Source organism: Melanerpes formicivorus, unplaced genomic scaffold (genome assembly GCF_026170545.1).
Source record: "Melanerpes formicivorus ecotype bairdi unplaced genomic scaffold, bMelFor1.0.p_v2 SCAF_5, whole genome shotgun sequence".
In the NCBI taxonomy this organism is placed as follows: domain Eukaryota; kingdom Metazoa; phylum Chordata; class Aves; order Piciformes; family Picidae; genus Melanerpes; species Melanerpes formicivorus.
In genome coordinates, this window is record NW_027142357.1 from 26,142,722 (window position 1) to 26,203,669 (window position 60,948).

Below are 60,948 nucleotides of genomic sequence, written 5' to 3' on the forward strand. Positions count from 1 at the left end.
TTGCTGCCATCCTTTGGCAGCCTCCAGGTAGAAAAACGGAAGACAGTCACTGACCACCATCTGTGAAACTTCCAAATATCCCCATCAAAAACTAAGCACTCAACAAACAAAGCTGTGGTGTCTTACCGAGGGCCCACAGGGACACCGCAATTTCCTTCGGGCTGAGAGATTAGATGGTTAGAGCACAGGACTGCAAGCCAGAAGGCTCCCATCCAAGCCCAGCCACTGACTCAAAGTCCCTAACCACCTATGGGCCTTCGCCAAATACAGTTGTAAGCAGAAAGTTATATCCATGAGACTGATGAGACACAGTGTCCTCTTTTTTATTGCTATCCATAATATTGGCCTAAGCAGGCCACATTGGTTAGTTGAAATTGGTTGAAATATCCTTGAACGACAAGCCCTGCCATTTCAATACCCTCAGCTAGAGAGACATTCTTGGCTGTTGGCACATTCTCTGCTCATACGCAGAAGTCAGCTCCACAGATGCCAAGACTATTCCATCTTTTTATTGCCCCATCCTTAGCTTTTTCACAGAGTGGTTCCCCACTGCAGAAAAAGGGAGACAAGACTAGGAAGCTGAAGTGCCACCTATTCTGTATCCTACAGTGTCTTGTTTCTGTGGAATCTTTTCATCCATATGCGGTTAGCTGGAGTCATCATCAGTTGCATTCTCTATTCCAGCTGGATGAGGCTCTGCTGAAATTTCCCATGCACTAATCGACCTGCCTGCAATAATAAATACATACATGCTATTTCAAGATCTCAGTCTATCATAATGATTTCCCTCAGATTCTTACTTTCTAGATGATTCTTTCCTTGTTCTTCAGTGTCTTTATTTCTTAAAGTCTTTCCCAACAATTGTTAGGCTCTGTTGTTACCTCATCTACTAGATGACTGTGCTGTTTGCTCTCCAGACAGATTGAGAAATGAAAATGAAGTGACTATTACTTTTTGCATCATATTTTTGATAAGGAGATGGAGTGAGTTCTAAATTACAGCAGCATGAAAGCAGTCTTTTCAGAAATGCATCAAAAATGTGTCCACATCTGTTTACATTCTCTAGTTCTGCATCTCATCTCCACAGGGATGGAGCAACTCTGATTGGTCTCATGTTGAAGTCTGGATATTTGTTCTGACTGCTTGTGAAGGCTGTGCAACCCAAAGCATAGTTCTTTTGAATACATCCCCATTCCAGCAAGATCATATTTCACCTTTTTTTTTCTTCTTTCTTTTTTAAAGTCCTGTCTGTAGTGTGAAGAAGGTTCTGTTGACAGCCCTGGAAATGGAGGTCCTCTGCCTAGCCATAGTAAATGCAACGTAAGTTTCACCACTCCACCCACTGGCAACAAGACCTCAGTTTGGAAGCTCAGCAAAAAGAAGAGCAAACAAAGTTCACTCTCCATGACCAAAAGTTAGCTCTTCTGCTGTTGCAATTAGTAAGAGGCAGTTTTGAAGAAAAGGCAGATCTAGGCAAGTCCTGCTTACCCTCGTCAGATTAGATACCATCTGTCCTTCCTCTTCCATTAACAACCAGTTCCAAACATCCACATTTCACCAACTTTACATGGTTCCATTCAGGAACCCTGCTAGCAATGATTCAGACTTGCTCTCAGATCGATTACCAGCATCATCCTCAGTTCATGCAGTACTTTGAATACCTGGAAAGCTGATAAGAGTCCATATTTCTCATGGTTGCCCTGCACACACCACCCATCTCATGCCATTCACCAGCTCAGCTGGAATGCACGGCCAAGCCGAGACTGCTATGATGCATAGGACACATGGAGGGCCAGCAGTGAGCTCGACAGCAATCATGTCTTCAAATTAATAAAATTTTTTTAAAGTTAAAAAATAAATGATCAAAGAGGATCAACTTCTGTATAAAATTTTATTTGCATTTTCATACAACTCCTGTATTTCGCTCCCACATTCTTTAAAGGAGCCTGCTATGAATATAGGATAGGATAGGATAGGATAGGATAGGATAGGATAGGATAGGATAGGATAGGATAGGATAGGATAGGATAGGATAGGATAGGATAGGATAGGATAGGATAGACCAGGTTGGAAGAGACCTTCAAGATCATCGTGTCCAACCCATCAACTAATCCAACCCACCTAATCAACTAAACCATGGCACCAAGCACCCTATCAAGTCTCCTCCTGAACACCTCCAGTGATGGTGAATCTACAAAGTTATGGTGTTATCTCCTTTTAAATCTGTGTTTAAAACTTCGCTTCTTTATAACATGGAAGGCAGTCTCAGCACTTGTTAGATCTCTGATATCCTGAGGCACCTGATCATTCTGTTTCATTGTTCTCATTGGTCAGTACTCCTTTATCAATTTTTCTGTTCCCTCTGTTACTGGGAGCTTTCCTTTGCCTATGTAGTTAATATGAATAATTCAGTGTGGCTTATGAATTAACTTCATGCATGGTAATGTGTGTAAATAAACCCCATTCACAATATGCATTTTAACTATGATGCAGTTATACTCTTCCTCACTTCCAAAGACAGAAAATCTGCTCTGTAAAAGCTGAGGTCGGGAAAACATTCTTAATCTAAAGAATATGTTGGAAAAGAGAAGGGTGGGAAATAGTTACAAGTGATTCTTTCTTTCCTGGAAATGGCCTTTAAAAGGCACTAGTGTTGGCACTGGTGCTCCAGCTTAATAATAGGAGGCTTTTGATTGCCCATGTCACCTCTCTTTAGGTAGAGCTGTATCACACAAAGTGAATTCTGAGGGTGGACTCTGAACTCTCCTCCTGCTATATAGCTTCAGGCCAGGTCAGTTCTGGCCAGACTAATTAAAACCCAATGGAACCACACAGTGCATATCTCTCCCATCCAGAATCATTGTTTCAGTACTCAGAAAAGAGAGGGGACTGTTGTGTGTTATTTATTGCTGACAGAGAATTCATGAGCTGTTGTAAACATCCCTGCCACTAAAGATCATGAAACATGTTGAGAATATACTGACTGTATACTGTCACGGTCAGCGCCTTTTGGGTAGAAATAAAAATGTATTTAAGATCCCATGGCTGCCTGTGATGTATTGGTTTCCATTATAAAAACTGCAATACTTTAATGAGAACATGCTTTATGAGTTGAGCTGTTAGGCATAGGGGTGTCATCACACTATAACCTTCCAATTCTTTCCCTCTGGGATGAATTGAAGGCAGGCGGACCACTAATTTACTGCAAAGACAGGTGCTGGAGACAGCAGAAAAGAAAGTAAGAAAGAAAGAGTGAAAGACAGAGATCAAGCAAAGAAGAAAGTGCAACAGAAAGCAAGGAAGCAAGGTGGAGAGACTGATAAACTTAACTACATGACAGAATTTTTCTGGGCTGCAATTTGTTTGCACACCAGCTGTCTGTATGGTTCAGACTGGCAGCATTGCAAGCGAAGGTGGGAAGTTCATCACTGCCCAAAGCCAAAAGAAGAGAATTTTTTAAAACTTAAAACAAAAATTATTTTGCTATTCATTTTCTTTGCCAATAAAAATAAGAGTCTCTCAAGTCACATAGTTGACCATACCATGCACTAATACTTCCCCTTGCAAACATATGGTTGAAGTCCTCCTCAGAATTTGGCCAGACCGGCTGAAAAATGGATTTTAATGAAGTTAGCTGAGGGAGTCATAAAATGCATCTCTCTCATTAGTTTATCAGTTTGAGAGTGAAGGATCTGGAGGAAGATATGTGATGATGTCAATTCTGTGATATTTGAACAGGATTATTTACATTCCTCGCCTTATATCTTTTCCTTTTGCACCCATCTCCCTTTCTTCACCTCTCCCCATCCACCCTATCATTCTTGTTTCTTACTTGCTTCTTGCCAAGTCCATCAAATACCTGGGGTCGACCAGATATTTCTGCAGATGGGTTGACAATACTGCAAAACACTCAGTATGAGATGTTTCTGTCTGGCCTACAGATGGAAGACTCATAAACACTTGATACACCCAATCCCCCATTACTGGTTTAGCAGCTTTTCTACTGGATAGCCAAGAGCTTCCCCAGGCAATGCAAGGAGTTGCCATATGTTTGGGATACTAATAGTCCCTCTTAAAACTCATGTTTTCAGGGTAACAGAAGTTGCATTCTTCTTGGTATGTTTCAGTGGCTCACAGAGGATCCAACTATATGGACTGTTCTGTAGGTACTGGCAGGCTTTGCCAATTGGATGTGTCCAAGTGGGGAAGATGCTTTTTGTCTTAAGTCATCCAATTTGATTGCCTTTAAAACATGTGTCGGTGTCTTCTGTCTCTGATTATATTTCATCACAGCTCCTCAGAGACACCACCACTTAATCTGCTTGAGTCAGAGCATAGTGTTTCTGACAGAGTTGCATATATCCCTTAACGTGACTTCCCTGTAAAAATTAAGTGGGAAAAAGAAGCTCCTCCACACCTCCAGAGCTCTGGTTCACCCTGCATAGACCAATGGAACTCTTTGAAGTCAGGCTGTTCTGGAGTAGGAGATAATTAGGAGTATCCAATTTCTAACTGAGATTCCAAGTGTGAGCTTAGGACATCAAGATCCACCAGACAAGAAAATCCCAGGAAGGTTTCCTATGTGTGAAACCTCAAAGTGTTCAATTATCTTACTGGAAGAATCATTCTTCTTGAATTACTTTGGTTAACCTGAAATGGAGATGGGCAAACAAAGATCAGGTTCCATAAGGAGTAGTGAACATGAGAAAATGCTCCTTTATCTTCTCTATTTTTTCATGAAGTGCTAGGAAGAGAACATCCTGCCTCTGTCTGATAGCACCCTGAGGACAGAAAATTTAAATGAAGACCACATCAGTCTGCTTTGGTGAACTACTCCAGCCTGCATTTATTAAGAAAAACCTCACTAGACTTGGGTCTGTCTCTGAGTTACTGCAGAGAAATTGCATTCCTCTTTCTGAATCCCTTTTGCACTTTGAAATGGACAGAGCATCCTTCTTCCTGCATCAGAAATACTCAGGCAGTGTTGTCCTCTGTCCTAACTATATTTTTCCATATATATATATATATATTTATATATATATATAAATATATATAAAATGTATGTAAATCCCTAAGGAAACTGTAAAAAGTTCTGCAGGCCTCAGTGACAGCAAACTGGTTTCTCAGTGAGACCTCAGAAATGAGGTGTGCTAAGAAATGAACACCTCTAAAGGGAAATTCAGAGAGTTGTTCCCTGGGCCTTGGGCCAAATTCCTCTGTAGCCTTAAGGTCTTGGTGGCCAACAGAGACTACATCACTGTCAGGAAGAGGCTAGAAAACATGACTGAAAGTGCTAAAATACTGTTGTGTACACAGCATAGCTTCCATAGTTTGAATCGCCAGCCCTCAGAAAATGTGTAATATAAACAGAAAAGATCTAGAGCAGAAACATGGTAAGATTTTTACAGAGAAAAGGCTTAGAAAGGAGCCCTCTGATGCAGATTGTTAACAAAGCTAATACAAGAGAGGAATATAAAGCTATGAGTGAAATGTGGCAGTCCCTAATGCGTTCATTATACTCAGGAATGAGTTACTTTCACCTCTTTCTGAAGCACATGCCTAATTTGAAATATGCAAGCTGGTATTCTAATATCTTCATGGGAACCTCTTGGATTACCCATAAGGATTAAATTTTGGCACGTTGCTGAGTCAAAGCCCCAGTTTGAAGAAGAGCCAGTGGGTAGGACTGCCCTATTCACCACACTGTGGCTCTATGGACAGCAAAGCAGCAGTTGTGATTTCCAGTCCCAGACCAGCAACTGACTCATTCTACCTTCATTGCTCAAACCTTACTTTCTTTATATCAGAGCCTGTTCTACAATGCCTCTATGGCATTGGCTGTAGACGGTGTACCCTACGGGTGACTCTCTTTGCCCTTCCTTGAAGAGCATTTTAGACCAATGAATAAAATTCTATCTAGCTGTGCTTCATCAAGCAAACTAATAGGTCTCAGTTGCTCCAGACCCCACAGTGATCCCCATCACTACCATGAGGAATATTTCCACAGAGAAAATGGGATTTTGTATTCAGAAGAGCCTGACACATGCTGTAGAAGTTACATAAAAGTTGTTTGTGGTGAGTTCTTTGTATATGCGAGCTGCCTTTAAAAATCTCTGTTTCATAAAAGGCTGTGTCATCTCCAAATGAAATACCGACACATTTACATTGAAACCAGAATTCTTGGAAATCTGTTTCTTCTTCCACTAGCTGCAAAAGAAAGAAGAAAATAGTCCACATTGGTAAATCTTTTGTCTGCAATACAGCAAAAAGGCCTTGAGATCATCTGCAGTCTTAGAATCATAGAATCATAGAATCAGTCAGGGTTGGAGGGGATCACAAGGATCATCTGGTTCCAACCCCTCACACTAGATCAGGCTGGCCAGAGCCTCATCCAGCCTGGTCTTAAACACCTCCAGGGATGGGGCCTCAACCACCTCCCTGGACAACCCATTCCAGGGCTTCACCACTGTCACAGTGAAGAACTCCTTCCTCATGTCCAGTCTGAATCTCCCCACCTCCAGCTTCATTCCATTCCCCCTAGTCCTATCGCTACCTGATGTCCTATCTTGTCAAGTACTTACTTCTTATTGTTAGTCACAAGGTGAAAACAACTCTTGTATCTCCTTCAATGTGATGCAGGAGAATATTTACATAATGAATCAGATAAAGAAGGCTGGAAGGACTCTTATCTGCACTCATGTTCATCCCATTGACTTTAACCATTTGTACATTAGGTGCCTAAATTAACTAACACTGTATTACTCAGTTAATAAAGAAAAGTAGTAATTTCCAATTAGAAATACCCTCCACCTCTGGGACAGGCTGAATAAATATTCCTTAGAGATACACATCTTTCTCCATTGCCTAAACTGAGATCTATACAGCTTGCTGTGTCAAATAACTAAATATGAGACAGCCTAAAATTAGATGAGTTTGACTCTTATGTAACATTAACCATATCACTCAGTGGATTACTTCCTTCATTTTATCCTGTTTCTCTAACCTGCTGGGTCAGTCCCTCTCCAGTAAAGCTGTGCCAGACCCCTATGGGTCAGTAAAGTGATTTTGCGGTTCCCTGTTGTGGCATTTTCCCCATCACAACCTGTCATGAAGATGATAGATCTTGTTTCATGTCTGTTCTAGAGAACAGATCTGAAGAGGAGCAAGTGAGGAAACCAGCATTGTTTAGTCTGGAGAAAGGAGGCTTGAGGGGACACCTCTTCACTCCCTTTAACTACCTGAAAGGAGGTTGTAAAGAGGTGGCCATTGGTCTCTCCTCACAAAAAAAAAACAAGTGATAGGATGAGAGGAAATGGTCTCAAGTTGCACCAGGCGAGGTTTAGGCTGGATATTAGCAGAAACTTCTTCACTGAAAAGATTATCAAAGATTATCAAACACTGGAATAGGATCCCCAGGGAATCACCATCCCTGGAGGTGTTTAAAAGACACATAGATGGGCTAACGGACATGATTTTGCACTAGGCTTGGTAGAGTTAGATAATGGTTGGACTTAGAACCAGACAATCATAAAATAATAGAATGCTAGGGGTTGGAAGGAACCACCAGAGATCATTAAGTCCACCTCCCCTACAAAGCAGGACCACTTAGGGCAGGGCAATTAGGACTTGATGATCTTAAAACGTCTTTTCCAATTGAAATGATTCTATGATTCTATAAAAGCAGTCTTCTCTCCTTTCTACATCTCTCTATTTTGCTCTTGGTGTGAGTTCTGGGGACTTTCCCACTCTGTGTCACTTCATCTGGTCACAAAACCACAAACCCACTACAGCCTCATTTGCCAAACACATTGTGTAAGGTTCAGTCTTGTGGGTTTCCTTCACAGCAAGGGGACAACAAGGATCCTCAGTGGGAGCAGAAACACCAGCCTGCTTTCTCAGGGTGCACTAGAAAGGGGCTTTGGCCTCTTAATTTACAAGTGGTTACAGAGTTCAACCTTAAGTGGGATTACAGAATAGGAGGAAGATGCTCAGAAATGCCCAAAAGTTCTTTTAAGAGGTCATTTTAGTACTAACTCCCCAGCTAACGGCCATGGAGTACTGCCAGCAGTATCTTGTAGCTGCCACTCCATCTATCATGGAGCAGGAGGCACTGGATAAGATATAGGTAACTGGAAACACCTAGTGTCATGAGAGCAAAAGGCCAGGAAGGTAGTGAGGCTCTATCATCACCCAGCAGCACACAGCCTACGGCAGGAAAAGAGACTTCACTACACACACTTTGCACGTGAGGAACCAAGGGAGAGCATTTAGCTTTCACGGTTAGTGTGGAAACTTCCTCCAATACTTAAGAAACATTTTGTGGACCAGCAGCTGTGTGTAAACACCTTGGTTTAACATCAAGAATTTCTCCTCTCATTCTGTTAATGACAACCAAGAGGCAAGAGTTTGGTATTCTATATGAATACCCATGGCAGTTCCAGGAATGACATACTTAGAGACTGTAGCCCATCACAATCAATGTTCAGCTTGAGGCAGCTGCCCAGATTGCTAGAATACAGTAAAAGGATATGAGGGCAGCTGAGCTGGCACTTGCTCTGAAACCTGAGGAAAGCAAGAACAAGACAAGTATACAGGTTGTTTAATCTCTGAATTTTTATTAATCTCCATTTAATTTCTTTTTCAATAAATCCCAGTCTCCCTGAACCTTTTCTCCATCTGTGACATCCCCTTGTCATGCATCTGACAGACTGAATACATGCCACAGGAGGAACTGTTCCTTTGGCTGATTCTGAACTGCCTCCCCCAGCTCTCCATTTGGTGCCCACCTCACAGGTGCCCACTTGTTTCCCATGCATCCTTATGGGTGGCTCTGCATCCCACTGCACCAGTGCTGCTAGTGTATGACAGCTGGCACCAGTGAGCTGGGACCTTTGCACAGTGAATGAGTTAAAGCTCAGCTCTTCAGCCATTCTGCTCCAGTGTTCCAGCCCCTCTTTCTCAGAGTTAATACTCCCCACATGGTCTGTACTAGACAGGTATTTAAGACAAGATAGCAATCAGCTGACTCATTTTGGAGTTATGAACTAGCTGGGAGTGCTGTTCTCTGAGACCTTGCGTGCACCAGGAGAAAAGCCGCTGAGCGTGAAGGAAGGAGATGGCTCAGCATGTCAGAGCACAACACCTGGTCCTGCTGCTGCTCAGCACAGGTGAGGAGGAAGCAGGAAACTTTTCTTCAGGCTTTCCTAAATCGAAGTGTGTAAATAGATGAGGCTGGGGAAGCAGTTGCCCCCTGCCAACACACACATGCAGTGTTGTTTCTTCCATCCATATCTCCTTGAGGCAACCAAGCTCCTGGTTAAGCCCAGTGCTGAGTCACTGGGGTACAAATTCAATCAATATAAAAACCTTCATCCTTTACAACAACCAACCAAACAAAAAAAAAAAAGAACAAATAAGCAGAAGAGATGGAAGGGGGGGTTGGAAACCTGATAGCCCCAGAGAAGGTCCTGCAGGAGGTATCTCAACACCTTGTCTCTGCAATAGCCTGCAAAATCTGACATCCCATAATAACAAACACACAAGGATTCATGACTGCTTCTAAGAGATGCTACACAACCCTCCACTCCTACTTAAATCAGGAGATTGCAGAGAGCTTTGCACCTGGCAGGGTGAGGTCTTTTGGGTGTTGGAGAGAAAGTCCTGCTTTATGGCTGAAGATGAATGACAGCCATCTGAGCCCTTGTCCCATGCTGTGATGGGTGGCAGGGCTGCTGTCTGAGCTGTGCTGGCCAATTCTTACAATGGTGCCATTATCCACCAGCCATCTGGCAGGCGAAGCCTCTATTTTTAATGCATCCAGCCCTGTGTTGGCAGATGTTAGGTAGAAAAGGAGGTTGGCGGGGGAGACAAGATTTGACATCTCGTCCCTTCTCCCCTTTGGTAACATTCCTTTGGCTTGTAAGTCTGACAAACCAGCAACAGGAGAAGCTTGTTATCAGATCTTTGCTAGGACGTGGGGGTCACGTGTTTTTCATCCATTTCTTTTGGGACTTCAGTGGCTGCATATAAGCACACTTCCCAGGAGCCAGCAAGGAAAAGCCTGTTCAGTAAAGCAACGAGGGGAAAAATCTGGGTTTAGTTTAGTTGTTTGTAAGAAGGTAGGAATGACACATCCTCCAAAATATCCTTTAGGGTCTCTGATATTCTAGGTTATTAAAAAACCTCTCATGAGTGTCAGGGGCAATGCAGTGGGTGTAGTGCTGAGGGAAGGCAGAGGGGGAGTGAAGGTCTTCAACACATTATTGTCACACAGGTCTCACATTCAGGCTGTCAGCGGGGGCTGAGCTGCTCCACAGACTTCTTTCCTGGAAGGAAAGAGTGCATCCTCTCCAAATATGGCCCGATTGCCTCAGCTGATGATGCTGTTATTCATTATTTTAAGACCCAAAGCAGGGATTGAGGTCCCATTGTTCTCAGTACTGTATTAACAGAATAAGAATGAGACAAGCTCTGGTAACCAAACCCAGCAGGAGAGGGGCTCCCCTACACCCAGCCCCTCCACTGGGTGGTCTCAGCAGGGCTTGTGCTCTTCTGGGGAAACTGTGATTGAGTGGCCAGCACTTCTCCAAGAGTCTAAGTGCTAAAAGCTAAGACAAAAGGAAAAACAAGCAGGCAGAGGAGCTGCCCAAGGCACTTGCCTGCACCATGGAGCTGTGCTCCCCTCCAAATGGGCTTGGTGGCTTCTGCCAAGGGCAGACTCATCGAGAAGCTTGTCCAAACACAGCGTGTCTCGCTCTCCGAGTTTAACGTGACGCCTTTTGGTCTGCAATTCCCCTAGCACCTCTCAAAGGCGCATGGATTTGATTTTGGCAGCTCTTCAGTGGGCCACATGTTTGGCTGATCTGGATGATGTGATTGTTTTTGGGAGGACTTTCCAGGAACATTAAAATTGCCTGGAGGATGCGTGTAGCTGGCTGGAGCAGGCTGGTCTGAAAGCAGAAACCCATCCAACTGTGACTAGTTACAGTCCCAGGTGCAGCCCGTTGGTTGTATCCTGTCTTCAGCAGGGTGTGCCTCCACCTCCAGCTGGGACAGACACCCTGAACACAAACCCACCCTGGGAATGGCAGCTGAAAGGAGAGACTACAACCCTACACAAAATGTGTTAGTCCCGATTTTGCACTGTATTATCTAGTAAAAGAGAAGGAATGGGAGTAAGACATGAAAAACCAGCCTGGATCTGAATTCTCAGTCTGAGTGTGGGCCTGTAGCAACATTTCTCAGCTCACCTGCATTGCTTGTGTGGCCAGCAGTCCTGAAATGCTGGTCCTGGTATCTATGTTGCTTTCCTCTTCCATTGAGTCTTGACTTTTGGATCTAAGAAACTAAGGCAGGTTGTGTCCCTGCTGCAGCCAATTCAGGGGGGTGACACAGGGCTGCACACCCCAGCACTCACAAGAACCCAGAAGGAAGAATTAGAAGGAATCTAATTTTGAGATAGCTGGTGGTGAGGAAAATAAGTGGTGCTCTTTGGAGTAAGCTGCAGGGTTGTTTTTTTTTTCCAGCAGAAAGATCTTGAGTCTAAACCTCGGCCCAAGGATCTGTCATGAGTAATGGTTGGATGTCATCCTGGCTACTGGTGACAAGAGGCACCAGACCTCTCACTCTGGCACTAACACCCGGATCATGGAGGATCAACATCAATAATGAAATATACAGATTTCCACTGTCATGCTTGGCTGATAAAGTGACAGAGAAAGGTCTCCATGGCAGGATAGATTTTCTGTCCACAGGAAAATAAACAAAAAGAAAAAACAAAAAGAAGGAGGGGAAAAATTCAGGCAGACAGCAGACAATACCATGGCAGCTTCTCTAGATAACATGGAATGACAAGTATTAAAATGAAACTTTACTTTTTATTAGCAAGATGTAAAATGACCAGCAAGTAGAGGACATCTAAGTAGTGACATCAGAGAAAAATGAGCACAGTCCTTGTCCTCATTGCCTGGTCCTCATTGCCTGATCCTTCATTCCGTACTCAGTTCCTTCCTTCAGAAGTCTTCTCAGTCAGCTCCCTCCCTCCATCCCTTACCTTTCAGCATCCACTATGGGCCTGTTCAACCATCCTCACACAGAATCACAGCATCACCATGGTTGGAAGGGACCTCAAAGATCATGAAGTCCAACCTGTCACCACAGACCCCATGACTAAACCATGGCACCAAGTGCCACGTCCAATCCCCTCTTGAACACCTCCAAGCATGGTGACTCCACCAGAGAAATACAGTGCTCACATGGGGATACCTTTCACAGGAGTCTTTTATACTACAAATCTTCTCACACAAACACTCAAAATGTCCTTGGAGCCTCATTACATTTCTTCCTTCTTTGTAATGGGCTTCAGCAAAACTCCTTGTCCATCAAATCCATATGTCTAAGATCATGTAGTAGGAATCCTAGAGGGTGTGTGAAAGCGATTGCATTTTGCTGTTGGATGTCTTAGCTAAAATGCAAATTAGCTGTCACTTTTTGGAAAATTACAAGGTACTAAGCTTTACTGTGCTTCCTTCTTTTCCCCTGCGTTACAAATAAACAGGAGGGAAGGATGGCCTCTCCTACACATGTAGAGATGTTGATAGCTCAGTCAGGCAACAGATTTGGCTAGGTCTCTCTGTTTACAATAGATGACAAACCTGGCAACTTAAAAACTACAAACCCCATGCACGTGCTGCTGAATCACTTACCTCCCCACGGTTGGGGAAACCCACCAAGCCTAAGGACAGCATGGATGCCCAACAGAAAAATGGACAACAGATGGAGTACGAAAAGTAGACTGAGAGAATGGGAGGAGCTGGCCATGGGCAGGCTAGAAATCTGTTTGAAACTCCTTCAGGTAGGAGCCATGGCCCATTTCTTTACACATTTTTGCTAGAGAGATATAAAATCTCATCTATTCTGATTTAGGAATCACCAAAATCCAGATACACTTAGGTCTCGAGCACTAAGTCCTCAAGACTCCAATGGGCTGCCACAACTGCACTCAAGAGCACCTGCCTCTTGCACTGAACCCTTCCGATGGATGGAAATATTCTTTTATTACTATCAACTACATCTAGAGAAAATGAATTACTTGTTGCAAGTTTGAGTTACAATAAGGCAGCTGATGCTGGATCTCCAGAGACAATTAATACAGCTCAGCTTGGAGAACAACATGACTGTGAGAGCTAACAGCCAGCTGGAAGGCTGCAAACAGTGTAGTAAAATGACAAAGTTGACAGTTACTACCTTGCCCTGGCCGGTATCTCATACTGAAAAGATGTGACAATCTTTGGTCCCTTTATGGGCTTTAATCACAAACTGTGCTCTCAGAAAGAGAATCCAAGTCCCCACAGCTTTGTATGCTCTGCTGTAGTGCCACAAAGTACTCCAATGCACTGCAGGCAACTGAACACCGACTGCTTGCCCCCATGCCAGCTACTCCAAGTGGATGTATCAGAAATCAGCACAACAGTGTTTCTGTGTGTAATAGGACGTTTGTTTGCAGGTTCACCAACCTCTACAGTTCAACCCAGTCACTGAAAATTATCTGAGTATGGTATTTTCTCCTCCTCAGGCAGGAGAAGGTCTAACTGCTGGAAGGAAGACTTGAGAGCCAGCACTAAAATCAGTGTGAGTGCAGGTGGCTGCAATGGGTCAAAAATCCAGGTACTACTGGAAACAAAACGTATCAAAACCTGGGGTTGTCTCCTGCAATTATCCAGCACTTGATGGAGGAAAGCATCATTTCCAGAGCTTCTGCTCTCTGTCTGTCCCTCTGTTTATGAGTACTGTTTGCTGAGGAGCTCTGCTTTGCACCATTAGGGTCAAAACCTGAGAGATAATGTAAGACAGAAGCAATACACTGTAGAGCTGTCTACCAGGCACATCTGGATGCAGTGTAAAAACCTCACCTCTTCATCAGTATAATAGTACACATTTATTTCTCCCTCTGGGAAAAGCAAAAGCAGTTCAGAGCTGTGCAACAATGACAAAAACCAAAACGAGCTGTGATTAGTGATGTGGAAATGTTGTTACAGGAGGAGACCCTGCAAAATGTGGACTGGTTTAAATAAAGGAGGTATAATATCCAACTCTGTCCAAAACAGGAGCCAAAACCCCTTTCAACCAGGTTTTCTTTTCCTTAGGGAAAAGAAAAGATAAGCACTGAACTGCAGGACTGCTCCCAATGGAGATTACCCCCACCTGCTTCCTCCTGGATATAACCCTGAGACTTACTGTCTTCCATAGTTTAAATGGTCTTCCCATTCCCCACTCTCTCACTCTGGTCACCTGTGCTGTAACAAATGTGGCAGTTTCTGGAGTTCCCAGATGAGCAAATACCCCAGCCACAAGCATGACCATACCAATACATCTCCCAAATTTTGCCACCACCTCACTCCCCAGCACCCTTCCGGCTTTGCCTGACATGATGTTGGACTGGCCATCCTCATCTTGCCATAAGCATCCCAAAAGGCTTTTTTGTGCTGTCCAGCCATCACAGTAGGTTTCACAAGAAGCTGACACCAGGCTCTCCTTTCCTCACGTGATCCACATCCAGCGGATTATGTATAAGCACAGATGGCTCTGCACCGTCTGCTAATTGGGGATGGTTCTTTTTTATCTAGTCACTGGGGCTTATCCTGGACAGGGGCTGCCTGATTCGCTTCTCTTTGATTTCAGAGGGCTTTGTAAGAAGTTAACAGGCAGGACTGAAGGGCTGGTAGACGAGGCTTTCATGAATGCCTCAATCTGCATGACCTGCTGGGTGATTTGTAGTTGTACAGTCAAACACATTGGTGGCTTTTTAAGGATCTTACCCTACTTGAACCAGGCAGCACAGTTATGCCAGATGTACAGAAACAGGACCCAACAACCCTCCAGTCCCCAGGAAAAGGATGAAAGTGGATTTAGAGTAGAAATGGCTATGTTTCCCCCAACAGCTTAACCCATCTGTCAAGCTCCTGACTACCAGGGGTGAATAAGATCAATTTATACCACAGGCCAGTGAGTGATGAGCTATGCAACACCCATGCACCACTCTCTCTGCTCCACTCCACTGAGGGTGGTGAAAGGGAAAGCTTCAGCTCAGAGCAGCTTATGGCTCCCTATAGGCACTTCTTCAGCACTGTGTGCCCATAGCTGTAAAGGATAGGCCAGGACACTGCACATAGAGAAGTCACTCCTAGGTGACTTTGAATCTTGCCTTTTCAGGCCACTACAGCTTCTGTCTCCCTGCTCTTCTTCCCTCCCTCCCCAGTTCACCGTAGTCTCTCTAGTGGAGACAGCTTGGAGCACAGTGATGGGGTAGGCAGAAGGACAAGCTATTATCCATCAATCCAGATGGACAGTAAGACAAGTGTGGAAACTGGAGCTATTGCAAAAGAAAAGCTTTCTTGAAAGCATGAGGAGAACAAAGAGAGTGCCTGCAAAGCCATAAATGTCACAGTAATGGAGCCTCCCACAGCAAGGGAGCAGAGAGGAGGAGATTTCCAAGCAACAGTGATCTCCAGATTCACAGAAGGATTTGCTACAGCAGTCCCCTCAAGTGTGTCAAACCCATAGCAAGGACCAGTCTTCACAAACCCCTCAGAACATCTGGCCACACTCCATAATCTAGCACGGCTCATCCCACCGCCTCCATTCCCCTTGTGGACAGTCTGCTGGCAGTTTGTGGGAGGGCTGAGATGATGGTGTGATTCTTTCCTACATTAGCCTTCAAGAGGGAAAATAACCATCAACTAGGACATCCAACACCTAATAAAAATTGCCTTAAGGAGACTTCTGACAATATTCCCTAGACATCACATTTCAGTTACACATAGGCACAAAATCTTCAGGTGGCAAAGGCAATTTTTATACATGTGAAGCCACTGGTGAACACTTCCCCATGTGGAAACACCTTTGGCAGAGGAATGAACTGTCTGGTTGCAAAGCATCGTGCAGGTATTCCTTAGATGGCCATGAGCAGACCCTTCACCAGCTTGAAAGCTTGTAAGGAACAAGTAAAGCTAATAGACCTTCGATGCTGCTGTGGAGTAGCATCTCAGCAGGGGACCATTCCTTTGCCCTTCCCTTGAGCATCCAGGCATCATTAGCATGCCCAGCATGCAGAAATCGTCATCAAGGACATGACCTCATTGTTTCAGCGGCTGCACAAATGCAACTAAAAGATGGTCTCTGCCCCCAAAGAGCCCATAATCATGTGCAAAAAGCTGGATGGGAAACACAGTTTGATTGAAAGAGAGTGTAAAGAAATAATAAGATAATGCTGTAATATGTCCTTGGCCTGCCTCCCTTTCCTCAGTGTGTTACTCTCTCTCAGCCCTGATGATGTGATGTCTCATTTACAATTCTGGAAATGCAGGCAATATATATCCCTGCATCTAAGAGATCAGGGATTGTACTCTGGAGTCTGCCTCACAGAGGTCAGCTCAACTTGGCTCTTAACTGAATTCCCTTCCCATTTCCATGCTGTGGTAACCACCTCCACAGTCCTTACTCAGAATGGCCCTGGGGCATGCTGTTCCACAGGCCTAGCCTAGAAAACACAGGTATGAGCTGGCCAGCTAAAAGGAAGTGTTTATTATGCCCAGTGTACACAGCTAAAAAGTTGAGGCTAAGACATGCCTACAGCCATGGGGAAAATGAATGTCACAGACAAGGCTTTCCCTTCCAATGGCCATACCAGAAGACAAAGAGAAGCATTTTTTCCAGGTTAGGATTATTCCTTATTAAGTATCTGTTGCTTTTTTAAATAAATTATTCAGAATTAGTTGTCACCTAAGGCTCAGTCTGCAGGCATGTAAATCCTAATGTCCTGTGCTGCGTGCACTTGTAGGTCTTGCCGAGGTGTGATGTATATTGGCTGTACATGCAAACAGACGCTGCCATGCACAGTGAAGCCTTTTCAGCAAGCATAAAAGCTCTTTCTCCACCAGTACATGGTCGGTGCTGCATACAGTACCTTGACAAAAATGGCCTGCAGTAAGTTCTTGCAGTGTTCAGCAGAGGGCTCTTAGCATGGGGTGCTTGAGCAGGACTGAGTTAACTCCATCTGAGCCCCAGATGTTTAGCCACAGCTGCTGATTCTGCACTTGCTACTGAGCTAGGGAGTAGTTGCTATTGAATCTTCACCAGTGGCACCTTTGACCAGTTTTGAGTAATAGCTTGAAGTTAACCCACTGGAGATATTTACCTGCAGGTATTTACCTTCAGTGCCATAGCTTGTGGTATAAAGGAATTTGAATCTGGGAATCTCTGATAGCTCAGAATTCTCCTACTCCATTGAATTAGGAGGAACCATTTTTCACACCTTGGTTAAGCAATTATAATTAGCAACTTTAAGCTACAAGATCACATTGCCTGGACATGAGGCTTTACTATATGTGGCTGAAATGACAGAAATGGTAGTCTACAACTACCTGAAGGGTTGTTGTAGCCAAGTGGGGATTGGTCTCTTAGGCAACCAGCAAGAGGACACAGTCTCAAGCTGTGTAGGGGAACGTTTAGGTTTGATCTTAGAATGAACTTCTTCACAGAAAGAGTGATTGTCCACTGGAATGGGCTGCCCACAGAGGTGGTGAGGTCAATGTCCCTGGAGGTATTTAAGAAAAGACTGGATGAGGCACTCAGTGCCATGGTCTAGTTGATTAGTTAGGATTAGGTGATCAGTTGGACTTGATGATCTTGGAGGTCTCTTCCAACCTGGTTGATTCTGTGATCCTGTGAAATGTCAGGCTGGCTGTTTGCACTTCTGTCCTGCCTCTCTGCTACTGTAGAGTATCTGCAGTGACAGAGCAGGGAAGGGATATATTTTTGGGGGTGATATAAAGTGAGTGGGGAACAGTGAGAAGAGAACTTCTGATCTGACCTTGAGTGCTGGGAGAAAGCATAACACACAGTCTGTATAAAGTTCCCTCTTGAAGAAAAATAATAACAATAATAAAAAATCTTTTTGTTCCTCTACCAGAGAAGACTATAAAAATCTGCTCCTGTGAAGCTGAAGTGGATTTCACAGCCAAAGCGAGGTCATTCAGAAACTGTTGCCAGGTTAAGTTTTCACTTTGAACATTTTCACAGCTAAAGGAGGATCCAGAACATGTAAGAAAACACAGCCCCAGACTTTCCACTTTAAACTGCTTCTTACTTGAACTATAAGGTGCAAAGATGAGAGGAGGACCAGGGGGATGGAGCGGTAGGGCTTGGGTGATTTGTTTATCTAGAATATCTTTGCATCTGCTCTTTTGATTGAAGTTCCCTTTGCCTTTTTTTTTTTTTTTCCACTCCATTTTCCAGCTGTGTATCACAAAGCACAGGCAGGTCAACAGCCTTGACAAAGATCACAGAGCAAGTCAGTGGCTCTGGAGAGATCAGAGCCAGGACCCCACTGTGCACTAGTTCTTTGTGCTTCCCTCTGCTTTTAAAATCTGTTTCAGCTCCAGGTGCTAAACCAAGGTGAAACAGGACAAAGTCCAGACTGTGACTTTGGCAGAGGCTTATGAAGGACACAGTGACAATGCCACCAGAATGCTGTGACACCAGACACCATGGACTGAACAGCGCTCAGTCATATTTACGCTTAGGTACATGGGCATCTCTGTGTCCCCATGACTTTACAATGGCTTTGCAACTCACTGGTCCATTTCAACCCAATGCAACAGCACTGCAGGGTCCTTCAATAGGTAACATTTCTACAGTTTTCATGAAAGCCAGCAACCAGATAAAGACGACAGCTGCAAACAAAGTATCTGCTATAGGGAAAGGCAATTCAGCCACAGCATTAGCCACCAGCAAATCTACCCAAGATTGGGAGGGGTTTGCACAAACCAGAGACAGTTGTTGCATTTGCACAAGCAAGTTGTAGAGGACAGGAGATCAGTCACTAGCATGTGGCTGTCTGTGTAATTTAACTGCTAGCACACTGCTCATCACAGCTGTCATAGCATCTTCTAAGCCTCGGGATGAGTATCACACAGGCAAGCGACATACCCAAGCATAAGATGGGTGGCATTCCTCTCTCGGTGGCAGGGAGGAGACAACGACAGAAATAAATCCCATAGATGTGATCTGTGCCATGCCTGAGGACTCAGATCATCCAGACTGACATTTGGTGTTCAGTCTTTTTCCTGACTGGACAATTAACCTATTAAAAGCGAACTTTGTCTCTTCCCCCCAAAATACTATTTCCTTGTGCTCATTTTAATCAGAGTTTCAGCCATAAGTTTTAATTTCTGAAATGGCTAGAAATATATATTTGTAGGGAGCTGGTCTGAGATATTTGGGGGGGAAAAAGCTGTTTTGACATATTTGACAGCAGTGGATCTCAATTTGTTATTGTAGGGTCACTTGAAAATAATGGCTAGCAAGGGTGAAAGTAATTTGTAAGCCCTAAGCTACACTCATTAATTGTGGTCAAGTTGTGCAGCGATAGTGGGGTCTTTTATTGGGAGGTCACCAAAGGGTACAAGGCTGAACAGAATGGATCATTACTGGAGGGCTGCTGGTTAACAGAAACTAAGGAGCTGTTTATGAACAGGGAGCTTGGCTGGTCTGAACAGGATATTCATGAAGACTGCTGTACAAAATGGTTCGTTGTTGTGGTCATGCGTTCTGGGCTGCTAATATTTGTGGGTGCACTTGTGTGGGCATGTTCGGTTTGTTTAGAAAATAAGGGCATTGAAGCTCTTGATTTCAAGGGAGGGGGGGAAAAAAAGCACAGGGTAAGAATTACTCCAACTGAGCAAATGTTGAAGAGAAACAAGAAAAATGTCTCATTTTCCTTTTCACTTTAAAAATGACAAAGCAAAAGATGTGAAACACTGGGCAGAGCTGTGTTTGCCATCGCCTGAGGTCTCTGTCACAGCAGAAGGCTGCTAAACCAATAATCTTGCTTTCCTGACCTTGCAGCCTCCTAACAAATCCTTTCTACTTTAGCAGGATTTGTTTCAGAGAACCAGGCTGTGTAATCTGGTACTCTGGTAATGTCCTCATTGAACAGATTCAAGGCCAAATCCTGCTCATACCTCCACTGCCATGGTCCCATCACTTCTGGTGCGACTGCTCTGGCTGAGAGCAGACCGTGACATTTTCCCCATTAATCTCATACCCACTTCCTATAGTGTTTCACTTTACAGTGCCCTGGAAAATCTGAAACCTGTTATGTCTTCAGCTGTTTGTTGTACAGGTAGTTTAGTCACTCAGCTACACTTTTCCCTCTACATAGGCTGGGGGGGTTTGTTTGATTATTTTTCTCAGAGCTGGCCTCACAATGCTTATGGAAACTGGCTGTGATAGAGGAGAAAAATACTAGGAGTGGTACTCAGTAGCCACATACATCATGAATATACCCAGGCCACTCCAGGAACAGAAGTCCAAAGTCCAAACTTTGTCTGAGGCCAATATCCAGCTATCCTTTCAGCTAAAAGAGCAGTTTGTCTGGCTCGTTCACCTGCTGGAAGGGATGCAGCATGACTGAGCCTGAGATATCAAGTGAGGCTGTATCAGGGTTACTGCAGTCGTCCATTCCTGCCTGGTCCTGGAAGCTGAGCAGCCATCAGCCAAAGGGCTCCCAAGCCTCCTAGAAAAGCAGCAGAGTCCAAGGCACAAAAGCTAAGCTCTTTTGGAGGAAGGACTGAAGGCATCTGCAAGCACTGGAGCCATCACCAGTCATTCAAATGGCCCTGGAAAAGACAGGATTTTCTCAACATCCATTAAAACTCTGAGGTCTGGGGACATCTCAAATCTCCGGCACCTAGCTTTAACCACAAAAGAGCTCAACCACTACCTTTAACCAACTAACAAACTTTTGAATGTGTAAAGAAAGGTAGGATAGAGTCCACAAGCTTAGTTAGTTAGGGTGTACAGTTTACTGCCTTGATGTGGAAGAATGTAAGTAAAGCTGGTCATGAGATGGTGGAAGGATAGAGATGAAGGTCTTACAGTACTCTAACTGTGGTCCCTCCAACATCTTGCACCACTGCACTTGAAATATGCTCAGATTTAGGAAGGTTTCAATGGATAGGGAGACATACAGTACAAAGTCTGAAAACTTTGCCTGCTCTTTGAAAAGATAAGATTTTAAGAGGCAGACATGAAGATCTTCAACAAAGTGGTGGGAGATCAGGCAACATGCTATTCTTAGATTTGGAAGCCTCAGAAAAGCATCAAGGATCTGGCAACGAGTAGTGGCTTCAGGCAGAGCTTGAGTGGAGAGAATAGCTACAGGAGCCAGTCACCTGGGAAAGCTGTTATAGTAAAGTTTATATTGGATAAAGCTGTCCTCAGAGATTTCTGCAGGGTCATTGAAGAGGCTCCTGAAAACTCCAGAAAAAAGAGTGCAAGTGGGCCATAAAAATTAAGGCAAGTGGGAGGCATGTGGTTTTCTTTCCTTTGGCCTAAATGCGTGCTGAGACTTTTGCTCACAGATGAAGTTCTTGTCTTGAGGGAGAATCTGTCATATTCTGCTAAATGAATGTTGGTAGAGTTGGCACCACTGCTGGGATACCTGTTTACTGTTGTACTTCTTCATATGACATTTCAATACCAAGAAAAGACTCTCCAGCTTTCTCCTACTGCAGAAGAGGGACATCCCTGCTCTTCTTCCTCACTCCACTGTAAATTGCCTGCTCTTCACGGCACTGTCCTTTCAGTCTAGCCTGTCAAGCTGATCCACATCTCTCTTGAGCCTGTAACCTTCTGTTGCCCATTTTGCACAAACTGGTTCAATCCCGGGCTCCCGCCTGAAATGTACATAAGTAACTGTTCTAGAGGAAGCCCAACACCTTAAGCCATCATTTACACCAGACTTGCTCCAGACAGAGGGATGGTGACCAAGTCCATGGATCCCAGCAGAACGTAAAACCCACAGCTACAGAGAAGCTCTCTGGAATTTCCTTTCATAGGAGGACTCAGCTTCTTCACTCTGTTCCTGTTACCCTCCTCTTGCCAAGCAGCACATAACTGGCTGGCATTTTCCTGTGACCATTGCAAGAAGTGCCTTCAAAGACGCGACATCACCTGTGGCCAGATCATGCCTCCAGTCTGAACAAGTTCCTGCCAGCCTGATGTGAAAGGAGAGTGCTGAATTAATTCCTGATGCTGCGACACGCATCACAACACAAAGATATCACCCACTAGCATGAGTGTGTTGAGTCACTCCACTTCCCCAGGCTGCAAAAGCACAAAAATCATAATGGTTTCCCAGCACAAGCCCATGAGGGTGCTGGCTCATGCCAAAAGACCCCTGTGCCTCACTTGACCTCACCATTAATTTTCTGTGCAGTTAGTACCAATGCAAGGCACAAGTAGATCTGCCCTGTCCATCTCTCATGAGACTACTACCGTATGGCTGTGAAAGGGAAATAGGAAGAGCCCAGAGAAAGCTACATGGCTGTTGCAGGTTGTGAAACTTGGTTCATATGAGGCTGTGGAGAGCCCCCACTCAAAAAAAAAAAAAAAAAAGTATTGGGGAGGAGGAAGGAAGAAAAAAGAGAAATTATGGTTTGGACCAAGTTCAGACCTTTGATGTCTGGAAGCCCAAGAGACAGTTGTATGCTTAATGCCCCACTATTTCTGTACTGGGCACAGAATTCATTTTCCATGACCAGCTCCTGGATTGCATCTGATCTTAGTTCAACCACTTTTCTTATGCATATGCTTTAATATCACTTTTTCAAATGATTATTTCTTTTAATATGGAGTGAAACAATGATAGGTTTTGAGTGCCAGTCTCAGCCCAATGGACTAGTGTGCTTCAGGTCTGCTCATCAGAGGGTGTCAAGGACTCTTGCTGGATCATCTGTGAGCATTTCTCTGCTCTGCTCTGCTCTGCTCTGCTCTGCTCTGCTCTGCTCTGCTCTGCTAGGGTGGCCAGCGGGGCAGAAATGGGAGTCAAGATACTTCCTTGGGAAAATAAAGTGAAAAAGAAAGGATTTCTTGTTCACAGAGTGAAAATGCCTCCCCTCAAGTAACAAGGTAGAGGAGTTTGGATAGCAGATTGGTCATGGGGCCCCACAGCCCTCACTCTATGTACTTTTGCTACTGTTGCACAAACAGGACAACAAAGGGTACCACTGCAGCAAGCCATTTGTCAGCAGTACCAGAGAGATCCTTTACAAACACCACCTGTGGCTCTGCTGTGGTGACTAAGCCTGTCTGTCTTATCGCAGCCAGCAACTGGAGAGCAGCAGGAGGATGATGCAAAAGGAGAAGCAGGAAGGCTGCTGGACCTGGATGGAGAGACAGATAATTATTGCCTTTAGGATCATGGGGGACAGGTAAATTGTAAGGGAAGCTGTAACATGCTATGAAATGAGTATCTCTTGTTAAGTCTATGATTTGTCACAGCCAGGAGAGTTATGAATTTTAGTTCAAGAGGCAGTATTATTTTACGTTACCCTTGAGGATCAGGATTCACATGCTGGAGATGAAGTGGATGCTGTATAAAAATGTTTTCCCACTCGTAGGTGGGTGTTTCTGCTCTTCACCAAGTGGTCTGCATGATATGCAGTTTTAGGGAGGGCATTCAGTATAAGGCATTAAACATCACATTACAGGTGAGAATACGTGGGATGCAAAGCTTTTGATGGTTTAAGTGAGCTAGCTCTGAAAACACAAATAACTGGGTCAGTGACAAAATGACAAAATTCTAATGGCTTTGAGGTTTGGCTTATGACAAGTATTTGAGTCCCCACACCTCTGGCTTAGGATAGGAGAGGCAGTTTCAAGCAGGAAATGGCATGCACAGACTATGAGAGAAGATAACTTGGGTCATGGTACAAGGGCTTGTCAGGGATCTCAGCACTGCAGGAGACTGCAGGATGGTGGCCTCCAAGGCACTAGAAGAAGGGGCTGGTTGGAGGAAAGCAAAGTGCTTTTGACATCTCTGGTCTTTTCCCTAACTGCTGCACCCCTCTGGGTAAATCAGGAATAGTCTTTCAGAGGCTGCTTCAAATAACTATGTTCATCTATTAGACCCAGCCACACGAGGGCATGTTCTCTGGAGATCTAAATGAAGCATAGCTCAGCCCACAGCCAGAGGATAATGTCCTATAATTATTCTTCACCTTGAGCAACAGATTTAGGCAGTCATGCCCTGTCCTGCATCCTGCACCCTGCCTCTGCCATGCTCCAGAATGTCAGGGGTTTGGGTTCAGGAAACACGGTGCTGAAGTTCAGCCACACAGGAGAAGGCAAATTGGCAGGCCAAGATAGGAGTTAGCTCTGCAGTGAAGGGAGTGAAGCTATCTGTCCTCTCTGCACACACACTTTGTCCTCTCCATCCCACTGGGGGAAGGGGTGTCTCAGCAGAAGCTCCAAGTCACAGAGGACTTGTTCTAAAAGAAAAGAAAATGTGCACACAGGTTCTCCTGTAAGAGCTGATCCTCCTGCTGCAGGGTAACCGCCTGGAAAAGTGTAATTATCATAAATGCAATTAATAGTGATCTGGGAAGATTATAACTTTCTCCCTCTCTCTTCTTTTTCCCCCCTCCTGTCCAAACTTTCTAATCGTGCTTTCTTTGGCAACCCAAAAATAGTAATTTGATGCAAACACTGGCCACAAATCCAATGGAGCTTGATAGGCTTTAAACAAGGGGAGGGGGGATAGGCAGAGGTGATTGCTTTAATAATGGCTCTTGGAGAAAGGCCATTGATGTGTTTTTATTACGTGGAAGAAGAAGAAAGCCAGAAAGAAAACAAGTGGCATGGCAGCCATTAGAAAATAACTATGAATAATTACAGAGTAGGGGTGAGGGGAAGTCCAGGGAATTATTTGAGGGATATAATCATGAGCCCACATCCAGGCCAGTTACTGGCGGCTGAGAAGAGGATGTGTCCAAACAGTGTTTGAGGGCCCCTCTGGTTTGGGTCCATCTCCATTCAGTCTTGCATGAGCCTGTGTCTCTGCCACAGAAACTCCTGTCCCTGGTGTCTCAGCAGGACCCTGAAATGATAGACACATTCCTGACCTTAGGGTGCTCTGCAGACCTTCAGGGATGAGGCTCCAAGTGTGTGTCTGGGATGGGAGAGAAGCAGGATATTTCCCTCTCACAATGAGGAAACTGAAGGTCTAAGCTGCAGCTTGAATCAGGCTAGTGAGGACCTTAATTGTTGTTTGAATGATATGACTGCACTGCTCATTGTGAGTATGCAATGGAGGAGACTGTACACAGGCATCCAACTAGCAGAAAGCTCAGCAAGAAATCCAGCTGTGATAGCCAGAGGAGAATGGACAGCATTCCACAGTCAAAAAGGCTGTAAATGGGAACAGCCAGTTCTTCCCATGCCAAACTTCCAGGGTAGTTTGAATGGCCCTAGGAACTTCTGTGACACCTCAGCAGAAGAGACAGCCTGGTTTCTGAGTGCTCTTCAGAGCCAGGCTGCAAGACGTTATGTCATTTCCAGAAAGCCTCCAAGCCATCCATACCCACTTCTGTCAATGGTGCAGCCAGACACCCACCTATGGGGCTCTCCATGAAGATTACATCTCCCTGCCTTTTGGATTTGCTGTGTTCCTGGTGGTAACAGTGATTCAGATAAGAACGTTTCCAGACACGTGGCAATGCAAAAGGAAATGAAAAGCCCAAATCCATTTTGGCTTGTGCACAGAGCAGGACAGAATCCAGAGTGGTTGAAAGATGAGAAAAAGAAAAAAATAAAATCAGCAGGGCCCAAGAGATTATTTTCATGCCAACTCCTTGGGCACTATGCAAAGGTTCAGGAATGAACGTGCACAGCAGGCTTGGAGGGAGGTGATAGTCATAGTTAGGAGTCATGTCCTCCAGGTAAAGCACTGCTAGCTGCCAGCTCATGAGGTCAGGCAGCAGGTACATGATCACAGAGGCAAAGGGCATCTCATGTCACACTTAGCACACCATGTAAGGGACCTCTAGATTTTTGGCCAACTTTGAGCATGTTTTCTACATTAAATCCTTATTCTAATACTCCCAGCAGAACCTATAAAACCTCATAAGGGCAGAAAGAAACATCCTTCTGAGGGTGACTGCTTCTTCCAGAAGATGCATCTTTCCCACCATAGCAACAATCTGTTGTATTTCTGGGTCACCCATCACCATGGCACCCATCTGCGCCACAAGGTTTCTACAGCTCCTTAGTCTATGCCAGAGATGCATGGAAACCCCCTCTGTTTGATTGCAGTACAAGGTAAATAGACCATACCTCCAGAAGACAGAGGGCTGGGGTATCTGTCCAAGTTTCCCAGAGACCATCTGAATTTATACCCTTCCTTTTATTTACACCATTTTTTCTTCTGGTTATTGATGATGTTTCTCATTTGTTTTTATTAGATGCAGGTGTTTTCTGCACTTCAGCTGGGAGCGTTTTCTCTTTCCAGCCAATTCCAGATCTACTTTGTGTCTTGGCCACCTTTTGATTGCAATACTGGAGAGGCAGAGAAAGAAAGAGTGAAAAAGAGAATGACACTGGGTTTTGCTGCCTCAGCAGATGTGTGTTAAAGTGTTCTAGTGATTTAGCTAGTGAGTCTGCCTGAGGCCAGAGGAGAGGCATTGTCTGAATCTAAAACAATTAATAACAAAAAAATAATGTGGGCAGCACAAAGCAGGAGAAGGTGGAGGTGGAAAGCAAGTGAATCACAGGGATATTTCCAGCTTTCAGAGCACTCCAACAAGATCTCCAACTGCTTTCAATGACAGTCCCTTAAATTCACCCAGTTCCCTACAAGATACAGAAAACTCATCAGCCCTGTTGTGCAGATAGTGGAAAATGAAGCTGCTTTTGAAAGCAATCATCCAGCATCTCTGGAAGAGGGCCAGCCTCCTCCCCAGGGCCAGACAGCATTTTCCTGATACCCTAGGGAAGCATGTCGCCTCACACAGGCCCATGACACACATGGTCAGGGGAGTAGAAGCATTGCATCATCCACTTATTGCTCAATCACCACACATACATGATCTGGGAGACACACTGAGTTGCTTGCCCTACACTTGGGGGCCAGTCTCAGGTCCTTTGAGAGCCACTAGCAATTCAGTGACCTCTGCTCTCCACTTCACCCAGGAAGGTGCAAAGAGGAACCTCTATGGCCTGCTCATGATGAAGTATTTGTCTTTTCCCCATTAGCAGGAAAATATAATTTTGTCTGTGCTCAGGCAAGAGGAATTTGTCCCCTGGGCTATTTCTGCCTCTTATCATTTAAACATCCACTATAGCCATTATGCTTCAATCCTTGTGAAAGACTCCAAGGACCACCTAATGCTCCAATTTGATGTCCTTCAATTATTGAATCCCCCTATCTTGCAAGCTGATTTGGGTGGGCCATAGGGAGATGAAGGCACCCCAGTCTCCAGTGACTGCTGCAAATGTAGGCAGGCAAGCCTTGATAATATGAAGCAGAGCCAACACAGGGCTGCAGAACATCCAGGCACTGATCTGGTGAGGGGAGACTCCATTTCTACGTGTGGTTTAAAATTGATACCCCCATGAGGCATGTTAGAAAACAAAATATTGATGCTGTCTTCACTGGAAGCATCGGTTCCTTTGGTTTTTTAATGACACACAAATTTGCTTGCAAAGAGATAATTTCATTCAGGCTAGCCCTTTCTGGATGTGGAAGGAAGTCCTTGGAGGTGACTCTCCAATGTATCCAGTATGCCACCTAGCCCTCACTAGCTCTACTACACTCACAAGCTTCCCACACCTACTGGAAAGGGGCTGTCAGCATGAAGCTTGTGAACACTTGCTGGCTTTATGACCACAAGGAAGAAGGCATTGTCCAAAGGGAGGACAAATGTCTTGGGAAGAGAGTGCATTTTGGTTTACTTCTGACATTCAACCCAGTCTCCAGGCGAAGTGAAATATTGTCTTGATACCTGCATCTGCTGTTGCTCATCTTTCCTTCTGTATCAGACTTGCCCCATCATCCACGTTTGTCACTTGACATTTTTCCCCCCAAGGATGAGCTACCGGTGCTGTGTTCATAACAATGCTTCAGGCATCTGAATTTGCAGCCTGTTGGTGTTTTTTCAATACTTGCATGTGGAAAAAAAATATTTAAATTACACATTCTCCTGTATAAGCATTATTGTGCTAATGAGGTACATAGCTACACAAACTGGACAGTGGTTTTGGAGGGAGAAGAAGAAAATCTCACTCTTGTATCTGTGATTCAGCTCTTAATATTTCTAGATTGCCTGAACTTGTTTGATGTTCTAAGTGGCAAAACGCACAGATTAGCCCAAACTGGTTAAAGCATATGTCCCATCCTCATTATCATACCCAGGAAAGTCAGTGCTTTTGCACATTACAGAGAGTTATCTTAATGTGTGACGTATCTGAGATGCAAAGAACAGTAAATGCTGTCCAACTAATTATTCCTCTGCTTGCAGCAGAGCCATATGTAGCACATGGAGCCTATAGCAATGAAGTATATTAGAAAACCTTGGTTTCCTCTGAGTGCTCTCTCCTCACCCCCCCCCCCCCCCAAAAAAAAAAAAAGAAAACATAAAGCATGATTGTGATCTCCATTGGAAGAGTGCAAGCCAAGAGAAGTGTGATCTTTGCTAGTTGAAGGTTCTCCTACAGTTGTATACTGCACAGTGCCCTTCTGCAGTCTTACTTTCTCAGAGTAGTGGAGGGTTTCTTGGTATCAGCAAAAGATGCCAAAAAAGGCAGTGCTTGTGTGGAGTGTGGACAGCACACAGCAGGTGGACATCTGCAATTCCATGCCAGTTTCCAGGCTCAGTGGTTCAGGTGATCGTTATGGCTCAGACCACTTTCACAATGTAGAGGAAAATCTGTCATCAGGACACACTTTAAGACTAAAATCTTGTTATCTCCTGGTAGAGGACATGACTGAATTTTCAGGCATGCTTTCAGGGATGAATGTCCTCACAGCACAGCACAGGAGTGAAATGAGGGTGGCTGCAAGACAACTTCACACCACCTGGATTTTGGCCTGCTCTGAAAGTCCAGGAGAAATTTCCTGGATAGCCCTAAATTAGTGCAGCTTCCCCAGGGATCCCTCACAGGATCTCTGCCCTGCAGCAATCCAGACGTGCCCAAGCCTCCTATGCCAGGGCTTGCAGCTGGGCTTGATGGAGGCAGTTCTCTACATGCCTCACCATTTTGTTTCTCACAGGTTGGAGTAGGAGTGAAACCTCTCCTCCACCCCTCTAGATACTCTGTCTCTGTACCAGGTATTAACATACAGGGGTTTTTAAGACGTGAAGGAGAGAATGAAGAAGGCAAATTCTCTCTTGCCCTAAGCCCTCTCACAAAGTGCTTCCAGATCTCCAGGTGAACAGTGCTCACTCACTGCCTGCTTGTATTTTCTGCAAAGCACCCATCCAGATTCTCATAAAAACCAGCAGTGGGATGCAACCGATATACTGTAAAAGTCCTTAGTGTCAACTGGAGAAGCCATTTTAGAACACTTCTAGATAAAATCCTAGAAGGTTGCTTTTCTTGCCTTAAGGGTGATTTGGTTTATATTTTTTTCTTTTTTTCTTTTTTTTTTTTTCCTTTGGTAGTTAACTGTGAACTAAGCAAAGATTCAGGCAGTATTAAATAAAGCCTCTGGAAAACCTCTTAGTAGAAAGAAAATAAAGGCAAAAGAAAAAAAAAAAAAAGGAAATTAAAATAGACAAATAAAATAAAGGAAAAAAAACAGAAAAAATGGAAAAGGAAAATAACAATAACAAGGGGGAAAAAAGAAGGGGAAAAAAAAGAAAGAAAGAGGAAAAGGAAAAAGAAAAAGAGAAAAAGCTTAGAAATGTGGCTTCCTTTTTTGAAGGGCAAGGAGGAAGAACTGGAGGGAGCTGATCTTCACTAGAGTCCACATGGGGTAGGAAAGCAGGAAAACAAGGAACACCTGAGATGTGCAAAAAAAGCCCTCATGAGTGGAAATTTTGGAGAAGAAGGAGTTAATGCTTTTAAGCAATCTCTCCTCTTACCATAGATAAGAGTGCATTCTAGTGGCAAAATCCATGCAATGCAGCTGCACAGATGACTGATCTGAATAGAAAACTGGATAATATGAGGCTTTGGGGGAGTGTGCACATATGTGGAAGGGGGATTGACTTGAATCACACATAAACCTTACCCAGAACTGGCTGATCCCTTTTAATTTCCCACTTCCCTGGTAGGTAACCATGTGCCTGAGTCTCTGAAAGAACCCCCACCCCTTCGCACAGCCATTCCTCTCGGCCGGTTTCAGCTCATCCTGCTGCTCCAGGTGTAACATCCCGGGGCACAGCTGCCTGGGCGGGCCATGGGGCTGCACGCTGCAATTTTGGAGATTCCCTTCCCCACGCTTCCAGCTTCCCCTCTCCTAGCAATGAAAGAGCACTAAGGGAGGCAAGTGCAAAGGACCTCGGCCCAGAGAGCTGTAACCCTTAGGAATGCAGCGGTGGAACAAAAGACAACGAAGCCCAAGCTGTCCAGGGCAGAGGATGAGCATTGCGAAGTACTTTTGGTTTTCAGGCTTTTAGATTTTTTTCATCTTCCTCCCCACTCTGTGCAGGGCAAGAGGCAGAAGAAGAATGCGCTAAAACGTGCAAAGTGGACTTCACATGGCAAAATTCCCCTTGCTTTCTGGCATGCCCTAAGCAGCAGCAAACTTTTCCAAAGAGGAATCTAACACAGTTCTTACAAGCAGCCCAGCCCTCCCTCCTGCTCCCTGTCCGGCTGCGTTAACCCTTGCAGTTTGGGGGTGTCGGGGTACACCCTACGACTGGGCAAAGCCTCCCTACGTTTTTACACCTCGGCCAGGGGCAGAGTGGCAGGAGGGGAGAGCTGAGCACTCTGCACACACAAAGGCTCCTTCCCGGACTAGGGAGGCTGAGTAGCTCCCTGGCTCCCATCCAGCCATCTCCCTCCTGTGCTCACCTTTGGAGCTGATGGGGAGGTGTGCACCAGCTTCCCCTTCCGAGGGTCACCAGTCCACCAGCTAACAGGCAGCGGATGGTGGTCCTTGCCCCCCCCCCCCCCCCCCCGCCCCGCCCCTCTCGGCACATGGTACAGCGTGCAGGATCAGGCCCCGCTAATTCAGCCCACTCCCCTTTCCTCCCCAGCTCTGACCTCTCCCTCCCAGACTCCCTGCAGCCCAGGCTGACGTGCAACCCCACTGCAACCACTTTTTTTTTTTTCTTTTTTTCCCCCTCTCCTTAAACCATAAAGATATGAACTGTCCCCCTTCCCCCCATCCTCGGCTTTCCCTCCTCCCTCCTCCTCCCCTTGTCTCTCCTCATAATATTATCCTTGATCACTGCCCGGGGTTTGAAGCCCAGAAGTCAGAAGCTGTGCACCCCACCCCCACCAGCTCGAGTGTGCACTGATAGGGCCCTCGCTGCTGGCACCTAGTCAAGCTGAGGTGTCATTGGGATCTCAAATTGCAGCTAGGGGCTGGCAGGCAGCCAGAGGCAGTCTATTTAAAAGACAGCCTGTTCTGCAGTATTCAGTCTCTTTAGAAACTTCTCCAGGGGAAAAGTGTTGGGAGATCTACAAAGTGGATTTTTTTTCCCTCTCTTTTCTTTATTTTTTTTTACCCCTTTCCCCGTTTTTTACCGCTCCTCTACAGACTTTGCAACAAAACACTCAAACTTTGCAGAAAACTTTTTTTCCCTTTTTTTTTTTTTCCTTTTTTTTTTCCCTTTTTTTTTTCTTTGCCTTTGCCTTTGCAAATCTTGGAAGAGGAAAGCGGGAGGGTTGAACAGAGCCGATCGAAACACAACTTTGCTTCATACCAAGCTTCCCAGCAGCTCGCTGCGTCGGGAGAGACTTTTTCTCTCCTCCTGCAGAAGAAAAAGGGAAGAGGAGCTTTGCATCCCCTCTTCCTTCTCCTGTGGGGTTTTTTGTTGATGATTTTTATTTACCCCCTCTTTGACTGCTTTGATGCATTAATAGCAGGAGACTGGTTTTCAAGGAACTTTGCTCCCTTCCTAACCTGCCTCCTAGTCCTTTGGGAAGAGCGTGTGTGTGCGTGAGTGTGAAATCGCCGTCCCACCTCCCCGACCCCCCCCCTGCTCCTCCACCCTCCCCTTGCAACCTGTAGGCTGTGCAGTCCCTGCAGGCTTTTCTCCCTTTCCCCCCTTCTTCCCTCCCCCACCACCCACCCACCCCCCCTTTTTTTTTTCGCTCCTGCCGATCGCGGTGCGGATTGCCCGTTTCGAGGAGAAAAACAGCTGAAAGAAGGAGAAAAAGGGAAAAAACTAAACCAACCCGAAAGACAAAAAGCAAACCTAGACGCATCCCCCTCTCCTAAGGCCAAAAGCAAAGCAGGAGGGTCTCGCACCCCAAGAATAAACCCCAGAGTGGGGCGCCTGCAAGTTGGGGCTGCGCTTTCCGCCTCTTTTCCTTTTTGATTTTTTAAAATTTTAATTCTTTTTCGGCCCCCGAAGGGGCAAGCGGGAAGCAAGTGCCCCCCGCTCCCGGCAGGCCCCCGCGCCTCGTCCCGCAGCATCCCCGCTGCGATGCTGCTGCGGCTGCTGGTGCTGCTGGGCGCCTGCCCGGGGCTGTCGCGGTGCCTGGGCTCCTTCGTGCAGTGCGAGCCCTGCGACGGCAAAGCCCTGTCGCTCTGCCCGCCGCCGCCGCTGGGCTGCGAGCTGGTGAAGGAGCCGGGCTGTGGCTGCTGCCTGACCTGCGCCCTGCCCGCCGGGCAGCCCTGCGGCGTCTATACCGAGCGCTGCGCCCGCGGGCTGCGCTGCCTCCCGCGCCAGGGCGAGGAAAAGCCGCTGCACGCCCTGCTCCACGGCACCGCCGTCTGCCTCAGCGAGAAGAGCTACCGCGAGCAAGCGAAGGCCGGTGAGTGACCCCCTGCTGCTTCCAGCCTCATATTCACAGATGCTTTTCCGCCTTGCCGGCTCTTTTTCCTTCTTTCCGCCTGCTTTTTTCCACTCCACCACCATCTCCCGCCTGCACTTTCTCTCTTTCCGGGTGCTCTTCCATGCCCCTCCGCTTGCTCTTCCGCCTTTCCAGCTCCCTTTCCATCTTTCCGCTCGTTTTTTTTTACTCCCTCACGCTCGCTGCTCTTCCCTGCCTCCCCCCACCTCCGGCTGCTCACCCATCCTTCCGGCGGCTTTTCCACCTTCCCAGGTGCTCTTCCATGCCCCCGCTTTTGCTTTTCTGCCTTCACGGCTACTTTTCCATCTTTCCGGCCGCTTTTCCATCCCCACCCTCCCCAGCTGCTCTTACATCGCCCCCTCCCCCGCCGTGTGCTTTTCTGCCTTCCCGTCTGCGCTTCCATTCTTCTGTTCCCCTCCACCACCAGCAGCTGCTTTTCTTTCTGGCTAATTCTACATCTTTTTGCCCGATTTTTCTCACACATGAACACACCCCAGCTGCTCTTCCGTTTTTCCAGCTATTTCCCCATTTCTTCTCCTCCCCCTCCCCCCAGCAGCTTTTCGAAGCCCTCCGTTGCTTTTCCATCTTTTCTGGCTGCTTCTCCACCACCACCACTTCCCGTTATTGCTTTTCCACTCTCCCAGATACTTTTTCATCATTCCAACTGCTCTTCCACCTCCCAGTTGCTTTTTTGTCTTTTCAGCTGCTCCTACACACACACAGCTGCTTTTCCATCTTTGCATGTACTCTCTACCATCCTCCTATCTGTTCTTCCATGCCCCCCACTGCTTTTCCCAGCCTTCTTCCACTCCGTGCCCTGGTTGAACCTCGTATTGCATCATCTCACAACCTCCCTTATCCTCCATCATCACCTCTGGGTTGTCTCATCCCCAAAGGAAAGCTTTTCTTTTCCCATTTCACAGATGCAACCTCTTAGTCACAGCTGCATCCCAGTCCTTCCCCAGTTGAATCCATTACATCTTTTCCACATCCCTGTCTTCACCCTCCCCCTGACTCCTTTCTCTCACCACATCCTCCACCTTGCTGTAGGTTCTGAGCTGGTCTCTGAAGCTTGAGTTAGAGGGCAGGGCAGGACACTGTCTTGCATCTGTCTGCCCCATCCCCAAAGTCCTCAGCCACCCACAGGTTTGTTTCTCAGCCTTCTGCTTTCTCCTTGCAGTCATTGCAGCCTTTTCCTTCTGGCTGCCTGCTGCTAGATATCTTTGTTGGGTTTTAGTGCAGGGACGTGAAGAGAGCAGGTGCATCAGGGATGGGGAATCTGTAGATGGAAAAAAAAATGATGGTGTTGCTAATAATCAGAAAGAAGAGGTTAAAAGCAAGCATGAAGGCTGGCATGGTAACACTAGTGCAAAGCCAAGCTTCTGAAATGTTTGCACCTTGCACATGACAAAAGCATGAGAGAAAGCACTCCTTCAGTTTGGCACTCATTTAACACCCATTTCTGGATCCTGCAGTTTGTGCACAGACACTTTCCATATATTCCTACAAATACATTTGTATTTCTGCCGTGGCATGGAGGGGAGGCAGGGAGGGTGTCTGCACATTGAGGGGACTGGGGAACCACTTGGCAAAAATAAGGAGCCAGAAACAAGACCCCAACTTTGTTTTGGTCCTTGAAAAAATAATTTTCACTTGTTAGCAGGCTTCTGCACAGGCTTCTATCACCTAACAGATCTTTCTGTGTGTAGACAGTGGTTATGTTGCTATACTCCATCCTTCAGAACAAAATCAAATTCTATGTGTATAACTTCCCCTCTCCCTCAAATAACAACAAACGGCCAAACTCCCTTAAAATCAGCCAGGAACAACAAAACTGAGCTTGAATTTCTGCAGGGGAGCTGGAAGGAGTGAGGGTACCTGCACAGGGATCAGAAGGTGAATCCGGGAGCCAGCCTTCCTGCCACGGAGTCCTGGAAGCCAGGCAGTAACCCACTGGTGTGGAGCTTTGAGAAATATCCCAGAGAGTGTCACCTCTGGTGTTTATTTACCCTGAGTATGTGTATATGGCCAGGGGCAGGCAGTGTGGTCAGAAAGGCAAAGCATTGCAGCTGAAACCCAGCAGCAGCTGGGACAGTGGGACCAGTCCTCACACTCATGGCAAGGGTGCCCTGTGAAGACCAAAAAAGCTTTGCTGGTTGGCTCTTAGCACGAATCTTGTTTTGCTCCACCTGCCTCCCTCATTCCAATGAAACTGGTCCTTTAGCAGGTGCTTTAGATTAAAACTGGCCAGTCTTCCTGCTTTTGGTTTTCTTCAGATGGAAAGCACCCATTGAATGAAGGAGGGAGATAGGAAAGAGGTTACAGGTTTTTTGCAAAACCCTGGCACTACCTGCAGTTCCAGTTTGGACTCCCCAAGTGCCGCAGGGGGCTCTTTTTGTTGGGTTTGTTCACAGGCAGGAGACGAGCCTGGATTAGTTGCCGGCGACTGGTGGGCTCCTCTTGAGATTTGTGTGACTGCAAAAAAGAAATAAAAAATAAATCAGAAATTCCTGAGGATGGGAAAGAAAAAAAAACTCTTGGCATTTGACTGGTAGCATGTGAGAACAAAGTATATTTTCATAGGCATGTTTCTAAGCAACAGGACAAGGAAAGACATGAAGTTTGACTTGAACTCTCTGGCCTCTGCCAGTTTGGACGGCAGTGCAAGTACCGTGTGCCGGGAAAGCTGGCCTGGCCCTTCCATCTATCAATGACCAAAATTGGCCCTGAGCTGAGGAAGGATCAGCAGTGTGCAACATAAAGTATGTGACAGTGTTGGGGACTAGATCAAACTGCATTTCTGTCTATTCTGCTTATGTGCTGGCCAAGTGTAAAATGACAGATGCTTTCCTCCTTATAGTTGAGGTGGAGATGCGACAAGGAGTATTGCAAGATCCCGAGGCTGGGAGGCTGAGCTTGGTTGTCTGTAGACCAGATGCTTTGCTTAGGAACAAGGTGCTCCCAGGTGCCATGCCTCAGTTTCCTCATCTGTAGGCTGAGCACAGCAGTACTGAAAAATGCTGGAGGTGCTGGGCAGAGTGTCCTCCTGATCTGCTGAGAGATCAGAAATAAAAGCAAGTGTGGGATTATAGGGCTTTGGTGAGGCTCATTTTAAGTAGATGGATGTGCAGGTACTGACAGGATGGTCCCTGAAGTCCTTTCTGGCGCAACAGTCAGACATCGTCTTTTACCAAAAGCCAAGCATTACAGCTGTAATTGACTGTTCCTGGTAAAAAAAACATGAATGAGCTTCATTTATGGCACAGGCTGCAGGATTCTGGGTTTTCTCTGTTTTGTTTAGGTTTCCTTTGATATACACCATGTCTTTCCATTTTTCACCCCCATGCTCCTGCCAGACTTCCTCCTGCTGACACAGCAAGATCAGGCCGAGCTCTGGGGATCGGAGGGCACAGATTGGAGCCTGCTGCCCTAAAAAGGCTCATGGAAAAACAAAGGTTGTCAAATATTTCCTTCTCCTCTCACATTCCTGCTCTCTTTCTAGAAAGCGAGCAAGACTTGGCAAGTTTCCTTACGAAACCTTGAGCCAACGATAACCAGGAGGGGAAAGGGGGGAGGGTGGGGGTATGCAGAATTAGCCCTAAGAAAATTGTCTTTGCTGCGTCAGCTGGAACTGGGCGGAGGAGGAGCGCTGCCGAGCCCAAGTTTCCTGCAGCTCATGTTTGGTGCAGTCCTTTATCCTTCCCCGACATTCCTCCCCACCCTGTTTCTCTTTCCTGTCTCTTTTGCTCCCTGTTCAGGGCTGTGGGGATAAGCAGTGGGGATGTGGTGGGGCAAGTGGGCAGCCCTATGCCAAGGTCCAGGGCAAGGGTGAGGCTTAGGGCAGGGGTCATGGGAGCAGGGCACTTGGGACATGCCAGTGTGCAAACATGTGTTGCTCTGGGAGGGATCTGGCTGGTGCTGAGCAGTAGGTCCTTTGTGTGAAGCAGCTTCTGAGCTGTCAAGGTGTGAGCTAGTAGCAACAGGCCTGCAAAGCTTCAGATCCAAACTGGGAAAATCTCCATTTTTCTTTTGATCTAAAGTTTTAACAACATTAATAATATATTAAAAAGGAAAAAAAAAAAAAAAGTGAAATCCATCAGGTGCCAGTAAGAGAGCCAGGTTTCTGCGGTGTGTGCGTATGGGGGAGGGAGGGATGGGGTGGTTCAAACAGGAAAGGAGGGGCCTTGGCTGGAAATACTTTTCGGCACCCTGGTTTCTAAAAGGAAGGAGCAAGAATATTAAGTAGTTGATACAAATGAAATTCCTGCCGGGTGCCAGCAGAGTTCACCGGAGAAAAGACGTGGCTCTGTGCATGCGTGCGTGCGTGCATGAGTGATAGAGCTAGTCCTGAGCTGCCATGCCACGCTGTCAGCCCTGGACCCACTCCAGGTGAACAAAGGGAGCCCCTCCAGAGCCTGCACCACCACAGCAGGGAACAGAGGCTGGCCTTAAATGGGAGCCTCTACAAACCAGAGAGACGCTGTGTTCCTTCTCACATCAATATTTAAGCGCCAGCATCCTGTGCACAGATGACTCTCATGGCTTTGGTGTGTCGGTAGCGTGGGCACGGTTGTGTGTGGCGGGAAGTGTTGGCATAATTGCTAGGTGAAGTGTCCCATAGGCTGGGAACAAAAGGGTATAAAAGCATGGGTATGTTGTGCCAGTTTTGGGATAGCCCCTAGTTTCCTTTGGCCATGTAGTTTGGCACTTATGTCTCAGGGCATCTGTGGAGGAAGGAGAGGAGGAGATGCAGCGAGCAGGCGCTGCCTTGCAAGGAGTATGGTGCTCTGCTTCCTCCTAACGTCTGCTGGAAGTTTTACCCACGCTGAATCAAATGGCGTCACAGATGTAAGAGCAGCTGTGGGAGCTGTTATAGCAGTGGCAGTTCCCATCTCTCTTCACTCAAACTGAAAAAGCCTGGGAGCAGTCTGAGAAGGGGGATGGGAACCTCAGCCCCTCCAGGGCTCATCCTCCTCTGCTCAGTGGGGCAAGTCGCTAAGAACAGTTGCAGCTCATTTCACCTGCGCTAAGTCACGCAGGAGATAAAAGGGCCCACGGTGCAGCAAGTCCTGCCTATGATTTTACCAAGCACTTAGTAATGCAAATTCAAGATCGGACATAAATAAAAGCAGAATTTGGCTGGAACACACCTGTCCCTCAATGTGGGCTGCAGTGCAGCAGGATTAACATGCACAAGGAAGATAATGCATGTGAGCATGCGTACACGGGTACCCATGTTCACATGCCCACGCACGCCAGCACAAAGATTCCATGTGTGCAAACACACACATGCAGCATTTTTGTCTCTGGGGGAAGAATGGTTTCCAGGCAGCACACATAAACCTTGCTTAGGTGCAGTGGTGCTTATAACTGGCACATCAGTATTCTGCTGCCAAGATCAGATATTGGCATACAGACCAGCCTACCCCATCCTCCCACTGAGGGCTGAGAAATGAGGCACAGCAGGTGAGCATACTGAACAAGGGGAGGCAAGGAAGGAGAAAGACACAAGATACTCCTCCCAGCCAGCTGTGTGGATCCAAACTCACCTTCTGTGTTTGGAGGTGGGTTGTATTTTCTGGATGGATTAAGTCTACACTAGTTAAATACTCCCAAGACATAGCCCAGTAAAGGTGTGGAGAGGTTATAGCTTGCAGAGGGCAGCTGATCCTTCTTCCACATGCATGGAGGGAAGTGGTGCCTGGTAGCATTGGTACTGGAGATGGCACCTGGGGCACTTAGTGCCCTGGGACCCTACAAACTTCTCTTTGTCTAAGCAGCAACAACTGGCCTTTGGAAAAGCGGGGAAGAAGAATTGAACTGGGAAAAGGTAGCAAATTTGCTGAAAAGTGATAGGCTGAGGGCTGAAGAAACAACCTCCAGAACTGAGCATGAGAAGCAAGACTTGAAAAAATGGTGCATGCAGAGGTCAAAGATGATCCAAAGAGTTTGGTCTGGATGAACTCCCTGGCAACCAGTGTAACCACCTTGTCATTTGTAAGGACATTTTGTTTTACAGGAGAAAAGATAAATCCTCAGGACAGGTGTAGCCAAAAGCACGGGGAAGAGAGAGAACCCTGGCCCATGTGCTGTGATTCTCTAAGACCTGGACCCCACAAGATTATTTAGAGAGATCTTCCATACTGCATCTTCGCAGGCCAACGTGCAGGGCTGCCTGCTGGTCACACACTGGGGTAGCAGCTGTGCCAGTGCTTCTGGTCCCTGGGACTGCCCATTTGGGATCACTAGTCAGGAGTCATGCTTGATACCTTTGGATCATGTTGTACCTGGTGATGGAGTGAAAGTTCCCATCCCCTCACTGTTCAGCAACCACAAGACACTCTACTCCTTCGGATATGTAGCCAAGGCAACTCTCAACAAGATGTTGCTTTTGAGGTGGCTCTTTGATGCTAGTGATCTGAGGGGACCCCTTGGTGTTTATGTCAATTCATGGCTCACAGTTAACTCTAGCAGAAGCCAGTGTAATGTATTTGCAGAACTTTGGGATTCTTGGTGGCTTGATATGGGCAAATTTGCACTTAAGCCACCTCCCAGCATGCTTTGGTGGATATTCTGTTTGTTTGTGATGTATCCAGGATGTGTGCGCTAACTGCCTGCCCATCAGTCCATGTCTTGTAACCATCAGCTGTGCTTGCAGGAAGGTCCCAGCTACCCTGGCTGCAGAGAGACTCTGGACAACAGGCTGAACCTTGAGGAGGCACTCTTAATTCATGCCTGTGGAGTCAGCGGGCATTTCTTGTCTGTGTTTGCATAAACCCTTGCTCTCGCTATTGCCCTCATTCTCCAGACTCCTTTGGTTCCCATAAATTTTCCCCATGCCTCCACCTTCTTGGTATTGCCTCTTGCACACAAAATATAGAAATGGAGTTTCAATATCATCCTCTGAGTAAATTGGCACATCTTTCCCTATTAGTGTGGCAGGACCTGATCCTGCAAGATTCTGAGCACCTTTTCTCTAGGCCCAGAGCACCACGGGCTTTCAGGCACCTAATCCCCTTCATGGGAGCCAGCTACCTCAGTCCTCACAGGACTGAGGCCAAAACTGAAGACGTGGTTGGCTTCAGCAGGATTGGGAAACCCTTAACAGCTGCCTGCCTCGAGGGCTGTTATTGCAGTTTGGTTTGTTTGCTTGTTGGTTGGACACAGCTGGCTCACTGGTGGAGGTATGTTGATGGAGATAACTGATCTGGTTGCTGTTTAAGGGCAAGAAGGTAATCTTGGCAGATACTTAAGGAAATGATTCCCTAGCTAAACAGAGAGGGAATGTGTCTTAAAGGTAACTTTGGGGGCAAAGTTGGCCACTAGTCACAATACTTTTTTTTAGAAAAATGGAAGAAATATTTTATTTTTCTGAATTCAGATAGGATTCACCCTTGGAAGGCAAATCAACAGATACACTTATTATTCATGCTTAAGAAATCAGATGTTATGCTTTGGGCTAATAATGAATAAGCCAGTGAACGACTTATGGAACCTGGCTTTTACTTTTTAATTTAAAGGAGGTACTGGAAAAGAAAAAAAAAGAGTTTTATTAGGGAGGGACTGCATGTTCAGCAGTCAATTACAGTGCTGCCACAGCCACATGTGTGTCTTAATACATCTTAATAACATCTAAACACAAAATGACATAGCACTCACTTTGTTTTCACTTGTGAAGAAAGTGCTTTCCCCAAGAAATGGCAGAAATGAGATTTAGCCACATCATTTCATAACCATTTCAGTGTTTAGTTACTCAGTTTTGTAATAGCAAAAGCAGCTTGAGGCTACAGGAAAGCAACAAAGTGCAACCGGGACTTTGTCAATCCAGAAAGGCTCTAGACCTATGGCAAAGGATGGTCATCTGGCCTTCTTGGAATTTCATGCCCCAGAATGGGGGTCTTTACCCTTTGCTCCGTCAAGGGACCTGTGATAATTTTTTAACATTGGAAAACATCTTTGCTTCATGTTGGACCGAAAGGAATTTGTCGGTGGTACAGTGCAGGGAGGGAAATGGGTAGGAAAGGCAAGAGTCTCCCGTTAGGATCAAGCTTGAACAAGTTTCTGCTTGTAGTATTGTCAGTGTGAACACCAAATTTTTGATACTTTTTTGTGGTACTGCTTGGGTAGACTGGGAGATTAAATAATGACTAGGCCATATGAAGGCTTCCTGAGAGAAGGAACCATTAACCATTAAGAAATGAGAAGAGAGTCCTGAGGGCAGAGGTGGGAATCTCATCACTCAGAGCTCATAAAAGTCAGATCTGACAGTACATGTGACAGTGTGTCATCAGGTGCTGACACAGAGTTGAGCAGTAGATGATCTCACAGCTCTTTTTCATCTGGTTTAAGACAGGACTGTGAAAGTGAGTCTGAAGGCCTAGAAATTAATCCAGGCTAGGCTGGAAGTTGCAATCACAGCTGCATGCCTGACTTACTTGTGGTGTTGGACTAGTTCTCATCCAGCACCTGATACAGGTACATCTCCAGACTCCACCTGATGTGCCTTCATCTCTCTTAGGGCTGCCAAAGAGTTTGGTTTTCTTGGTTCTTCCAGTTACTGGCAGACAGGGACTCTCAATAGCTTGAGTCAGGATGGATCTTGTGATGGAGACCACCAGCCTCCAGTGAAAGCAGCCTCTTCCAGATTCAGTTCTAGTAGGCCAGTTATAAAAGCTTCTGCTCAGCATAAAACTACATCAGATTTAAAATTCTGTCCAAAAGTTAAAAGCCACTTTGATCCATAAGCAAGCCAGGGAGTTTACTGCCAGTTACAGTGGCTGCATTTCTGGTTTCATAGTTTCATAGTTTCATTCAGGGTTGGAAGGGACCACAAGGATCATCTAGTTCCAACCCCCCTGCCACGGGCAGGGACACCCCACACTAGATCAGGCTGGACAGAGCCTCATCCAGCCTGGTCTTAAACACCCCCAGGGACGGGGCCTCGACCACCTCCCTGGACAACCCATTCCAGGGTTTCACCACTCTCATGGTGAAGAACCTCCTCCTCACATCCAGCCTGAATCTCCCCACCTCCAGCTTCATTCCATTCCCCCTAGTCCTATCACTACCTGAGATCCTGAGAAGTCCTTCCCCAGCCTTCCTGTAGGCCCCTTTCAGATACTGGAAGGCCACAATTAGGTCACCTCGGAGCCTTCTCTTCTGCAGACTGAACAGCCCCAACTCCTTCAGTCTGTCCTCATAGGAGAGGTGCTCCAGCCCTCTGATCATCCTTGTGGCCCTTCTCTGGACACGTTCCAGCACCTCCACATCCCTCTTGTAACAGGGGCTCCAGAACTGGACACAGTACTCCAGGTGGGGTCTCACCAGGGCTGAGTAGAGGGGGAGGATCACCTCCCTCGACCTGCTAGCCACACTTCTCCTGATGCAGCCCAGGATCTGATTGGCTTTGCAGGCTGCAAGTGCACACTGAGAGCTCATGTTGAGCTTTTTGTCCACCAGCACCCCCACGTCTCTCTCCTCAGGGCTACCCTCCAGCCAGTCACTGCCCAGCCTGTATTTGTGCCTGGGATTGCCTCGACCCAGATGCAGGACCCTGCACTTGCTCTTATTGAACTTCATGAGGTTGGCTTGTGCCCACCTCTCCAGCCTGTTAAGGTCCCTCTGGATGGCCTCCCTTCCCTCCAGCGTGTCTGCTGCACCACACAGCTTGGTGTCATCAGCAAACTTGCTGAGGGTGCACTCAATGCCACTGTCCATGTCACCCACAAAGATGTTGAACAAGACAGGTCCCAGGACTGATCCCTGAGGGACTCTGCTTGTCACTGGCCTCCACTGGGACATGGAGCCATTGACAGCCACTCTTTGGGTGTGGCCATCAAGCCAGTTCCTTATCCATCTAGTGGTCCACCCATCAAACCCATGTGTCACCAGCTTGGAGACCAGGATGTGGTGCGGGACAGTGTCGAAGGCTTTGCTCAGGTCCAGGTAAACATCAGTTGCTCGCCCCTCATCTATTAATTTTGTCACCTGCTCATAGAAGGCCACCAGGTTGGTCAGGCAGGATTTGCCCTTGGCAAAGCCATGCTGACTGTTCCCAATCACCTCTTCACTATTCTTTTGAGCGAGTAGTGACTCCAGGAGGATCTGCTCCATGATCTTTCCAGGCACAGAGGTGAGACTGACTGGCCTGTAGTTCCCTGGTTCCTCCTTCTTACCTTCTTCTTTTTGAAGATGGGGGCAATTTTTCCCCTTTTCCAGTCTGTGGGGACTTCACCAGATTGCCATGACTTTTGAAATATAATAGAGAGGGGTTTAGCAACCTCATCTGTCAGTTCTCTCAGTACCCGTGGGTGTATCCCGTCAGGTCCCATGGACTTGAACACTTTCAGGTTCTTCAGGTGGTCACGAACCTGATCTTCACTTACAACGGGCAGTTCTTCCTCCCCGTCCCTGGCATTGTCTTCCATAACATCAGGAGTGTGGCTAGAGGCCCTTGCAGTGAAGACTGAGGTAAAGAACTTATTAAGCACCTCAGCCTTTTCCTCATCACTTGTGACCATGTCACCATTTTCCTTTCTGAGGGGGCCCACACCTTCCCTAGTCGTCTTCTTCCCATTAATATACCTGTAGAAGTTGAACATCCTCTTGTCCAGGTAATCTCCTTTAATGCAGATGTTTCCTCTTAATTGCACATTATTCTCAGGGTAAAATGCTACAATATCCACAGTGATATCTAAGTTTTTTGATGGCTACCAGCAACACCTTTCCTTCTTACGTCTCTAAGGCCTTCTTAGCATCTGGCTCTACTGTGATTCATCACATATGGATTTCAGTGACCAAAACAGTATCGGCATCCTGGCAACATCTTGCTTTCAAGTCCAGGTTTCTTGACATCTCATGTATATTGACGCCTACATTCAACTGAGTTTTGGAAACCCACCCCACAAAGTCCAAGGGGGCAAAATTACCTGCTCTTCCTCGCAGAGATGTTTTCTGTCCGCTACTGAGCTACCTCCATCTGAAAAAGTCCTCGTCACTCTTATTTGTCACACAATAATGAGAGTTAATGGATTCTATTAGGCTTCTCTTCCAACCCATCACACCTCTTTATTTTCATTCATCAGACCTGAAAGTATATTTGTTTTCTAGGAAGGGTTGTCTTCTCATTTTGTCACGGATAAACCCCAGGGAGAAATTCTGACAAAAATTAAATTATGCTTGTTGGGAGCTGCTTTAGACTTTCCTCTCTTTTATTGCCAGTTAGGCAGAGACTGTCATGCAGCCTTCTTCCTTGAGTCCTCCTGTGCTCTTCTCTGCTCTCAGTTCCTTGACTTCCCAGTGGGTTTTTTGCTGTCTTTATTACAACTGATGGAATCCGCCACTAGGGCGGCTTTGACAGAAAAGATGCAAGAAAGACTGACTACTTTACAGGAAAGAAAATTATGTTTTCATCACTATAATATTGAAAGATGATTCATTTAGATGTTTCTGGGTCATCAATTCAGCTCCCAGCTTCTTCTGCAGTTTTAGCATATGGAATGGGGAATGTGTGTAGTGTTCACATAATATGAAGGAAATACGTTTTATCTTTCTATCATCAGTGCATCAGCAACAGGAACTTCTTGATGTAAATCTAACCCTGAAATACTTCTTTCTTCTCCACTTGTCTGTTCAGTTCAGTTGGAAGATAACCTTGTTCAGGAAATGTCAGGCTGATACAAGCAGCTATCTAGAAACAGAGTGCCTGCAGTTTTTCAAGATGGCTCATGTCAGCATCATGTAATTGTATCGGATGGATGTTTGCTCATCATTTTACCAGAGGGAGAAACCCTGGAACGTTTCCCAACTCTTTTGCTGGGTAGACATACTGGGCTCCTTTTGCACCAAAATGGTTGTTGCTAGGCACCTCAAGTCTCTGGTCACGCTGCCTGTCCACCAAAAGCTCAGACCTTCAACTGTATATGCATTCCTAGCTTCCAAGCCTCTGTGGAGAACTGTTCATAGCCAGATTTAGGAACTCTCTGGAAGGAGATAGGTCAAAGACAACAGTGAGGTGCAGTCCTTGCTTGTACATGCCAGGTCAGAACAAGCCCAGCCCTCCATCTGACACCCAAGCTTGTCTCTTCCAGCATAGCATAGATGCTTGGGGCCTGCTGAACTAACAGCTAGCAGTATGTAAGGAGGGAGCTTACATTATGGAGCTTCCCATCTCTAAACCTGCTTTTCTCATTGCTCTAGAGAGTGGCTCCCAGGGAGTTTTATTTTGTGGCTGCAGCAAAGAAGGGCAGCTCAGGAAAGTATCATTTGGCGTGCAGCAACACAGATCCTTCCATACAGTTCAAGTTCCCACAGCTGTACCTCTCCCACCTCCGCAGCACTTGCTGGCACTGCAGAGAAGTGGTGTTGACCCAGAGATCAGTTCCTACAGATAGGCTTTGTGCTTCCAGAGCAGACCAAAACATGAGCTGGTTCCCTTGAGAGCTCCCTTCCCACATGGTGAGCTGCATTTCTCCCCTATCCAGCTCTTTATGAGGACACTGAGGTCATCAGGACAATGATCTCCCTTTCCCATGAATCCTATGTGAACCTGGGGGCCCCCCAAGCACCTGATATTCACGCTCTGCCGGTGAGCCCAGGCTGATGCAGCAGAATCTGCATCTGCAGGTTTCTGCTGAGGAGACAAAAATCTCCTGAGAAAGAGCAGGTCTTCCAGGCTAGTTCAGCAAAGCCCAAACAATAACTAAAAATAAAAGGCCACAATATAGCACATCCCTCTGCCATCCCTCCCTGCTTTCCAAGGGTCTTCAGGTATTCCTGTGCTGTTCTCAAGCATCCCTACTGCACCTTGGCTTAATAAAATGGAGATAAAGTCTTAAACTAGGGTTGAATACTTCCAGTCCTCTGGCTGCTTTTCCATCTCTCTGAGATTGGTCTCACTGATTCATACTCTTCTCTTCAAAGATGCCTCTGTGGGACAAGAGAATGAGGTCCCAGCAATTTTTGCCATGCTGTCACAGGGATTTGAGGTGCTGGGATACCTTAGAGCTCTCATCCTAATGTTTGTGTGGCTTTTGGCCATGGACTCTGATCAGGTGTCTTTGATAGGGGATTGGGCATGATGGGGCACAGTGGGTGCTTTTGTGGGTGCTCCACAATGCTTTGACTGCTAAAGACTTCCATCCACATTCTGCAAATCACAGAAGTGATTTGCTGCCTTCAGCAGCTGTTAAGGTACCTAATTCCCAGTGATGGAAAGAGGGTCTGGTTTTTCTTAGCATTGCTCCTGTGCCTGTAAAACAGTTTGGCACTGCCACCCGTGAGACCTGTGTCACAAACTGCATGGGGATAATACTGAAGAGGTGATGGGATTTATTTGTCTTAATTTCAGACCTTTGGAGTTCTAAGTGAGACCATTGGAGTCATGGGAGGAGAAACTGGAACCTCCAGAGATATGTTGTTCCACCCTAAAATCAGCACCCAAGCCAAACGATGAGGCTGGTCACAATTTGGAGGGTGCAGCATCTCTGTAATGACTTAGATATGGAGTTGAGCCATCCAACGAATCCTCAACACCTCTGTGTTAGCAGATGGGCGTTATTTGACACAGATCTGCTGTAAATGCCTGTTGTGCATTGCTGGGACACAGGGTAGGTGGCGTGGCAGTCCAAGCAGGGTTGCTGTTTTTCCATCTTTCTCAGTGTGTGGTGTCTCCTTTCAGTGCAGGCATCACAGGCATTCTCTCTTGCCAGGCCCCATCAGACCAGCCACGCTGGCCTGCCATCAAGTCCCCGCAAAAGCACAAAAGTTCGTCGAAAGTCCAAGGCACATTGCAGCTGGCTCTCCATCAGCCAACGCCCTGGGCTAGCAAGGGGATGGGCCAGAACCTACATCCCTGGCCCTGGCTGCTTCTCTGCTGGTGGGTGCCAGAGAGCCTTGGGCTGGGCGGCCGCCTGAGATCACTGCCTGACTTCACCGGGGTGGTGGTTCAGAGCAGTGACCCCAGCCCTGGGCATTGCGCCGGAGCCGGCTCCACTGCCCGGCCCTGTGGGTCTGTGATGAGGGGCTGAGGGTCATTTAGCACCACACTGGGGGTTATGCCTGCAGTGGGAACATAAATGAGCTGTTCTTCATTAGGACAGTGAAAGCTCCATTCTGTCTGGACTGATCCCAGTGGCCTCCAGGGAGCTCAGGAATGCTTTTTTCCTTAGCTGTGCTATCCATCTCCCAAAGGGTGAGAGATGAGATGACCCTCCTCACTCCACATCCCTTCCCCGCCTGCATTTGGGGAATGCAAACACAGCGGCTGTCCCTGTCTGCTGAAAAGGAGGGAGGGATTTTTATTTTCCCATCATGGTCACAGGTGCAAGTCCAGGCTGAGGAGGAACTGCACATCCCAGGAGCATAGGCCAGGCACATCCCTCTTCTCTGGAGTGTGGGCACAAGTGAGGAGGGCAACTTGGGGAAATGAGCAATGGAGTTTTTACCAGCCAGGGACCTGAGCACAGAGTCACTGTATAAGACCCAATCTGAAGAAAATTAGGTATTTTTCTAACATGATTTGCAAGTACAAAACCTATTTTCAGGAACACCACCAACATTCCTCCTCTCCTAGCCACAAAGAGCTTAGGGAAGCTGCTTTGGATTGTCCAGCAAGAACTTGTGCCATAAAGGATGGGGGAGGAAGGACAAATGGGAGGATCTTGTCCTTTCAGCAGGTACAGGGAAGAAGACAAACAATGATTTCAGCAGTCATTGCCTCTGTCTGTGTCTGTGAAGTCCAGCAGGAAGTCCTAAGAAGCCAGCTCAGGGCTGGACAGATAATGGAGCTGCCATAGATAGGAGTCTGCAGATGCTTGTGCTGGGGAGCTTTTGTTATGGGTGAAGCTCAGAGGGAGTGAGTGGATCTGGCTCTGATTAGTGTTCCAGGGTACCAGACAATGGGAACTGCAGAAAAATGCCTTCCTCTCTTCTCTAGCTTCACCCTTATTTTTTTCCCTTCTGCATGGCCAGCATTGGCTGCCTAGGTGTCTGATCCCACAGTGTTGTTCCTCCTCCAAAAAGAAAGTCAGGGGGTCAGAAATCACCCAGCTGGGTTTGGAAAATGCCACATTGTTGCAAGCGGCAGTGGGATAGAAGCTGGAGATCTCCAAAAACTGCTGCCACCAGGGCCCAAAATCACAAGGAGCCTTTTGGAAAAGCAGGGCCAGGGTTGGGGGGGTGTCACTCAGTAAAGTCCTGCAGCTGAGGATATTCCCTTCACTGGAATACTGGGAAGTGGTCATTCATCCTGGAGCTAAATCCTTCTCTGGTGGAGAGCAGAGGCATTGCACAGTGTTGCTCTGCACTGTTCAGTTAAAGTTTGCTGTTCTGTAAGCAGTGATGGTTCAGCCCTGGGCAACGTAAGCCCTAATTTCCATCTTACAACATCTTGCACCTCCGAACAGAGGTAGCTGAGTTTGGGGGCAAAGGAAGGACTGGCAACTTTTCAAGGTCTCAGTGACAGTTGCTGTAATTCCAACGCTAGGTGTTTAATTGAGATCCTCATTAAGTCTTTCTCCAACACCTCGCTGCATAGGTGGTGTATTATGCTAGTGCTCGTGCTGTAAATAATAATGGCAATGATAATAATCAAAAGGGCTGTTTAGCAAGGTTGTGCTATGGCTGTGCTTCTCCTTAGGTACATGTGGCTTGTTTTGGGGTGTACGCACAGGACAGCAAGTCCCTTAGCAGTGGGCTGTGGATGTTAACACACATGGATCATTAGCAGCAGCGGTCAGTGGATACTTTTCCTACCTTCCTGCCAAAAACCATTGAAAATGTGTTCTGAAAATTCAAGCCTCCTAGCCATTTGGAACAAGTTCCCTGCTCCTCTCTGTAACATCATCAAGCAGGGAGGTGGTGTTCCCACACGCCCTGCGCCCACATGCGTACACACACACACGCCCTGTGGGGACCTCACACGTGTCCAAAACATCTGGAGCACAGAAGCACCCAGACTGAATTCTGGGCCAGGTGCAGGAAGGTGCACAGGCTGCCCTGGGTGACGTCTGTCCAGGTCAGCAGGCAGCCGGGCAGGAGCAATTTGCAGCTTTGCAGAAAGGGTGCCTGGTATATTGCTTCTCTTTGTCTCTTCTGAAGGGGCAGGGTGAAAGGGTTGGAAAAGGCTCCTGCTAGGGAGCAGGGAAAGAGCACTAAGCCATTAGTCCCAGGGCAGAGGACAGTGCATGCTCTGCTGTGGATATTTCAGGGCTCATAGGAGCCTCCAAGAATTAGGACATTAACAATTAAGTCCTGGTTGACTTGTGAGAGGAGCATCTCCCTCTCTCCCTGGGTCTCCAGACGTGAAGCTGTGGATTAGTTTTGAGTTGAGTTCAGTCTGCTGCCTTGGCTGTGGGGTCAACATCCCCTTGAGGTGTCTACAGCCCAGGTCTCCACTCCAGGATAATCACACAATTTTGTCTTAACCAGCAAAGTCATTCTTCTGTGTTCCTCTGAGCCTGGGACCTTTGCTGAGAGGTCACCTCCTCCTGAGGAGGGAGGAGAATGGATGGAGAGGCAAAAGCCACCCACCTCCTGCTTTCCACTGTGCCTTGGCTGGGTAGACAGTGAATAGGGCCTTCCTGCCTGTGCCTTGTGCCCATAGCTGAAATACAGAGGTGAAGCATGTTCTGCCTCTGAAAAGAGCTACCTGCCTGAAACACAATCACTAGGTTGGCACGGCAGATGGGAGTAGGCAGGAAGGGGTTGTGCAGCGGGCCAGATCCTAACAGCAAGGGAGGAAGAATTCCAGCCTCCTTCCTGAGTTCCAGACAGGCGCTATTAGGACTCATTCGGGGAAATAAGGCGTTGGTCCTGCTATGTCTCCTCAGGAGCAGAGGTGCACTGGTGCCAGTGCTGTCTGCCATGAACCAATCTGGAGTGGCAAATAGAGGTTAAAAAATGAGCTGGTGGGTGAAGACAGACTGGTGAATCCAGGGGCAGGAGCTCTGGAGATACTGCCATGGGTGTCTGGCTCTGAATGCAGTGAGTGGGTGGCTGCAGGTCAGTGTGGATGAGCCAGCCAGGAGGTGAAGTTAGGGACTGTGTAGGTGATGCGTGCCCTGACTCTGCCTTTCTCTCTCCCGTTGGCAGCAGGAAGGTACCTCACCAGCTGCTCAGAGCTTGTCGAGAGTTTGTGTGTCAGAGACCTCTGCCCTTCAGTTTGTCAAAATTGGCTCATTACTATCAAACTAGGAAACAGATGAGTGCATGAACGGGGACTTCATCACCCTTGCTTGCTGAAGGAAATTAGGCTATTAAAAACATCAGAGGGTAGAGGAAAGGGATCCCTCCAAGGTATCCATGGGTTCTCACTGGGAAATAAGACCCAATTGATGAGCAGCATATGGAGAAGTCCCACTGCAGCCATCCCTTGTTGTATTACCACTTGAGCAGAGACCTGCATGTGCCAAGATGATGAAGAGAGTCAAGTTCCAGGTGTTTTTTTCAGCCCTGTAGGAGACACAGGACTTAGGCTGGAAACTGGGCAGCTTTCAGTGCATGCCATCCCTTGAGCTCCTCTGTAGAGTAGTGGGCTCCTGTGGCTCCCATCTTCCCTTGCTGAAAAGGCTCTGTGTTAGTCCCCAGCTCCCAGTCCGCTCTGGATGCCTGGCAGCTTGCAGGAAGCAGAGGAGCAAGGTATTTGCAGAGGCTGAAGCTACTGACTATGAGCAGGCTTAGCCGCTGCAAACATCCATTGCACTGTGAGTCCTGGGGTCTGGACACCTTGTGCTGTTTTTCTGTCTTAATCCTTGCTGCCTTGTCCCATTTGTTTGTTATTTTAGGTTTGCCCATGTGGCTGTGCCACTCATATTTGTTATTGCAGAGGTAATGAGCTGTGCCTCTCATGTTATTGTAGGGTTGCCTGTGCTGGTGTGATCCTTCCTCTCCCCTTAATTACTGCAGGGCAGCCCAGGGAGGTGCCCTGGCTCTGCCTTGTCTGGCCCTGGCAGTCAGTGCCAGAGGGAATTCCTGGGACAGATCAGTGTGCTTCATTGCCATGGAGGGGTTTAGTCACTGTGGATGTCTCTGGTCTCCTTTTGGACCCCCAACTGACACAACATCCTTGTGGCAAAAGATGCTCTTCTGTTGCACCTTGTACAGTATTATTTCCTCAGGGACAAGATCATTCCCAATTTAATCAATTTCTTCTCTATGCCTTGCCTGTCATCTGCTTATAAAAGAGGAGCCCCAGCCTTCAGGGGCCTTTGAGACCTGCAGCAAGTTAAAAATGCCAAACATAGGAGTCTCATGGGACAAAATGACAAGAGAATCCCATCCTTGGGATACATGCAAGTCTCAGGGATGGTGCATGGGGTTATATACATTGCTGTGGGCAGTGAGGAGGGTGCTGACCCAGCTCTGTTCTTGAGGAAAGAGGGGAGGAAAAGGCTGCTTTAATAAATGTGTGGTTGTGGAAAACTTTCCAGATTTGCTGGGAGAGAATAGGTCCATCTTGGCAAGGGGGAAGAGGAGACTGGTAGCCATGGCAGGCTTGGGAGCCCAGCAACCACCCTGTGCCCTCAACCACCTTCAAGGCCACCCAACGGGGAAAGCGTGTGACAGGCTGGTGCTGCCATCTGCTGCTGAGCAGCACATTCATCTGTCCCTCCTCACCGGGTGTGCCCAAGGCACCCTAGGCAGAGTGGTGGGGCAGAGCCATCTTCCTTCCCCCGGGCGTACATCTGGTCTCCAGGGAGTAGGCAGTCTTCAGGGAGACTCCTGTGTGCCTTGTTAAGGGGGTGTCTTGCACTTTTATTTTCATCTTGAGCCTTTTTCTTTTGCCCAAAGAGTGATGTTGTGAGGAGGGGGAAAAGGAGTGCCCTGCTATCTTCACCGCAGGGTTGCAGGAGGGGATGAGCCAAGTTCAGTGGCACTGCAGCTGCTGGAGACACTGTGCAGTGAGGGATTTCAGCCACTTTGATGCTTTTTCTCCCACTGTGTGGGTTTCCCCATGACTGCCAGCTGACCCCAGAACAAACCTTGTATCAGCACAGTGCTGCTGGGAACCAGGAACTGGGAGACAAGGAGCCTCAGGAACCTTAAACTCTGTCAAATTTGGTCCAGAAATAACGCTTTTTTTTCACTGTGGTGGCTGTACTAAATGTCACAAGTCATCTAAGTTTAGACTGTCACCAGCTCTCCTATATATAACTGTGCAGGGCTCCTGACTGCATCCTGCTGGCACAGGTCACACTGGGGCAATCTGGGGGGTGTATAAGAAGGTGGCTGCCATGGGGAGAGACTAAATCCACTCCTCCCTTGCCATTGGCACCATCAGTGACAACTACAGTCAGGCAGCACCACTTGGCAGCTTGACAGCAGGATTTTCTGACTGCTTGGTAAGCGCCAGTGGGCAGAGTCTGGTTCAGTCTCATGTGTATGGAGCTGTGGGGTGAGGACTCTGGAGATCCTGGCACTTGTCAGCCACATCTCCAATATCACTGCCAAAATGTCTGCTCAACCACGTGGTGGCTTGACTGTGTGATTGATCCTGACTTTGGAATTATCTCATCTTTGAGCATCCCTGGATTTTGCTCTTTCATCTGCAAGGTGGCATGGGGTATGAATTTGTCACTTAATACTAATGAGGGGCTTCTCTCACATTTTGTGTGTTGTCTTTTCTGGGCTTGTGATAACCCTACAACCAGTCCTTCTCCACTGACACCCTGCAAGCAATTGTGGCCTTGTATACAGGAGCCCATCCTGACTCCAAAAACCCTCTGTGCCCTCAGACATTTTCCTGCCCTGAGCGTAGGGGTCACACAAAAGCCAAGTCAAGTCCCACACCATGGGAGTAAAGTCAGGGCTGTATGCAGCAGCTAGGAATAGGTTTTATTTGATTATTTGTTTCCATCGTGCCTGGTGCAAAAATGTTCTCGGGGTTGGGCAGGAGGCTCACCATGCAAAAGCAAGCCCCAGCCAGATCACGAAGACCTCATGGTTTGGTGTCTCTTCCTTTCCAGAACGGGAGTCCCGAGAACATGAGGAGCCAACCACATCAGAGATGACAGAGGAGACCTATCCACCTAAGGCCTACCGGCCCAAGCACGGGCGCCTCTCCGAGCTGAAGGCTGAGGCCCTGAAGAAGGACCGCCGGAAGAAGCTGACCCTGGCCAAATTCGTGGGCATAGCGGAGAACACAGCGCACCCCCGCGTCGTCATCCCTGAGCTCCGGCAAGAGTTTGAGCTGGTGCGTGCCTTTGCTTTCCCTCCACAGGGCTCCCACGGTCAGGGGGCTGCAGGAGGGCTTTGCTGCCCCGGGGAGTGTGTGCTAGTGAGGGGAGAGCAGGGCACCTGTGGGTGTCTGTGGCTGGAAGCTTGCTGCAGGGTGCTCCTATTCTCATGCTCCATCTTCTCCCTGCTTGCAGGGCCCCTGCCGCAGGCACATGGAGGCATCCCTGCAGGAGCTCAAGAGCAGCCAGCGGATGGTCCCCCGTGCTGTCCACCTCCCCAACTGTGACCGAAAGGGCTTCTACAAGAGGAAGCAGGTAAGAAAGATGCTTTCCAAGCCAGGGGAGGTCCACTGCCCTGGATGGAAATGGAGGTTTTTCCTCTGCTGGGCTGGTGGGGGGGTTGCTCTGAGCATTTCTGGGCAGAGTTGGTGGTGGGTGGCCTTGCTGGTGGCTCTGAGTGCCATCTGGCTTGAGGTAAGCATCCTGAACAAGCTACTGTGGGAAGAAGGTTCAGGGAACTTGAGCTGGGGTAGCAGAGGGATGGAGATGTGCTGAAAGCAAAGAGCAGGAGCTAGGTCCTACTCAGAGAATTGCATCACTGGGGTTAAAGGGGTAAAGCAGAGGGCTGATCCTGATTGCCAGCTCAAGGCAGTCATGTGGCAGCTGGTGGCCATCTCCTGATCTCTGCCCTTGGGTGTCTCCCCAGTGCAAGCCCTCCCGAGGCCGGAAGCGTGGATTGTGTTGGTGTGTGGACAAATATGGCATGAAGCTGCCAGGGACTGACTACCTGAGTGGAGACCTGCAGTGCCACGCATTTGACAGCAGCAATGTGGAGTGAAGTTGCATCCCCTCCCTCTGCCCCATCACTACCTACCCAGGCTCCCTTCCACCCTCCCCTCCACACCTCCCTGTGCCCCGGGACTCCGATTCCTTTCATCTCATGTAAGAAGAAAAAAAGAAAGGAAAAGAAAATAGAGAAAGGAAGGAAAAGGAAAAAAAAAACACCAGAAATGGAAAAGAAAGAAGATAAATAAAGAAAGGAAAAGCAAAAAGTAACAAAAGGAAAAAGAAAGCAAAAAATTAAAAGGGAGAAGAAAGAAGAGAAAAGAAAAGAAGGAAAGGAAAATAAAAAAAAATAAGAGGAAAGAGAAAAAAGAAAAGGAAAAGAAAAAAGAGAAAAGACAGGAAAAGGGAAAAGAAAAAAGAGAAAAGAAGGGAAAAGAAAAGAGAAAAGAAAAAAGAGAAAAGAAAGAAAAGAAAAGAAAAAAGAAAAGAAAAGAAAAGAAAAGAAAAGAAAAGAAAAGAAAAGAAAAGAAAAGAAAAGAAAAGAAAAGAAAAGAAAAGAAAAGAAAAGAAAAGAAAAGAAAAGAAAAGAAAAGAAAAGAAAAGAAAAAGAAAGGAAAAGAAAAGAAAAGAAAAGAAAAGAAAAGAAAAGAAAAGAAAAGAAAAGAAAAGAAAAGAAAAGAAAAGAAAAGAAAAGAAAAGAAAAGAAAAGAAAAGAAAAGAAAAGAAAAGAAAAGAAAAGAAGAAAAGAAAAGAGAAAAGAAAAGAAAAGAAAAGAAAAAAAACCCTGAAGAAACTGAGGACTCGGAATCTACAGCAGCCTGTTGACAACAAGGACTTAGCAAGGAAAGGACAGAGCCAGAGACAAATCAGCCACGGCCGCTCCGCCATCCCATGCCTCCTCGCACCTCTCCATGCCCATGCCCCCTTGCCATGAGCAAAGGCTACCCTGATGTAGGAGGCTTTCCAAGTTGGTGAATTTCCAGCATGGGCTTCAGGCAGGTTATTATTTTTTTTTCCAGGTTAGGTAGTTGTTTCTTAAGAATATATCTCAAAAGAAAATTTTGCAGCCTCCAGTATTTTCCCTCCTCGCTGTGGTCCTCCAATATCTCCTCCCCACATTGCTTGGACTCACTTGACTTGGTTTGATTTGACTTCAGTCTCAAATGATCTTCCCAGATCCAGGCAGATTTTGACATGTTGGGAGGAAGAGAGGGACTGCTGACTTTGTGTCTGGAGATGACCCAGGGAGGAAAACAGACCTACTGCAACAGCATGAATACCCCCCAAAAAGTATTTGTGGACTTCAAAAAGAAACCACCCAAAAAATAGATAGCCTTCTCTATCCAGTTCCTCTTGACCAGGAGGTCAGAAATCGTTTTGGACAAGTGGGACTCTGACTGTTATCCATCCAGATGTGGAAGTGTTTCTCACCTGTATGTGTGTTAGTGTGTGTGTGTGTGACTTTTCCTCCTTGCAAAGCTTTGCCTTGAAACCTGCAATCTGGAGGGTTAACTGTAAGCAAGGGGAGAGATGCTGCCCCCCACAAAACAATCATAGTAACCTGCCAGACTAAGGGCTGCATCCGATCCAAAACCACAGATACTCAATTGCTGTCCAGATTGAAGCATCCTTATGTGAGGACAGGGGGATTGGGGCCAAAACTCTTCACCACCCTTTTGCCACCATGAGAAAGACCAACTATGGAGGCTTTTTTGTTTTGTTTTGTTTTGTTTTTTCACAGCCAAAAAAAAGTGGTTTGCTCCAGGGGAAAAAAATACAACAAACCGACACCTTGTTTTGTCTTGGATTTTTGTTAAGGCTGATTTACAGCCTTTTCCATGGGTGGGAAAGTGCTGGCCTCCACCTTTTCGCACTGAGGATACTGCTCATGTTGCCATGACTGATTCCTGCCACCCTACAGTAAAATCCTGCAATGGACCCTTGCCTTTAACCTGGGACACAGCTCCTTGTTGAGTGACAGCAGCCACCACACCATGGAGAGCCACCACAATTGCCTCAGACATTCTGGGACAGCCCTCTGCTGCCTTCCTGTTTTGTTGGTTTTAATTTTTACATTTGATTTTGGGACTGTCACGTCTTGTTTTGTCATGACAAGGGTCTCCAGGACGTTGGTGCTGGGAGGAGATCCTGCAGTAAAGGAAAGGAAGGAAAAGAACATGAGCTGTAGGATCTAGTTGAAACCCACTGGGGACAAAATCCCACTGCCACAGTTGGAGACAGCAACTGGTGTTGGTCAAAGGACATGACCAATCTCAGAGGGAAGATTTCTGCACCCCTGAAGCCCCTTTGAGCATTCTGGAGCTGCACAGTGAGGAAAGGGCATCTGCATTGCCACCAGGTCCCCACCAGCAGGGACAGAACAAGGATGAGTCCATGCCAAAATTGTCTGCTGGAGGTTGCATCACCAGTTGGGCACCCTAATAGTCTTGCATGGCACCACTCCCTTGAGCACCCTGCAGTCCCCCCACCAGGGTGCTTGCTCCTGGACGTTGGTTATTTCTCTTGGAGTTACGTTGGGAGTGAGTTTTGTCAGTGGACTTCCATGGAGACTTGGTGGGGCATGCTTGGATCTGAGGCATCTTCCCTTGCTGAAAAGAAGGGAGAGTGCCATCAAATGCAGATCTGCCAGGAAAAGAAAAAAAAACCACAAAACAAAAGCAAAGCACCCCTTCTGGAGCAGTGTGACCCTAGGTGGGTCCTGGGGCCAGGCAAGAGACCCTTCCAGGCTTTGGAGGAGCAGGGTCCCTTTGACCAGGGTGGTGGGTTAATGGTGTGGTGAAGGTGGGATGAAGGGGGGGGGGGTAAAGAAGGCAGGTGGAGGAGGAGAAGCTCGTGCCAACCCCAAGGGCTACAGATCACCACTGTCACCACTGTCTCCCATCTCCTCCACTCACTGATCCCTGTGCAAAACCTCCTGTCTGTTACAGGCCAGTACCACCTTTCCCAGGATCCTTCCCTCCTTTTCTCTTCCTCTTTCTTGCTTTTTTATTTGTTTGTTTGTTTTGTTGTTTGATTTCCCAAAACTTGAAAGCCTTTGGCTGCAGAGAAAGGAGACGTGCTGTTGGGGCAGGATGGGCACAGGCAGAGAGACAGCAGCTCCTCATGGACCTTGTCTTTTGGGGCATCAGCAGCATGATGATCAGCTCATAAGGCCCACTGGTGATCTCCTGACATGACTAGCACAGTGACACTGGGAGGGGGAACACAGGGTGCCTCCCCAACTTCTCCCTACAAACTGACTCTTAGCCATGGCCCCATGAGCCCAGCGCACCAAAAATCCATCCTGCACGGCCTCCCTCCCTGCTGCTGCACATCCAGTGCTGAGATGGCACTGCCTGTCCTGTCCCCACCGGCCTGGGGGAAGAGGGATGCAAGGAGGGGGCTGCACCACCCTCGACCCCCGCTAAGACACTTCTGCTCCCAAGACAGGGCACCTGCTCCCTTGAGCATTCCTAGCAGAATGAAGCTGTTTGCAGGCTGCACTATAGTATTTAGGACAGGGGTTGGAGGCTGGGCCAGGCTGGGGGCGAGAGAAGATTCAGAAGAGGTTGTCCCTCCCAGGGGCAGTAGCAATGAGGTGTTCCCATGCTCAGCACCCAGCAGCACCCCTTAAATTTGGGGTGTGAAAACCAAAAGAGTAGATTTGGGAGCTGAGGAGGGCTGGGTGGGCAGTGGGAGCAGGGGTTGAGTCACACGGGGAAGTGCTGTCAATTTGTGCATCAAGGGAAGGCATGAGGCTTGGGGGGGTCTCCAGCCATGGTGTTTGCACCGAGCCTGCACCGGTACCCAGGATGCTGGCTGGGAAAGAGAGGAGAAGGATGACGCAGGGGTCAGGACAGCCCTTCCACCACATCTCCCCTGGGAATGGCGCTCAGTGGCTGGGCTACCCCCCCCCCCCCTTGTATGTACTGCAGTGGACTTTGAAAAACCACTAACTAGTACAAGAGCATTTTGCACTATTTCTCTGCTCTCTCTTTTTTGCTTCCCCTTTCCCGTAAAAAAAATGTTTATGTCGTTGGGTTGGGATTATTTGTCGTCGTCGTTGCTGTTGAGTTTTATGGTTTATTTTTATTTTTATTATTTTTATTTTTTTTTTTTTTTTTTTTTCCCAAACGGAGCATTTGTATATTTAACGACGGACAGTTCACCTTGCTTCCAGACCGCTGTCCTGGCACTGGCTAGGAGCCCTGCCTACCGTGCCCCTCCCCTAGCCCACTCCCCTCCCAGCCCTCCCTGCCGCCGCCAGCGGGACAGACGTCACCACGCACGTTACCTACCCCACCGTTGTAACACAGTTGTTAAGACACACCAGATTCCGAGTTTCCTGCCTGGTTTTTTTGTGTTTTTTTGGTTTTGTTTTTGTTTTATCTTTAAGCAATACTCACTACACATTTTACGGTAGCTTTTTATAGCTTTACATACATAAACGGTAGCTCTGTTGTTTCGGTTTTGTTGGTGGTTTTTCTTTTCGTTTGTTTGGGTTTCTTTTGGTGTTTTTATCGTTTTGGTTTGGGGGTTTTGGGTTTGGTTTTTTTTTGTTGTTGTTGTGTTTCGTTGTTGTTTTTTTTCCTTTGTGTTTTGGTTTGGTTTTTTTTTTGTTGGTTTGGGTTTTTTTTTTTGTTGGTTTGGGATTTTTTTTGTTGGTTTGGGTGTTGGGGTTTTTTTGTTGTTGTTGTTGGGGTTTTTTTGGTTTTTTTTTTTTTTCTTTTTCCAGTAAATAAGAAATACTCAAGACTCTTACTGGTGGGGAAAAAAAAAAAAATAAAGAAAAGGAAAAAAAAAAAAAAAGCAGTTTGTGAAAAACTGACAATGGAAGAAGAGCTTAATGCTCTGTTTAGCATTTTGTACTTAAGAAAAAAAAAATCTCACATTTTATTAAAAAGTGAAGATTGCTGTATACTATTTATTCAACTTATAATTTATGTTACTCTTTGATCTTTGTCTTTTCTCATGACAAAGCATTTATTTAATAAAGTTATGCATTCAGTTAGCTTTGTGCCTGACCCTCGTGGAGCGTCCGCATGCTGGGGCCTGCCAGCAAACTGCTCCTGCCCCAAGGATCCCCCTGGCTGGCCACACTCCGCCCTGGGAAGCTCAGCCAGTTCCATAGGAGTGCTGGGGAACGTACAGGGCGTGGGGTAACGTAGTGGTAGTGGTTTAGGGGAGCATTCGATGCCAGAGCAATATGGTAAAGCAGTAATAAGATTGCGAGGTTGAGTTTAGAGCATCTTTAAAGCAGAGATGCCCTGGGGTTTTTAGCAATTTATCTGCATGAGTGTGGCAGTGAGACACAGCAGTTGCACTCAGTCAGGTTATGGGAAGAAAGGTTCTGACTGATGATGTTGCTGAGACTCCAGCTGCTAGCCCAAACAGTTTGGGACCAGATGTGATGTTTGAGCCTTGAACCTTTCTGGGCAGCAGGGAGATTTCCCAGTGAGCAGGAGCATCCTTGAGCCATTCCTGGGCAGCTCAGCCAGACTGTGGTACTCAGACACCTCATGGTAGTAGCCCTTGGTGGCCCTTCCCACTGCCCCATGTCTTCCCTGGTGTCAGATTCAGCCTTCCCCTCCACCCACAGAGCCATCACTTTTCATCCTCCTGCACATCCTCAGCTTCTGCCCCCATGGTCCCCCTCGCTTTTATCCACCCAGGCTGCCATCGTCACCCATGTGCCCAGAGCAGGGTGGGATGCAAAGACATCCACTTTGGCCCCCACTGGCACCAGGGATGTCCTACAGCTTCTGTCCCATCCTATTTGCACCACCCAGGACTGACTTGGCCACCTGCTCTTCACTGTTGGCTTTTTCACCCCATAGCATGGATGGTGCCAAACCTGCCACCCTGAATGAGCAAGGTGGGAAGGTCTGCACCCTGCTGCCTCCCATGCCACCTCATAAACTGGGCACGCTCCCCTCAGGCACCCCACGGTGCAGGAGCCACAAGGAGCCACAGCCAGCATCATGTGGTGCTGCCTGCACTGCCTGTGCTGGTTGTGTTGTCCTCATTGCCTGTGCTGCCTGCACAGTGGGACAGGGAGGTATTACTGCTTTCAGCCACACAGGCACAAAAAATGAGCTTTATACCCAAAAAAATCAGGGCTCTTTTTCCTCCCCTTCCCTCTCAGGTAGTGGGTTGATAAATCATACTCCTGCCCACAGGCTGTAACTGTGTGTAAATATATAGGTAGCTGTACATAGACACAGTTATACAGTTACACTAATTATATTCTTTATATTAAATATTATTGCTTATACTAGTGCATTGAAGTTTGACAGTGCAGATAGTTTTGTTTGCATACACCAGAGCTGCTGGAGTTTCAGCTAGTACCCTATGTGCTGCTGGCCAGGTCCCAATGCCCAACCACACACCCAATTACCCAGAGGCCAGGAGGCACAAAGCCAGCCCAGACAAAACCCGAGAGCCAAAATCCAAGCAGTGACACCCATCAAACCCATGTACATATGCAGCCATGTTGTAACGCTGGGGAAACTCAGCCAGAAGCTTTTTGCTTCCTTTGTCTTACTGCTGTGCATCTGCCAGCTGCAAGCTCCCTTTGCTGAGCTGAGGTCTCCTCTTTCCCCTCAGTTCTTGAACCAGAGTATGACCCCAGGAACAGCTGAGTGCTGGCTTGGGTACCTTTGTCCCCCCAGCCTTCCCTGGGCAGCACCTTGCTTGGAGCACCCTCATGCCCCATGGTTTTACTTGGCATTCCCCACCCTCCCCCAGCATCTCCTGAGCCACATTCAGCTCCATCAAGGGACACAAACCAGGATGACAATAGATCTTGATTTTGCTCCTTTTCCCATTTTCTTCAGCTCACATCCTACCTGTCCTCCCCAGCCCCACACTCTTGCTGCCTCGTCCCCATGTATTTTCCCAGTGCTCCTTGTCACTGCACAGCCCCTCAGTGTGTGTTGGTTCCACTCAGCATACTGGCATGGAGCAGAATAAATCAGATGGGGAAGCAGCCCCATGGTTTTGTCTTCCTTTTGAGAGGCCAAAGGGAAACCACAACCACCTGGATGCTGGTTGTCAGGGCCATGCAAGACCTCTCTTTCAGCACTAAAATTTTAATTGAATGCAGCATGGGGTGGGTCTTTTGTTATGCTTTACCTGCCTGTGGTGCCATCACGCCCCTTTATGCAGCACTTCTCAC

General features: G+C 47.1%; 1 protein-coding gene and 1 long non-coding RNA gene across 2 annotated transcripts; one reads left to right on the forward strand and one right to left on the reverse strand.

Annotated features, from left to right (window-relative positions):
• Window positions 1–26,192: 26,192 nt before the first annotated feature.
• LOC137441417 (uncharacterized) lies at window positions 26,193–33,132 on the reverse strand. The gene is made up of 3 exons (XR_010987398.1): window positions 33,032–33,132; window positions 27,843–28,001; window positions 26,193–26,397 (listed from the first exon to the last, which is right to left on the reverse strand). It is a non-coding gene; the product is annotated as an uncharacterized lncRNA (long non-coding RNA).
• Window positions 31,416–57,899, forward strand: IGFBP5 (insulin like growth factor binding protein 5). Its single transcript, XM_068138905.1, has 4 exons — window positions 31,416–32,772; window positions 52,776–53,002; window positions 53,181–53,300; window positions 53,692–57,899. The coding sequence occupies exons 1-4, from the start codon at window positions 32,442–32,444 to the stop codon at window positions 53,821–53,823; spliced, it is 810 nt and encodes a 269-aa protein (XP_067995006.1). The 5' UTR covers window positions 31,416–32,441; the 3' UTR covers window positions 53,824–57,899.
• The last annotated feature ends 3,049 nt before the right edge of the window (window positions 57,900–60,948 follow it).

What these genes read in the sequence shown, in the direction of transcription:
- IGFBP5 (XM_068138905.1), top strand. Translation starts at nt 32,442, where the DNA reads ATGCTGCTGCGGCTGCTGGTGCTGCTGGGCGCCTGCCCGGGGCTGTCG. An exon ending in CCGCGAGCAAGCGAAGGCCG is followed by an intron (nt 32,773 to 52,775) that starts GTGAGTGACCCC and finishes CTTCCTTTCCAG; the next exon opens with AACGGGAGTCCCGAGAACAT. An exon ending in GCTTCTACAAGAGGAAGCAG is followed by an intron (nt 53,301 to 53,691) that starts GTAAGAAAGATG and finishes GTGTCTCCCCAG; the next exon opens with TGCAAGCCCTCCCGAGGCCG.